Source organism: Lepidochelys olivacea (assembly GCF_965140295.1).
Source record: "Lepidochelys olivacea isolate rLepOli2 genome assembly, chromosome: 14".
Taxonomy (NCBI): domain Eukaryota; kingdom Metazoa; phylum Chordata; order Testudines; family Cheloniidae; genus Lepidochelys; species Lepidochelys olivacea.
The window spans coordinates 39,171,978-39,232,925 of record NC_140424.1 but is presented as its reverse complement, the minus strand read 5'-3'; the positions used below and the strand labels follow the sequence as shown (position 1 = coordinate 39,232,925).

The window sequence follows — 60,948 nt, the reverse complement described above, 5'->3', positions numbered from 1 at the left end:
CACCATGAGGAAGACTGATCATGGAATCCTGCATCCAGTTTTGGCATCCACCTTTGAAAAAAGATTTGGAAATATTGGAGATGGGGCAGCAAAAAGCAATGAAACATTATGAGGGCTGGAGAAAAATGCCTGCTAGTGAGCTATTGAAAGAGCTCAGCCTGTTTAGATGATAAAAAAGATCGGGAGGTGACATCATTGAAGCGTTGAAGTGACTTCATGGAGAGAAAATATCGGGTAGGAAAGGGCTCATTAATCTAGCAGAGAAAAGAATAACAAGACCCAGTGGCTGGAAATTCAAAAGAGACCAATTCATATTGGAAAGAGGGCACACATATTCAACCGTGAGGATGAATCACCAAAGGAAGAAACTAGAAAGGGAAGTGGTGGGAATTCCCCACCTCTTGATGTCTTCTAATGAAGACTAGATGCCTTTCTGGAAAGTGTGTAGTCAAAAACTAGCTACTATGTTCTACAGAAAGCATGTGGTATGCAGGGGGTGAGATGACACGCTCTAATTGTCTCTTCTGTCCATAAAGTCTGCTAATTTATGAAAAACTGAGCGTAGCATGGGGAGAAGCCTCTGATGTTTTACTGTGTTGGGCTTGAGCCCACAATGAACGCTCATTGAGAGGGGTGATCCAAGGAAAGCGGCTGAAACATCCAATGTGGCTGGACAGGGGCAGGACATCAGCACTGCAGGGGAGGGGTGGGTGTGGCAGTGACATCACAAGGGCCTTTGGCAGGACCTCAGCCTATTGGACAAAGGTGGCGGGGAGGCGATGACCTCACAGAGAGATCTTGACATCAGCCAGGCAGGACAGGGGTGCAGGACAGGGGCAAGCTCGGAGATCCCTGTGGCTTTGCTTCAGCACGTCTCCTTCTCGAGGTCTCTCCTGGAGGACTGAGAGAGCATTCACTTTCACGTTCGTGAGCGCAAGGAGGACCCTCTTCGGAGTTTTCTCCTTTTCTTTTAGTGGTTTTGCTCAAAAACAGACGTCCCTGTATAGAAGGTAAGAGCCTCGGAGAGGTTTGGAACCTGTTCAGTCTGATCCATGAGGTGCCGGCTGACTTTTAGGAAAGGAAAACATTAGATTGTGGGGGCAGCATTTTATTTCCTACCTAGGACTTTGTCCCTTAGAATTACTGGGGACATTGGGGTTTCTCCTTTTTGTTTTCCCTTTTCCTCTGTCCCTCCTACCTTTCTCTTCTTGCTTCCATTTTCCTTTTCCTCTGCTCTCTTCCCACCACCAGGAGCTCTGTGTATGGAGCGGGGGCCAGGGTGGGGGGGTTGTGGGAGGCTCTCACAGAGAGGTGAGACTGGAATAGTGCTCTGAGAGTGATCCCCTCGGTGGTGACCAGGGCCATTCTTTGGGCTATTTGATGAGAACCCTTAGCCTCCCACCCCTCAAAGTCTCAACCTTGATTGGCTGAGGAGGGGGCTATTGACAGGGAGGAAACTCTGGTCTTTGTTGTTCTCTTTTATGACCAAGAAATAAGTCACAACCAGTTATATGTCTGACCAATGTGGATGCTGCTCTCCATTCATTTTCTCGGAGCAGTTCATGATCCTCTCCAACATTCCAATTCTTCTGAAATATTTGCTGAATAATTATTAGGAACAATTGCTGGTCTGTAGCTCATTTGAGAGCAACTCTGCTACTGACTGGCTGTATCAGCTAAGACAAGTCCCTGCTCCTTTCTCAGCCTTCCTTTCTCCTTCTGTCAAGAACGAATAATCTTCTCCCACCTACCTCGCCATGGGTGGATGCTGGGGATCCACTGAAGCGTGTCACTCGGAGCAGTGCAGACTAGGAGGTGTCGGATCACACTGAGCCATAGCAGATTATGACCTAATATTCTCTTTTCTTTGTATTTTATTCTTTTGAAATTGTGAAGAGCAGCAACTACTTAGCTCAGACTGAAGCATCTCATCTAATTTTCTAGATCATAGTGTCTCCCCTTTGTGTACGATGAGACAGTTGACTGCACTGTGATAAACAGGAGATGCTCTTGTTTTGCAAACAAATATTTTTGCAAAGAATTTTCATCCTATTTGTTACGATTTCAAGAAACAAAGTGGTTTTGTCTGAATGGATTTTCTGACAGAAAACGGTTTCCATGAAAATGTTCACACCTGATTTCCTGGGCTTTATCCCTGCCTCCGGAGGGTTGTTGTCTGTTAGTTAGAACAAAGGTCAGGACTGTTGTCTTCTCTTTCTGGCTCCATCACCGCTTTGCTGTGTGACACCTTGGGTAGGTCCAATGGGAATAGGGTTAATTCTCTAAGTCCAGGCAGCAGGGAGCCTGGGTGAGATAAGGGATGTTAAGGCCATCTGCGAAGGAGAAAGGGATGTTTCCAGGTGTTGAATGTCAAGAATTCTAAACTTTGCTGAAATGGCTAGTCTCGAGAAACAAGAAGTAGTTGGGGCCCAACTTGAACCATTGTCTTTTTTAAAGCCCATTCAGGGATGTGAGTCCCAGAGAGCCATAGAGAGGGGGAGCAACTTGCCCAAAGTCCCACAGATCAATAGGCAGCAATGGAAGCAGGAGTGACACTCCCTCTCAAAGGCAGGGGGACCAGACATTAGGGCCTGGTTGCAATTGCCAGCTGTGGGAGGGAGTGTGCGGCAGTGGTTAGTGAAGGTGTCCATCCATGGCTCTGACACTCAGTGTGACCCTGAGCTGGTAGCTGAGTCCCGTTTGCCGTCAGTAGGGTTGGGGTCCCATCGCTACAGCCCAGTGGGTTTGGGAGGCTCCAGGAAGGTGAGTAAAGTGCTGGGATGTCAGGATCCTGGAGGCGCTGTTACCTCCGTCCTAGGGCCGTGTTCTGCACCCCCCTGCTGCTGGCTGAGTTTCTCCATCCCTCAGCAATAAGACAGACTCTTGTTTTCACAGCCAGTCGATCGCCCGAGTGTCATCACCCTGCCTGCTGGCTGGGCAGGGTAACTCCTGAGGTCACCATCCTCTCCAGCCTGCCTTGGGCTTGGAGAGTGAGGAGGAGGGCGAGGGACGTCTGCTGACCCTGAACATCCGCCATCCATTATCCCATCACTGAGAGCAAGTGAGTGGCATTCGGGTTCCTCGGTGGCTTCCCCTGTCTGTCTGGGGAGAGGCAGAAATGGGGAGAGACTATCTCCAAAGAGGGATTTCATATGCAAACAGCCCCCAAGAGCCCCTCCCTCTTAGGCCAGGCAGGGGCTTCTCCAGAGCCGTTTCCAGTGTGTTTGGAAAGGTTCCAGCAATGGGGCTCCCAGCCCTTCCCTTGTGAGACACTGTTCCCCAGGCTGAGAGTCTCAGAGCTGGGCCAGACCCTGTGAGCTGCTGAGCCTGGAAATCAATGGGGAACAAGGAGGGCCCTGGTCTTCCTGTGCCTAGGGTCTTTGTGACTTTGACGTGGGGAATGGTTTCCCAGAAGTCCGGACTCCTGGCTTCTGTTCCTTCTCTAGCCTGGGTGGGAGAGTGGCCTGGGACGACAGGAGGGGGCTGCTTGTCTAGAGTAACCGATGGTCTTTGGGACTGACCCCATTGCTGGAAAAGGATGAGACTTCCTGGATATTGCAGCAGCAGGGATTACGAGGGGGAACGTTGGGAGCAGATCATGCAATGAACTCCTGCCCGTGTGTGTAGATGGCACTCCCTGCACTCCTGTGGGGGCAGAGGGGGCGGCTGTGGTTGGAGCAGGGAGGAGGAGGGACAGAAAAGGCCCATGAGTGAAAGGCTGCCTTGAGCCCAGATTCACCCCTGCTCCCCGCTCGGTTCCAGGATGGCCAGGCTCCTGCGGATGTTGCGGAGGAAGGCTCTGCAGGTGGCCCCAGAGCCTGAGGGAAGCAGCTGCCATCTTCCCAAGGGGCAGAGCAAGCCCTGTGTCCCCGCTGGCGGGGAAGCAGGTCCCGTCCAGGCCAGATGGCGGAAGTGCCCGGCCTTCTGGAAAAGGACCCCGGCTCCCGGCGCAGGCGCCGAGCTGGGAGAGGCCCCGACCAGGCCCCAGTGGAGCTGGCCCAGGCTGCGGTTTGGCAGACAGGACCCAGCCCAGGAGGGGCGCCGGGCACGGTGGCTCTGGGGCTTGTTCTGTGGGCAGCAGCGGCCCCAGGAGCCCAGCCCTCGTTCCCATCAGGAGGCATCGCCCTGCCCGGTCTCTGAGGCCCTTCCAGCCCCCGCCGGCCAGGAGGGGGAAGGTCCCTGTCCCAGCACCGGCAGCTCAGCAGGGGACAGCGGCAGCACCTGGGCCTCTGGCAGCAGCCAGGCCGATGGAGGCCACTGCTTTGTTCCAGGTGAGGAGCCAGGCTGGGCTCCGGGGGGGGTGAGGACGGGATGTGAACACCCTGGGTCCAGACGCTCTCCCAGAGATATGGGGGGGGTCCCCAGCCCAGGTGTCTGGCATGAGCCCCGCGAACCCCACGGACAGCAGCAGCCGTCACACAGCTGCCCCTTCCCCACGGGGACCTGGGGGTGGGGGTGTGAAGAGCTGCTGCCACTTTGGTCCTTGGTGCTCCGGGGCCGGGGGAATCGGCACCTCCCCTGGAGTCCTGGGCAGGGGAGGGGGGCTCTGCTCTGGGCTTCGGCAGCTGTTGGGGGCTGCAGGCATCCCTGAGAGGGAGGTTTGGGGCCCGATCTGCCCTGGGTGTTGAGGTGGGAAGGGGGGTCTTGAATCCTGCTCTGCCCACCACGCCCCTGTCCTTCCCTCCCTGGTGCAGGGACCCCCCTGGATTCGGAGCAGGAGGAAGGGGTGGACGTGGCCAAAGATAAAGCTGCTCTCAAGGTCATCCGAGAGCAGCTCCAGTGCAGAGATAAGGTACAAATGTTCCCCACCTGGGCTGGAACCAAGATTGCCCTGTCCCTTCCCAGCATCCCCACCCCCTGCCCAGGGTCTTGTCCCTCCTGATCCACCACCCCTAATGGGGCCCTTTTACATCCATGATGTGGGACCCCCAAGATGGGGGTGTTTGTCCCACAACAGCCCAGGTCCTCTCCCCCCACAGGCACTGTCCCAGTTCCTGATCCTGCTTGTGTAGGAGTCGTGGGGGATTTGGACAATAGGCGGGTCCCCACAATCCCCCATTGAGGCCTGAGCCCTGGAGCTGGTGTGGGTGGGGCAGGAAGGTCCCTCGCTAACAGGTTCTCTCTCGCTATCCCCCACTCCTGGTGGGTCCAGGATGAGGAGCAGCAGCTCCTGTTCCTTCAGGCCATCTACCCCGCATGTCTGGCTGCACGGGAGAGAGGGGAGGACACGCTGGAGCCGCGCTGCTCCAAGGCGGCTGTGGTGAAGAGGATCGTGGTGAGTGAGACACGCCATACGGCAGCTGGAGGGAGGAGGGAGACATGGGATTGGCAGGGGTATGGACAGGCTAATGGGTGGGGGCAGGGTACTGTTGGAGGGGGCAGCAGAGGGCAGGGATTGCTGTCGCTGAAGACTTGGGAGAAGAGAAGGGAGAAATTGTGAGATTGGTCAGTAGTGGGCAGGGGGGGAATTGTGGGGCTGGAGGGCAGCTGAGAGTTGGGAACAAGGAATCACATGGTCCCAGCTCGGTCATCGGGATGGGGCTGAATGGGGGCATTTTTGACAGGGAGGAGGAGAGAAGGGGATTGGGAGTGAGCTGGGCAGGAATCCGAGAAGGGGGACAAGTCTGATGGGCAGGAAGGGAGCGGGAGGTGGTGGGGGATCCTGCTGGCAATGTGGAGCACTGGCTGTGTCATCTCTCTGGGAAGTGTCAGTTGGACCTGAATCTCACATGCTCCTTTGTCTCCTTCGCGTCTCACAGGAGCTCATCGAGGATCTTCCCGATGACTCGTCACCCAGCGCCGTCCTCGCTCACTCCCTGGCTGCAGTGGGCTACCTCTGGTACTGAGACAGCCCCACCCCCCCACCCTGCCGGCTCCTCTCACCCCAGTGCTGCTCAGGCCCAAGGCTGGGAGTCACCGTCACTGTCCCTCCCAGGTCACCTCCGAAGAGTGGCGCCTCTGCAGAGATGGTGGGGTGGGGAGGGTCACTCTCTCCTGGCGGGGCTCTTCTTTTCACTCCCATAACATGACAGGGGCCTTGGGGAGGGGCTCACTCCTGGGCTCAGATACAGGAGGGGCAGCAGGCTCCAGGGAACAGGAGCTATTCCTGTCCTGCCACTGTCTGTCTGGGATGCCTTGGCCTTGTCATTCCCTAGCTAAGTGCCTCAGTTTCCATTCTCGCCAGCCTGTGCCTCTATCCCTGTGGCTTGGTGTCCGTGTTGGCGACAGTCCCACCCCCGTACTGCACAGTCTAATACCAGCTCCTCTCTCTTGCCAGCACCATGAAACCTGCCCTGGAGCCAGCCCTAGAGACCCACCTCTTGCGAGCTGCCCTTCACTCCGTCTTCACCCTGGGCACAGAGAAGGACACCACCGGCATCCAGGTACCTCCTCCTCCTCCATCCTCCTCCTCTTCCAGAGTAGTCCTTGGTCCCTGCTCCCTTGATTCGCTGGAGCTCCAGATTTAGGGGTGGGGTAGCGGAGATGGAACAAGCTGCAGGGTTGGATCCTTCCCTCCAGCAGGGAAGAGATTACCCCTCCATGGGGGATTTCTTTCTTTCTTTCTTTCTTTCTTTCTTTCTTTCTTTTTCTTTCTTTCTTTCTTTCATAAGCCGTCTTTTGCCCAGATGGCAAAAGGTCCAGGGGTCATCAATTCTTGCGAATTGCCTGCAGTGGGATGTGAAGGAGAGAGGCCAGGAGATGTGTTTGGGAGTCTCCCGAGTGCTTCCCAGAGACCCCTCTTCCCATCCTTTGACAGGTATAGGCCTAGGTTCCCTAACTCTGACCCATGATTTGCAGGCTCTGCACAAAGTCATCCCAGAGGTCCTGGATTCCATGCTGGGGAACCTGCTGGCAGAGTCCCCAGACACTGACAGGCTCCACTTCATCTTGGAGGTGAGACCCATTTTACCTGAACTCTTTGGGGGACTGGTAAGGAGAGACTGGAAGATGCATTTTCTACTCTGTCCTCCTAGCTGGGTCCCCAGTGGGCCGTCCTTGGTTGGGGAGGTCAGTGCAATGCAGTGTCAGGTCCTTCCTTCTTGAGGGACAGAGGAAGGAGCTGGGACTTCAAGCCAGAGCTCTGCCTGGTTCTGCTGAGCACTAACCACAGGGCTCCCGACTGTCTTGGGGAGTGAGAGTGCACCTGGCCACTGAGTCTGACCTTCCTCCTTTCCCCACAGCATGTCAACTTCTGGGTCGTGTCCAGGGTGTCCCAGGAGCGAGCCAGGGCCATCAGGAGCAGCACAGCCCTTCTGAGATACACAGTCACCCTCCCTGAGTTTGACGTAAGTGAGCTCCGAGCCCAGCTTGCTGGCTCCAGGCGGAGGCGGGCTGGCTCCAGCGGGCTGCAGGATCTGCTGCTGCTGCCGGGGCTGTGGGTTAGGAGGGTTCTTCATGGGGAGGCAGAGTCAGAGCAGGACTGAGCTAGGCTTATGTCAAGTTCTTCTTGTCCTGGTTCAGTGTTGTCCCTGGGCCTTTAAGGGGACCATGCTCCAGCCCCTGCTTGGCATCCCAAAGCAGCTCCAGGCTCCCTTGGCAGCAGAGCAAATGAAGGGTCGATCTCAAGCTCCTCTCCTCAGCATCTCCTGCAGAGGGGCTAAGAGGAAGGAGCCCTCTGGCCCAGAGAGGACAGGGAGCTGAGAGGAAAATGCTGATGGAGTCCCCTCTCCTCTCCCTTCCATTAGATCTCAGCCGAGTTCCCTCAGATGGGTCGCCATGTGGCCCAGCTGGCTCTATTGGTCAGCGATCCAGACAAGGACATCAGCCGGCAGGCCAGGGAGGGGACTTACCGGCTCTACCAACTGCTGCTCCAACAGAGGGGTAAGGAACCCAGCTGGGACACGGAACCCAATAGGGGACTGAGAGTGACCACAGGTGGATAATGGGACCCCAGACCATTTCTCTCATACTGACCCCAGCCGGAGGACAAGTCTCTCTCTGCCTCTGTTCTTCTCCACTCCACTGTGCAGCCACCAATGGGATTGGAAGGACACAGAAACTGCAACCAGAATGAGGAGAAAAGTCTCTCTCTCTCTCTCTCTCTCTCTCTTCCAGGCCTGACCATACATGAGGCGGAAGATCTCTGGTGCTATGACTGGCACCAGGACAGCAGGCTCTTGGGCTACAAGAACACAGCCAGAGTGGGGGAGGTAAGGGCACTGTGCCAGGGCATGACACAGCTCAGGGAGTGGGGCTGGCTGGGTTCCCTGTAGTGGATGCCTCCTGGAGACAGGAAAAGAGCCCGCTCCTTATTTCCAGCTCAGAGTTCCTCATCCAGCAACCAGTGGGACAGGCTGGTGCTAAAGGTCCCAGATTGGAACCTCACTAGTTGCCGTGATTTGAGTGTCTTACATGGCTGCTTTGCTACGTGGCATGAGGAGAATCCCCGGGTGGGTGAGTTAATATAGGATTATGGCTCTGGGCATCTCTCTGCTCCTTGTCCCCCTGGCTGATCCCCAAGTATCTTAGAGGAGAGCACTGGGTCAGTCAGTCACAACAGCTTGATCAGACCCTTGTTTAATTCCCTGCACCCTGTAGAAGCAGAGAAAGGAGGTGGGCTTTGCCCAATTCCATTGCCGGTCAGGAAGCAGAATGCCCCAACCTGGGAACTGGGTAGGGGACATAGTGAGCTCCAGAGCCAATATGGACCACATGGGCCCCCCTCATGTCTCCAGACCTGGCCAGGGAATGGCAGAGTGTCTGGACCTCAGCCACTGTTCCAAAGAAGCACATTGTCACTGAGCCAAGTTGCGGCTACTTGCTGCACAAGTAGAAAATCGAAGACACCCCCCGGCCCCGTCTCACAACTGTGGTGAGAATATCCAAACCTTCGAACACACTGTAACACAGTGCCCCCAGACTGGAGTCAAAGGTGAAATGGGTGATTTCCACAACATCACAGAGGAGGCCTTGGAATGGCTCCTGGATGGACAAGGGCATCTACAGAATGCTGCTCCACAGACGCCCTGTGAGAGAGACTGTGTGAGCTTGTCCCGCCTCCCACAAGCTGAATTGCTGCAGCAGAAGAAAAGTCTCCAAGGAGTGTCTGTGATGGGGACTGAGCCATGAGTCTCCTTGTCCTTGTCAGGCTGCAGGTTGGATTCCCCTTGAAGAAACTAAGGCGCTGCAGAGGCCATAGCCAGCAACTAGAGAAATCACTTAACTGGGGGGAAGAGACCTTTGGTCTGTCAGCTCGAACCCCCTCCCCACCCTGCACACGCACACTCCTCTCGCCACTGAGGTGCAGGAGATCTCTCTGCTAGAAGCAACACAGGGTCCCCTGTCATCTGTGCCCTGCACAGCAGAGTGGGCCTGCTCACACATATTAGAGATCCATTTCCAGCCCATCCTGGCCCCTGCCATGAATTGCCCTCCCGAAAGAGCCACTGGAGGCTTTGGTCCCTAAGCATCTGCGACCATTTAATAAAGGGGCTTCCCTGAGACCCTGAAAGCCTCCTGGGGAATGAAGTGCCTTAGCCACAGCAGCTCTCTTCCCCGCCCTTTGGGGCAGTAGACGCCATTGTATGGCCAGGACTTGGAGGTTGGCTCTGGGTAATCTGCTTGAGCCTCTTGTCCTCTTGGTTCTAGGTCTTTGGAAAATTCTTCTCCGTCGGGCAGAGAAGATCTTTCCTGCAGACAGCAGTGCTGGCGATCCACGACCCACTGCTGCGTGTCAGCCAGGCTGGGCTGGTGCTGGTCTATTCCCTCCTGGGGGAAGCCCAGCAACTGATGGGGGACACGGTAAGCAGCTGCAATCGACTCAGAAGCTTGGGGTGGTGCCCAGGGCCTCCTTCCCATCCTCTCGCCATTCGCTGGCCTGGTAGCAAGGAGCCTAGTGGGGACTTCTGGACTTCATGGACTTCTCTTCTAAGGATGTGGTGCTCTGCTATCACTCCTGGGAAGGACAGGAGAGTCCCCTAAGTACCCTCTGGGAACCTTTCCTGCCCCACAGACCTGCACCCATTTCCCCATAGTCTAGTGTCCATGTAACCTGAGCCACTATCGAGAGTTGCTCCCATCCCTGGCAGCCTGGGTGTCCAAGAACTGACTGGTTATGGCGACCGACCAGGAAGGGCTGAGGCACATGCGCGTGGGAAGCTGGTCTTGCTGCTGGTCGGGCTGGACCTGCTCTTGAGAGATTGGGAGGATTCAGTCAGCAGGGGCTGCTGACCTGCCCCGTTCACCAGGGCTGCCATCCTGTGGCTTCAGTTTTTGTCACTGGGGTGACTTGGGGAAAGGTCTCAACCTCTCCCCATTCCACTTCACTGCTGCCAGAATCCCTCCCGCCCCCCGCCACCCTTCTAGAGCCTCCTCCCTGCCCTACCTGGGTGGGGATGGAGGTGGGGTGGAGGAGAGGGTTCTCCGAACTTGAGTGGTGTCCCCAGGTGGGTTGGAGGTGGAACAGCTGTCAGGGGCACGGATGGGGAGGTGGCAGGAGCTCACCCGACAAGGAGGGGGGTTGGCACTGGAGGTCACTAGAGAGGACAGCAAGCCTCCATCCTGGGGGTCAGCAGGGTGAATCTACCAGTCAGACATGAGCAGCTGCTGGGTGGAAATGATGGTGCTGGTTCCAGGTGCCCTTCATCCTCCCTGATTCCTGGGGAGTGTCTCAGTCTCTGACATGTTCTCGTTCCCCTGCAGCACGAGGATGTCACAGCCAAGGTCATGGGCCAGCTTCACATCATCCGGCACTTGCACCAGATGCCCGAGGCGCTGCAAGGGCTGTGGCTCATCTGATGCTCTTCAAGGTTCCCCTCCCTGTTCAGCAAGTCCCGCTCCCTGCTGCAGGTACTGCTCTGTTTCACTGTAAATGGGGGGCTAGTGGAAGCGGAAATGGAGGCCCCTGGCACTCACAGAAACTCTCTCCCCTCTCTGTGGAGCTGGGTCCTTCCCTCGGCCCCCCAAATTCCTTCATCTGGGGCAGGAGCTCTTTCCCTCGCACCCATATCCCTCCCCTCTTTCCTTGATCTGACCCCCATCCCATTCCCCATGTTCCCAGGCAGAGATCTGCCTTCCCCATATGGCGCAGAAGGACCTTTGTGTCAGGGCTACAGACTGTCTGCCCAACTGAAGCTCAGGAAGCTCCACATTTGAGGAGGTGAGGATGGGACAGAGGCTGAGGGCTAGCTTCATCTCCTGCCCTTTATTCTTCGTTTGGCCCTTCTCTGTGCTCTCAGAGTGTCACATGAATAGGAGCCTCCTCCCCCCGTGTCTTCTAGGCCCTGGGGTGTGTGACAGCCTCCCAGATGGGTGCAGTCAGAAGCTGAACCACCTCAGGGAGCAGTGGGGACAGGTCCCTTGTCCTAGGAAGCCAAGCAGTGGTAGTTCTCAAAGAGGCTGAGAGGGAAGACCCCACTCCCTCATGGAGGTAAGAGCCATTGACTTCTTTGGGCATATGGGTTTCTTGGGGGAGAAATGGGATCCCTGCTGCATAGCCTGGGTGGGAGCTTCCCCCATCCCTGCGACAGAGACATTTCCATCAATGTGCCACCCTTGTGTTTTTCCTAGCAAGAGGCTCCCCAGAGAACTCCTACTCCAACCTGTTCTCCTGGGAGGGTTTCTGGGAGGAGGCTTCCTTCTCTCACTCTCCAACTCCATCATACAGTCTCTTTCACCTAACATCTCCGCTCTCCAGCTCCATTTCCTGCAGCGGGACAAACGGACCTTCAGCTCCTAGAGAACAGAGTCTGACCTCCTTCTGATCAGCAATGGGGTTTCACCATCCCCTCAACAAACCTGTCAGCCGGGCTGGACCGGATTGGAAGGAGGAGGGTATCGAACAGGGTGGCTTGGCCTATGGCTGCCTAGCCTGGGGCTAGGCCAAATTGATGACCAAGTGAGCCCCACCTGAGAGGAAACAAGGGAAAACAGCAGCAAAAGTCCAGAAGCAGAGCGAGCTGTTCAGTAGATGGCCTTGGGCCAAACTCTGGAGTCCAGGTTAGGACTGGCTTCTCTCACCGTCCCTAAGGAAGGGTACATAGAAGACCCTAGAAACCCAAAAAGAGCAGGCCGAACCGAAATCAGGCTGAGGAAGAACTCCCCACGAGGGTGGAAGGCCTTGTTTCTGTTCAAGACATTTTTGGACTTTGTTTGCAAGGAGCATGACCCAGGAAGGAGTGGAGTAAAGGACAGTCACCTGGTTGGAGGGCTGAGTTCCCAGCCAACAAACTGCAATAGTGAGTATCAGCGGGGTTGCTAGCCCATCTAGAAAGCGGTGACCCGAGGCCTGGCCAGCATCTAGCGGTGAGTGAACTCTGGTACACACCCAAAGAGGCTGTGTCTGGAGCCCTGTGTAGCCTCTTCTGTGGGAAGTTGCCATGGGTCAGTGGAGCTGGAATCTCTCCTGCTCCTTTGGTCTCTTTGGGCTTCACAGGAGATGTCTGGTGAACTGCCCTTGGACTCTGGGCCCAGCACCGCTCAGAAATTATTCGCTACCTTCAGAGAGACAGGGCACAGCTCAGCCTGTTGGGTAGGCTGGAGACCCACACTTCACTCGAACACACAACACTGAGGTGGTTTGGGAAGCATAGTAACAAAGAAGAGATTTAAGTGATACTAAGCAAGAGAAAGAGAGACATTTCAAAGAGAGAAACAAAACACAACACACTTTGTCGTGACTAAAACTGAATCTTAACAAGTCACAATCTTTGCCTTAGCAGTTTCCACACTAACATCTCAGCTTTCCTAACAGACCTTCTTTGATGTCTCTGTAGGGTAGAAAACTTCTCTGTCGAATCCGCTGATTTGATTGCTTTGTCTTCTGGTTTCAGACCCTCTGTTCTCCTTCTGGGGTGCCTGGACCCTGATTGTAACATCTCTCTGGCCCAGCCTCTTACACAGATGTGTGCTGCAGCCAGCCCAGCGCAGGGAGCAGTGGGGACAGATGATCTCCTCCTGTCAGACCAAGCAACAGGGGTCCCCTTGAGGCTTAGATGGAAGATCCCAGGCATCTCCTGGAGGTAAGAACCGTCCACTCTTCTGGACACTTGGGGCTGTTGCAACAAAGAGGGGACTCCTGTTCCATAGCCTATTTGTCCTCATGACTGTGTTTTTTTCTTCTCAGAGGATGCATCTGGGACCCTGGAGACTGTTTCGTGCAGGAGGTTTGAGTGGGGAGAGATCACTCACTGTCCTGACCCATGGGTCATTAACCCGGGTCTGCAGGGTTCATGGGAGCAGCCACACTCCAGCACGCTACCTGGAAGCCTATGAAAAACTGCTTACCTAGGACTGACGAAGTCCAGACCCAGTTTGAGGCTCCATCCCTGACGCCCATTGGCAGAGTCCCAGAGCAGCTAATCGGCCCCCGGGACCTCCTTAAACCAGCAGCAGGAACAAGAAGCTGTCTGAACACCCGAGCTCCTCGCCCCTTCTGGACCGTGTGTTGGCTGTTCCTGCTCCCACTCCCCAGGCTTGATTTCCTGGCATCCGGACTCGGGGTGACCCATCTGATTTGAGGTTCTGAACCCAATTTGGTCTTTTGCTTCTGCTCTTCCAGTGTCCTCACCCAGCTGACTCTCGACTCCTGTCTTGTGAGTGTGGACTCTGCCTCTGACCACTAGGTCTGGCTGCCCATGACCCAGCCATGACACTTGACTTTTCTACAATTCCTCCAGTGCCCTTTTCTGCTCTCCAGCTCTGCTCTCCCAGCAAGACACATCGATCCCTTGGCTCCCAGAGTCCTGCTTGCCTGCTAGTCAAGGGCTCAGGGGGAGAGCTTGTCTTGCCCCCTCCCGCATCACAGCTGCTTTTCCTCGGGGACTCTCCCTAGCGCAGAGGAGAATCCGCCCTGGCAGCAATTCAGGACGTCACAGAAGGGATGGTCTGCTCAGCTCCCTCTGCAATGCCACTGCCCGAGACCATGAGGAGTGGGTGCCCAGTGACTGCGCCGGCAGCTCCTTGAGAGACTCCTGGGGGCAGGGTAGTCGTGTTTCACTGTGACCGCAGGAAGCCATGCGAAGAGTGCAGCATCGAGGAGACTCTCCTGCTGTCCCAAAGGGTTTTTGTTCTCCTGCACGGTCAGACCGTGGGGCCAGGTTGGAGAATGGGGAAGAGCTGTTTGGTGATGAGTCGGAGGATTCACCATATAGGTGGCAGCAGCTGCAGATCCTGGAGTCCCTGTGGTCGGGTTACCATGAGTCCGGAGTTTCCCGGACATGTCCGGCTTTTGGGGTTTTAAATCGCCCTCCGGGAGGAATTTTTAAAACTCTCCAAAGGTCCGAGATTTCCCTCCCAATGCAGCACTCTGGGGGCGGGCGGGGGGAGCTGCACGCTCTGCGGGGGAGCACGGCACTGTGTCTGGCTCCGCACCCCAGACACACTGCTCTGAGCAGCAGGGTACGGGGGCCAGGGGGCTGGAGAAGGGGCATGGGGTCCGAAGGGACAGTCAGGGGACAGGGAGCAGGAGGGGTTGGATGGGTCAGGGGTTCTGAGGGGAGCCTGTCAGTGGGTGGGCATTTGGAGAGGGGTCGGGGGAGTCAAGGGACAGGGAGCTGGGGAGGGGGTGGATGGGGCGGAGATTCAGGGAGGAAGTCAGAGGCGGGGAGCAAGGGGGGTTAGATGGGTTGGGCGTTATGTGGGGGCAGTCAGGGGACAGGGAGTGGTTGGATGGGTGTGGGATAGCTGGGGGTCTGTCAGGGGGCGGGGGTGCAGATAGGGAGCGGGGCAGTCAGGGGACAGGTAGGGGGTGGAGTTCTTGGGGGGCAGTTAGGGTGGGGGGGTCTAAGGAGGGGGCAGTTGGAGAAAGGGAGAAGGAAGGCTTAGATAGAGAGGAGGGTCCTGGGAGGGGGCGATCAGGGGACAAGGAGCAGGGGGGGTTGGATGGGTTGGCAGTTCTGTGGGGGGCAGTCACGGGGCAGGAAGTGGGAGGGAGTAGATAGGGGGCAAGGCTACCACTCCCCCCCCACCCTCGGAGTGTCCTCTTTTTTGAAAGTTCAAATATCGTAACCCTACCCTATGGGCCCAGCCTCTGCTCCTGAGAGTTCAGGCGAACCTCCCCCTGTTCTCAGGGAGTCTTTGGCTTTGGCGGCTGGGCCTGCCTGCCGAGACAGAGGACTCAGTGTTTCCATCCGGCTGCTCAGGTGCCAATGCAGACACCCAAAGACGTGAAGAATGGAAGTGAAAGAGCAAAGCTGGACCCTCCGCTGAGCTCCTGCGATCAAGTGAGCCCAGCCTGGGAGAGAGGAGGGAAAGCTCCAAGGTGGCTGGTGGCTGCAGGGAGCCAGGGGAGGAGAAATAAATAGTTCATGATGAATCCTACAGGCTTTGTCTTGTGTGGTGAAGGGTTTCAAATGGGTCTAGTTACTATCACATTCAACTTTACAATCGCTGTGTCTGATTGAAGGGCAGGTCTGGAAAGGTCAGAGGTCACTCGAGGAGCTTCAAGTCTCCGATTCTGTCCCTATTGCCTGCTTTGACCAGCTGATCTCAACCCAACACCTCCCTCAGGTGGTCGCAGTGATGAGCTACCCCTGACAGACACAAAACAAAGAAGTCAGAATGGAGTTCTCCCCACTCCTTCTTACTCTGACTCAGGGGTACAGTCCTTGCTGAGTGCATTCTCCCCCTGCTCTGATTTGGGGTGCCGTCCCTACTTGGTGCAATCCACTGCCCTTCACTTGCACCATGGCTCATTGCAAAATCCCTTCCTTCCCTCCCTCTCTATCTTCGCGGATCGGGGCTTGCCGTCCCGGTCAGGTCAATTGCCCACTAGTGCCTTGCCTAGAGAGTGGGGCACTCTCACTGCAGGATGCACTTGTTTCATGAAGCCGGGAATCTTGTTGCCAGGCGAACCTCCCGGAGGTGGGGAGATGCTGTATTGCTCGAGGTAACCAGGGTGGAGTGTTGTGGTTTGCTTCCTTCAGTCAGCCGTGGTGATCTCACACTCTTCGTACTGCCCCGGGTATGGTGAGGAAAACACACTGCCCTGTGGGATCTTTCCCAGGAGGCGTGGCTTGGCTGGCTCCTGGCTCAGGTTGTGTGGCTCTCACAGGCTGGGGTTAGCTCACTGTGGCACACGCGGTACAGTGACTGGCGGCTGGTACCCGGTGTAATCCAGGTGGACTGCAGGGCTCAGTCTCGTGTCACTTTGGGTTTTAAAGAGAGGCAAAGCTGGGACTCTGTGTTGCGGGACATGATGTCACGGGGAAGCGATTTGCTGGAGGATACAGGAGACTGGTGCAAAGCTCCTTCATCATGAAAACCTGTCCTGCAGTATCCAGGGTGTGTCGGGCCTTTGGCAAACTCCCAGCACTTTCTGCTCTTTCCTTATTCCCACGCAGTCCGGTCCAGGCATTCGGCCGAGTGAACGACCATTCAGCAGTTAAAGAGAGCTCAGAGGGGAGCCTTCTTTTAGCAGAGCCCATTGAACAACTTCTGAGCTTGGTTCCTGGGGGCAGCGCTCCCAGCATCTTGGTTCAGGAGGCTGCAATCAGAGGCTGCCTCTGGGGTGTGAGCCTGTAGACGGAGTGGGGACAGACAGATGCCATGTGACTTGGTTGATGGTTGAGCAGAGCAGCCTGCACCAGGTGAGAGGGAAGTTTGATTGCTCCATACACAGGGGGAGGGGTTATTTGTTAAGACTCAGCCCTAATCCGTGTCAGGCGGCGGTATCCAGCGTCAGGGAAGGGGTCCCAGCTCAAAGTAACCCTGGAACAAGCATCACACTCAACAATCGCACAAGGCTTTTATCTAACTCAGGCAAGCCAGGAGCAGACCCAGGTCAAGATCTCTAGCCAGGGGCTCACACGCTCCCTCCCCCCGGCATAGCATAGCGCAAAACTGCTCTTCCCTCGCCCCGCCTGGCTAGACACACACAGAGCCTCTGTCCCGCGCCAACGGGGGGGCAGGGAAGGGGAAGGAGCTCTCTCGCCTGCTGCACACTGATGCTGTATGGGATAGGAGCAGGAGGGATGCATTGATTCAGGCTAGGGAGGGTGGCAGTCACTGCAGGGGGCCTTCGCTCCCTCCTCCTCAGCGATTTAAAATTGAGGTTTATTGGCAAGGACCAGCCCACCTCCCAGCAAGCTGGTTTTGGGAGAAACCTAAACCTGTTCACTCCAGGGCAGCTGTCCCAGCATTTCCTGGACAAGGAGCCCTCAGTGCAGGCTCTGTCGGGTCGCATGCATCGGTGGGTGGTTCTCTCTGAGTGCAGCAGCCACTGAAATTCCCTCCTGCCCCACCAGGTCTCCTCTGCACCGGTAACACCTGGGTCTTCTGCACAATGGCAGGGGTGGGGTGGTGGTGAGGGAGGTGGGGCATTAAGATTTTGCTCCAACAGAGGGAAGTGAAGGGAAGTCCAGTGCTCACCCTCCTCCAACCCCTCCGTTCCTGCGCTGAGCCCAGGGTGAGTCCGTGAAGTGCATCTGAACTGACGCTGGACCCAGAGGTAGCCCACCAGGGTGTGCAAAAGCCTAACCAGAATAAAGTGATTGTTAAGGTCTGGTGTCTGCTTAGTTAAGGGGGGCTGGGAGGACCATCACTGCACAGGCTGGATTCCCAGGATCCCAAGGGCTGCAGCATTAGGATCCATGGCTGTAAAGTGGAGAGACTGAGTTTACATATGGCCACTGCTCCCTCACTCAGCAGAAATACCAGATGTGAGTCAGACCAATTTGACTGGAAAGTTTCGGATGTCAGAATTGCCCAATTCTCCTGGGCTGCCTGCCAGTTTCAGGCTTAGAACTGCAGCCAAGAACTCAGAGATCATTGGCACGGCTGGATCATAGCCCATCCAAAGTGACAACTCTCTACACAATGTGCATGATAATCAAGTTGGGCCATTTCCTGCACAAATCCAGATTCTCTCACCCCCTCACCCCCCTCCCAAAAACCACACACACAAACTCACTATCCTGCTGGTACAGAAAGAGGGATTCTAGGTGGACTCCTCCTGAAGGTCGAAACAGCAGACTGGACTTCTACATAGAGTGCTTCCGCCGACGTGCACGGGCTGAAATTGTGGAAAAGCAGCATCACTTGCCCCATAACCTCAGCCATGCGGAACGCAATGTCATCCACAGCCTCAGAAACTTGGAGAGTGGTCAGTTTGGATGAGCTATTACCAGCAGGAGAGTGAGTTTGTGTGTGTATGGGGGTGGGGGGGTGAGAAAACCTGGATTTGTGCTGGAAATGGCCCACCTTGATTATCATGCACATTGTAGGGAGAGTGGTCACTTTGGATGAGCTATTGCCAGCGGGATAGTGAGTTTGTGTGTGTGGTTTTTGGGAGGGGCGTGAGGGGGTGAGAGAACCTGGATTTGTGCAGGAAATGGCCCAACTTGATTATCATGCACATTGTGTAGAGAGTTGTCACTTTGGATGGGCTATCACCAGCAGGAGAGTGAATTTGTGTGGGGGGGTGGAGGGTGAGAAAACCTGGATTTGTGCTGGAAATGGCCCAACTTGATGATCACTTTAGATAAGCTATTACCAGCAGGAGAGTGGGGTGGGAGGAGGTATTGTTTCATGGTCTCTGTGTATATAATGTCTTCTGCAGTTTCCACAGTATGCATCCGATGAAGTGAGCTGTAGCTCACGAAAGCTCATGCTCAAATAAATTGGTTAGTCTCTAAGGTGCCACAAGTCCTCCTGTTCTTTTTGCGAATACAGACGAACACGGCTGCTCCCCTGAAACCTGAAGATATATTGCGGAGCAGTTTGTGGGACGGCTGGCAGAGCAGAGGTGCTGGTGGAGCCGAGCAGTCTGTGGGATGCCTGGAGCAGCTTATGGGGGCGGCTGGCAGAGCAGAGTGGAGCCCCATGGAGAGGTGGGGCAATCGGCTTTGGACCACATAAGGTGCCCCTTAACCTCCACCCCCCCACCCCATCTCCACCCAGGTTGGGAGGTAAAACTCTGCAGATAAACTTTCGAACTCTGGGGCTGCCCTGACCAGGGACAGAGACTTTGGGGGTGTTGGACTTTTGGGACTTTGGGTGATTTGGGGTTGCTGGACTCAAGAACCAAAGGGAAAGGGCATGCCCCAATTTGCTTGGGGTGGGTTTTTTGCTCATGGGTTGTGTTAGGAATCCTGTTGGTGGTATTTCCCCAACATAATGCCACATTGTTTCTGTTATTAAAAGGCTTTGCTACACTCAGACTCTGTGCTTGCCAGAGGGGAAGTATTGCCTCTTGGAGGCGCCCAGCGAGGGTGGTATATATTTGTCCCATGCCACTGGGTGGGGGCTCCAGCCAGTTTTGCATTGTGTTATTGGAACGGAACCCCTAGATACTGAACCCGGCCCTTGCTGCTGCCAACTCTGACGGGCAGAAGGATTACATAAATATGAAAGCCTGACACTTTCTCTCTTTCCTCCTTTCCCCATCCAGACACTCTGCCATCTGCACGGGAGACAAAAAGAGGTAGGTTGACGATATTTCCCAAAGGGAAAACGGGACACCATGTGGGGTTAGTCTGAGCCCTCCCCACTCCATCCCAGCAGGGCTGGTGTCGCTGCCCCCCCATGCACTGGCATTGCTGCTAGCTCAAGCCCCACCTTCCTCCCTTCCTGAACTCTGCCTGTCTGGGGCTGGCATCACCACTCGCCCCCCTGCATGTTCCTCTGCACCCCACTTTTGCCAAAAAAGTCGGGATGGCCAGGACAAGGCTTAAATAGGATCGTTCAGACATGGTGAAATTGCGTTTAAATTATGAGACAATTCCAGTGAAAACATCTTCATGAGATTGTAGTTAAAGTTACCAACAAAACCAACCCCAGCCATGACACCCAGCCCTAAAAATAAACCCATTAAACAGTGAGGTGATCAGAAGCTGAAGTCACACGAACAATCCTGACACCAACCTTTGTACTGAATTCATGCTCACGCTGATGATCAGAAACCCTCTCCCTGAAGCATCCAAACACCCTTAACTCTGACCGTGGGGTTTTCATAGACAATAACAAGACTTTTAATATAAAATTGAGAGGAATGAGTAGAGAGTTCCCTCCCCTGAGTGCTGACAGATCCCTCTCCTTCACCCCAGTGCAGGGGGTCTCCCCATCGCTTTTCTCCGACATCCTGCCTTTCCTTTGGGCAGGGCTAGGCTCTCCCTTTGGAACTGCTCACTCTTTCATGGATTGGAGAGATGCTCTCCCTCTGATGCTGGTCCCTCTCCCTTCTCTCTGGGCTGGAGATGGGGCTATCCCACCCAATGCCACCTCCTATGCTCTGGTCTTAATTGGCACTTCCGCAATGCTGCCCCTTCCTCTCTTTTCCCTGGCCTGGGAGTGGAGGCTGCATTAGGGGAGGGAGCTTCCCTCTGGGGTTTAAAGCTGGTATCTGCCTCTTCTGATCCCTCCTCACCAAAAGCTTCTGACACCTTCCTGTCTGGGTCTCTGATGCTGGGAATGGAGCAGCCCCAGCATGGGGAGCTGGGAGCTGAAGCCTCTGCAAACAAATGAGAAACCAGTGAAGTGGTTCCTATTAAATGGTGAGGAACTGCAGTGACATCTCTTCTTAGTCTCAGGTGCCCAGGACAGAGGCAGCTCCCTGGGATCCAGGCCAGGAATGTCCCAGCCAGAATAGAGCTGCTGGGGAATGTAAGAAATGGTCCCAGCCTTCCCTGGGGCTGAGCTCTGCCTCCAATGCTCTGATTCTCTCTCCCCAATGAACGTGACTCTGAATCCAGACATGGCTCATCCCCAACTAGTCCTGTCTGAGGATCGGAAAAGTGTGAGATGGGAAGAAACACGGCAGTATCTGCCTGACAGTCCTGAGAGATTTGACACTGAGCCCTGTGTGCTGGGCTGTGAGGGATTCACCTCGGGGAGACATTGCTTGGAGGTGGAGGTGGGGGGTGAGGGAGGCTGGTTTGTGGGGGTGGCCAGAGAGTCTGTGAGGAGGAAGGGAGATATCAGCCCAGAGGAGGGGATCTAGGCTATGGGGTATATGTTGGATCTATTCTGGGCTCTCACCTCCCCTGCCACCCCCCTGCCCCTGATCCGGGTCCCCAGCAGGATCCGGGTTTGTCTGGACTGTGGCCGGGGGCAGGTGACATTTATCGATGCTGGTGACGAGGCCCCGATCTTCACTTTCCCGCCGGGCTCCGTCCCTGGGGAGAGAATCCGACCCTGGCTCTGGGTGCTGGGGGTAGGATCCTGGCTCCGCCTGTGTCCCTGAGACCACGGTGGGAGGAGGGAGGGAGAGGAATATCCCACTGGGGACTCTGAAATCAGCCTTTCTAGCCTCAGAGAGTGTAGTCTCTATGATCTCCTGTGGACTTTCTATCATGAAGTCTCTGTCCAGTCTCTGGTGTCAAACAACAGAGAGCATTAGGAACGAGGAGTACTTGTGGCATCTGTGACGGGGCAAGGCCAGATGGCTATAGAAAAGTAGTGGGAGATAGATATATTAGCTCCAGGCTAAACAAATCCCTGGTACCAGGATAAGTGAAATGGCAGCTGCTCCAGGTCAATTAAGACACCTGGGGCCAATTAAGAACTTTCGAGAAGGCAGGGAGAAGGCTAGGTTGGTTGGGACACCTCAAGCCAATCAGGGGCTGGCTGAAACTAGTTAAAAGCCTCCCAGCCAGTCAGGTGGGTGTGCATGTCAGGAGCTGTGGGAGGAAGTTGTGCTGTTGGAGAGACTGAGTAGTACACACCTGCTTTGAGCAGGGGGTTGAACTAGATGACCTCCTGAGGTCCCTTCCAACCCTGATATTCCATATCAGGCACAAGGAAGGAGGCCCTGAGGTAAGGGTGAAGTGGAGCTTGAGGAAGTAAGGGCTGCTGTGGGGGAAGTAGCCCAGGAAATTGTACATGTCATGTTTCTAAAAGATCAGCTACCATAGCTGATACTTTTAGGGTCCCTGGGCTGGAGCCTGGAGTAGAAGGGGGGCCCAGGCTCCCCCCCCCTTTCCCCCCTGATTAATCACTGAGACTGGGAGACAACAGAGACTGTGCAAGGAAGGATAACTTCTCCTCACCTCCCTTGCTGGCTTATGATGAAAATGGCTCAGTAGACTGTGACCCTTGTCTCTAGAGAAAGAAGGGTTACATGGAAGGTCACAGTGAGCCTCTGAGGATAGCAAAATCTGCCAAGAAACGCGGGACCCACAGAGGCAAGGACAGAGTTTTCTCACACACCTTAGAGACTAACAAATTTAATTGGGCATAAGCTTTCGTGGGCTACAGCTCACTTCATTGGATGAATAGAATGGAACGTACAGTAGGAAGATATATAGATATATACACAGAGAACATGAAAAGGTGGAAGTTGCCATACCAACTCTAAGAGGCTAATTAATGAGCTATTATCAGCAGGAGAAAAAAAAACTTTTGTAGTGATAATCAGGATGGCCGATTTCAGACAGTTGACAAGAAGGTGTGAGTAACAGTAGGGGGATACTTAACATGGAGAAATTAGATTGCAAACATAGTTTCAATTTGTGTAATGACCCAGCCACTCCCAGTCTTTATTCAAGCCTAATGTAATGGTATCCAGTTTGCAAATTAATTCCAGTTATGCAGTTTCTCATTGGAATCTGATTTTGAAGTTTTTTTGTTGAAGAATTGCTACTTTTAAGTCTGTAACTGAGTGACCAGAGAGATTGAAGTGTTCTCCGACTGGTTTTTGAATGTTATAATTCTTGATGTCTGATTTGTGTCCATTTATTCTTTTGCATAGAGACTGTCTGGTTTGGCCAATGTACATGACAGAGGGGCACTGCTGTCACATGATGGCATATATCACACAGAAAGCATTAGGTGAGGTAGAGAAGCCAATCTTGTTATTGCCCCAGGGATTGTGCAGCCTATTTGCTACTGTCCTTTATGATACAGGAGGACTCTGGGGATCCTTCATCAGACAGTGTCACTGACATGGGGGGGAAGAGCCCACTGGGAATGGAAAAATGGGCTTCTCTAGCCACAGTCATCCTAGTCTCTCTGACCTGGAGGATTCCCATCTAACTAGTGCTCTGTCTTATATCTGTGCCCCTGTCTACCCAACCCCTGATATCTCATCTCTATGGCCCCTGAAAGCTCCTCCCCCTCCCTGCAGCACCAACGATGGGAGGGGGTGGCGGAAGAACCCCTGGAGCTGCAGGAGGAGCGGAGGGGCAGATGGGGGGGAGGGGGCTGCAGGTCAGAACTGAGGGAAGGGCTGGGGGCAGAAGTGATGTGGGGGTTAAGGAGTAGAATTAACAGCCAGGCTAGGGACAGGAAGATGTGGGGGTGGTAGGGACACAGAATTAATTAATTAGGATTTGGGGTTTTGGGGAGAAGCTGGAGGCTCCAAAGCAGCAGGGAGCCTGGGAGAGGGCGACCCAGAAACTGGAGAGTGTGACCTACAAGTCACGAGGGAAGGGATGCTATAGTGGGAAGCAGCTAGAGGGTGGGGCGATGTCAGATGGATGAAGGTGTGGAGAGTCAAGTACAGGGTAGGTTTAACCAGAACGGGGGAAAGAAATGAAAGAAAGAAAAATAAAGTAAAACCAGTGTAAAGACAGAAGCTTGGAGAAAGTGGAGGGAAACTCAAATGAAGAGTGAAAGCAAAATTGTCCTGAGAAGGAAAATACTCTGGGGCAGGCAGCAAGAAAGGAAGGGATAAACTCAGGGGAGAGAACTGGGAACCTGGAGTGCAATGATCTGTGATGGGGAATAGAGAAGGGTTAGGGAGATGCAGAGAAATAAACATATGGGAAAGGAGTGCTAGAGAAAATGATGTGTAAAACCCATGAGATTAAAGAAAAGAGAGGAGAGAGAACATGAGGTCGAGATCTATAAAATATTTCTGAAAGTGAGAGACTAACATTAATTCAACCCCATAGCTCAGGGCCAATATTTCCACTTTGGTACCTTTCAGAACCAAAAAACATCAGATTTGTGGATGTTTTTACCATGTATTCTGGTTATAGAAGTTCCTCTCAGCTCCTTTTAACCTGACATTTACTTAAGGTAAATAAACAAGATGCATATTTTCTACGTTTCATTTCTCTTTCATTTTCCAGCTGTGATTTTTGAAGGCAGACATGGGTTGACATAAGCGATTTGGGAGTGGGGTATCCCAATACCAATGAGGACCTCTCTGTATGTCATTATGATGATATCAACATATTACAGTAAGATGCAGGCTATCGAGCCTGCACTCTGGGTCATGTGCTTTATATAAACATGCACATCGGGAATTGTTCAACAGGAGAGAGCAGGTTGGGTCACTTTACTTCTCAATTTCCAAACCTGTCAACGCGTGGCAGATGTTCACAGTTTGGAACCACGGGATTTTATGGCACATCACCCCACAATCAACAGATTATAACACTTTTAACTATCATGTGAATTGAACTATTAAAGAAAACTGAAATATAGATCAAGTAGAACCACTCAATCCCTACTCCCACAGCTGCAGGGTTAATAGCCTGGCCTCTCTGGTCCCCAGCACATGTCCCCACCACTTGAATTTTAGGAGGAATTGCCATTATTTCTGAGGCCAAACACCAGAGTGGGACTTAAGGTGACCAGCTGTCCCAATTTTATAGTGACAGTCCTGATTTTGGGGGCTTTTTCTTATATAGGCTCCTATTACCCCTTAACCCCGTCCTGATTTTTCACACTTGCTATCTGGTCACCCTAGTGGGACTTCACACACACTGTGCCAGCAAGTCCACAAATACTAGACAGATTAGAATATTAGAGATCACAACTCTAGTGCTCTGTTCCTGGCTCCATTGTGCAGTGGTGGGTAGTGACACATAACCAGGTTGTATTTATTTCATGCATTCATCCCAAAAGGCAGTAGAAATGAGTGGCTAGTGCCTGGACTTTCCACATTGGAGACCTGGGTTCTCTTCCCAGTTCCACCTGAAGTGATTTTGTGCAGCTTCCCAATTACCTTGTAAACTGGGGGAGAAAGTGTCTGATACTTCTCTGCTTTCTAGGGCTGGGGGTATGGGGGTTTTATTAATGATAACTTTTGTGATCGGGAGCAGCACTAGGGGGGAATTCCAAGGGCTATAACCACCCCTCCCAGTGCAAAGGTGAAATGCTGAAGCTGTGCCCACTCCCCAGTGCAGGGCCACCCCAGCTAGGCCAGGCTCCAGTGTGTCCCTAGATGGCTGCTTGTGTAGCCAACAGGAGCACAGGGAAGGAGTGAGTGGGTCATGAGGGTGAATGAGCAGGTGCCGATATCAGAGCTCACTTAGTGGGGGTGTGGGAGCTTCTTTGGGCTAGAGGAAGGGACCTGGGTGGGGGGTGATCAGGGAAGGGGAGATGAGAGGTGTGGGAGGGGGCATGGGGAGGGGAGCTGGGTGGGGGGTAAACAGGGCTTTCTTGCAGTCATAAATATAAAGGGAAGGGTAAACACCTTTAAAATCCCTCCTGGCCAGAGGAAAAACCCTTTCACCTGTAAAGGGTTAAGAAGCTAGGATAACCTCGCTGGCACCTGACCACAATGACCAATGAGGAGACAAGATACTTTCAAAGCTGGAGGGGGGAGAAACAAAGGCTCTCTGTCTGTGTGATGCTTTTGCCCGGAACAGAACAGGAATGGAGTCTTAGAACTTAGTAAGTAATCTAGCTAGATATGCATTAGATTCTGTTTTGTTTAAATGGCTGATAAAATAAGCTGTGCTGAATGGAATGTATATTCCTGTTTTGTGTCTTTTTGCAACTTAAGGTTTTGCCTAGAGGGATTCTCTGTGTTTTGAATCTGATTACCCTGTAAGATATTTACCATCCTGATTTTAAAGAGGTGATTCTTTTACTTTTTTTTCTTCAATTAAAATTCTTCTTTTAAGAACCTGATTGTTTTTTTCATTGTTCTTAAGATCCAAGGGTTTGGGTCTGTGTTCACCTATGCAAATTGGTGAGGATTTTTATCAAGCCTTCCCCAGGAAAGGGAGTGTAGGGTTTGGGGAGAATTTTTTGGGGGAAAGACGTTTCCAAGCAGGCTCTTTCCCGGTTATATATCTGTTAGACGCTTGGTAGTGGCAGCAATAAAGTCCAAGGGCAAAAGGTAAAATAGTTTGTACCCTGGGGAAGTTTTAACCTAAGCTGGTAAAAATAAGCTTCGGGGGTTTTCATGCAGGTCCCCACATCTGTACCCGAGAGTTCAGAGTGGGGAAGTAACCTTGATATTGCCTTGACTGAACTCACTCCAAATTCCAAGTCCCTTGTCCAGCAGAGGACCTGCCACTGATGGAGAGTATTATAATTATTCATGCATATTTTATTTTACATTTGTAGTGCTGTATAAAATGACATTTTCATTAGCCATACCACAGTTTTAACAGGTATTTCACACAATTATTCACGATTTTTTTTCTTAATACACGTGTGGGAGTATTTATTATTGGAAAGAGGAATCCAAGATAAGATGGAGAGCTCATGCATACTAAGTATTGTTTTCTTTCAAACTCATACTAAAATAAGCCAGAAACGGCTTGAAAGTTTTTAATATGGTTATATATATATATATATATAACATGATAGGCTGCAAGAGTTCCACGCTCTGTAACAATTTAATCCATAATTAAAACTAGTGCAATAGCTATTTTTATATATCTCACTTTGCGTAGCTTGAAAGGGTGAGTTTATGGAAATATGTATTGTTTCAGCTCCATTGCAGAACAGTGCTGTGATGGTTAAAGGCTCTGTAACAGTCCTATTTTATACATCTCAGCCATTAGGATCTTACCTTTTAGGCATAGCTGTTTGCTCCAGGCTCCATTTTGGGATTAAAGAACCTGAGCCCAAATTATATTTTTGGTACAGGGGTTTTTTTTTTAAAAAAAAGGCTCTCTTGGTTTTTAGGTTTGTAAATGCAAAAACAAAAAATAGATGCATTAATTTCTGTACTCTTCTGTAAAAAAGTTTATTTTTTTTAAAATACGAAGCCTGATTCTCATTTACACAAAGTCCTTTTTTTACACAACTCAATCGGCATAAAGGGGCCTTGATGTGCAAGGAACTGATGTTTATGCCCTCTGCAGAGACACATCTGCTCCTGTACAGCATTTACACAGTCAAAGCTGCGTAAAAGCGCCCTTCATGTAAGTCAGCCTCAGTCCCTAAATGTTTTCAGGTCATTTGACCATCATGTGGACTGGTACACAGGAGTCACTACTTTTTGAAGCAGTATCTTAGTAACAATTTTGGCCCTTGAACACAGATGTGCTCCTCCCTTTGAGTTAAATAGGTGCAACAAGAGTCTATCCACAGTCAGACTTTGACCCTTGATAATAGACCTTTATATACCTATAGTTATTTGCCAAATCCATGGCCCCATGGTGTTCAGGCACCCCTGGCTGGAGACTAATAAAGATACTTATGAAAACTGAATTTACATTTTTATTCCACACCTATGCAGACATACCTAGGTAATGCTAAAGTAAAAACTTCATACATACAGGGGAAAGTATCTTTGAAGGGGAAGGAAGAGGGAATTCACAAGCACATACACTCAAGATGCTCTCACAGTTGGGTATTCGTGCAGCTGTCATTGTGTGTAATCTTCCGTGGGGTGGAGTGCCTGGGGTACTGCTCCAGGCCCGGAAGTTACGTGGAGGCCAGTAAAGGGAGGTCCCGGAATGCAGTTCTCTATGGGCTGCAGGGGGAGGCGAGCACGGATGTGTTCAGCCTGAAGTTCAATCAGAGACCGCAGCATGTCTGTCTGCTCCCGGAGCAACGTGATCATCTCTTGCTGCCCGTTTCGCCTGTCCTCACTATCCCTCTGCATTTTGTCATTGATCATTACCCTCCAAGCCCTCTGCTCGCGCTCCGAAGCACGGGAGGCTCGCAGGACCTCCTGAAACATGTCTTCCCTTGTCCTCTTCTTTCTCCTCCTCACCTGGCCCAGCCGCTCCTCTGGGGTGGACGGAGAGGCCCTCAAGGCCGCATTTGCAGCTGCTAAAGAAACAATGGACAGGTACCATTGCCAGTGCATTTACTCCCCTTGATCGAAACAAGTTACAAGCACAACACGCTCACTTCCCCTTGGGACTCAGAGCAGCCCTACCCATGGCGAGTATGGCCGGGGGGTGGGGTGGGAGTTGGGACAATAAGGAGGCGGTAGCACTGGGGCAGCAGCACAAGCAGATCGGGCTATTGTACTGCATACTAGCCCCGTTTCCACAGGCGGTGGGGACCGTAGGTGATCTCTCGCTCCGGAGAGTAACAGGCTGAAAGGGAAGAGCTCCTGGCTGCAGGCCGGGTCGGCATGCTGCTAGCCTGTGCGCTGCAATGGTGCCTGCGGAAGTAATTGCTGAGTGGCATGGCAAAGCGTCCTACCATAGGGGAAGGAACAAAGCAGCCCTCCCAAGAAACCTTTGGCAGAGGACTGCAGACTACCTCCCAGGAAAGTTTCCTAGAGAGCTCTACCGAGGATTCGCAGGACATCCTGGTGTGAATAAACAAACTATGCTGAAGGGCCCCCTCTGCCGAGTTGTACAGGGGAATGAGCAGATAGCAACTGTACCTCTCTTGGTTATTTCACTTCCTCTTCTAACCTATTCAAAAAAGCTGTATGTGAGCAGATGTGTCTCTGCAGTACTGAAGCAAACTGAGTACTTACCAGAGGTTCCCTCCCCTGCATCAGGCTCACCGGGGCTGGACTGCTGGGACTGGCTAGACTGCTCAGGAGTCAAAAAGAAGTCCTGGCTCGCCACGCCGCCGGATCCCCCTGTCGCCTGTCCCCCATACTCCTCCTCCTCCTCTTCCTCCTCTTCCTTGATCATCACCTCGATCTCAGGGTTCACCCCGGTGCCCTGTGACTCCAGGTCCCCCAAAGTATCCATGGGACGCTTGGCGGTGGAGGTGGAGTTGCCGTCGATGATGGCGTGCAGCTCCTTGTAGAAGCGGCACGTCTGCGGCTCCGCCCCAGAGCGACTATTTGCCTCCTTTGCCTTCTGGTACGCCTGCCGCAGCTCCTTGATTTTTACGCGGCACTGCTGCGGGTCCCTGTCGTAGCCCTTCTCCTCCATTCCCCGAGCAATTTGGCTGTAGATGTCGAAGTTCCTACGGCTGTTTCGGAGCTGTGCCTGCACGTCATCCTGTCCCCACAGGCCCAGGAGATCCACCACCTCTGGCGTACTCCAGGCAGGAGCCCGTCTGCCGCGTGGAGCCGGCATGCTCAGCTGGGTAGTTGCTAGATGAGCTCTCCACACTGAGCAAACAGGAAGAGCAATTTCAAAAATTCCCAGGCTTTAAGAAGGGCGGGGCATGTACCTGGCTGCCAAGAAACAGTTCAAAACAGTGACCAGAGCAGTCACTGTGGGGCATTATGGGACACCTCCCGGAGGCCACTGAAGTTGACATAAGCAATGCAGTGTTTACACTAACACTGTGTCACCTTAAGTGCTATGCCTCTTGGTAAGGTGGATTTATTAGGCTGGCGAAGCAAGCGAGTTAAAGCAGTGGGAAGAACACTGTATTGTAGACATCTCCATAGTGAGGCAGCTTATGTTGACCTAACTCTGTAGCGTACACAAAGCCTCAGAAACTGGATTCTACCTCCACATCCCATCCAAACACTCCTGTAAAGTCAGGGAGGAAACTCCTGACAGCTAACAGGGTGGGTGGGAAGCCGTGACTGATATTTGCCTTGATGCCACGAAACCTGCTGACTGCAGCCCTGACCTGGGTGGGACGGGGCAGAACTGGGGGCTCTTGCTCACAGCATGTTTTTAGGAGTCGAAGCTTTTTCCTTCACTCACCAGATGGTTTCTCTGTCAGTTTCACGGACTCCTCACCAGTGCGGGTGCCTCTCAGGATCTCCCTTTCCTTGGAGGCCTAGAGATCCCCTGGTTCTTCCCCTCGCTCCAACCCAGTGATCAGCTCAGGTTTGGTAATGGGGAATCCTGCACAGGGGATAAAATCAGGCAAGATCAGGGTCCATGGAGTCTTGGTAGAGTATCATTCCCTGAATTTAACCTGACCCTACATGGGACTGTGGTAACTCCGACCCCTTGGGAGCAGCAGATATCTGGGGGCGGAGGGTGTTGTCATGCCCTCACTAGGAGTTCTCAGGGTAGGTGCGCTCTGGGGGGATTTGCTGACACACACACACCCCTCAGATGTTAAACTCCTGCCTATTTCCAAGCATGCAGCACCAAGAACCCTCCCCATGGATGGAGCTAGTCCCAAGATGGCAGGTGAACGGTGTGTGAAGGAGAAACAATACAGGCAGGACAATACCCTGCTTCTGGCCCCTTGAAAGCTGGGGAGATGAAGATGAATTAGCATGGGAGGCAGAAACCTAATGGACCTGTTCCCTTCAAGGGGATATGAAGATGAAAGTGTCTCTTACACTGGAGCTGTGGACTATGCGACCCATTCTCCCCAAATCCAACTGAGTAGGGAAGAACCGGACCAGATTCAGAAATGCAGACCTCACGGCTTCTAATAGCTGAGGGCACAGGAATCCCTTACCCAGCAAGATTTCAGTCTCATAATTCTCCTGCATGACGTCCCTGTAGAGGGCTCTCTGACTGGAATCCAGCAGAGCCCTCTGCCCCTTGTTGAAATACACAGTCACATCCTTGAAGGTCACCGAACCCTGAAATAACATCAGTTTCTCCCCTCAGTGCCTGCTGCCAACTAATCCTGTCCCAAGCAGGGGACAGGGACAGGAATCTCAAGACCTTCATATTTCATGGTAGCCTCTGGCTAGTGGCTTCAGCACTGAGAATCTGATCAGTTTTCCCAGCCCTGTCCATGGGGGTGTTTCCTAGGGTTACCATACACCTGGGTTTTCCCCAGACATGACCTTGTTTTTGGCCCTCTGATCTCCATCCGGGCAGATTTTTGAAATATGAATATCCGTGATTTTTCCTTGCTCATCCTTTTTCCAGCACTGAATCTGGATGAACTGCTATTCCTGGCGTGCCCTAACAGCAGCATGCATGTTAACTGGTTTTGTCATCCTTATTTCTGGGCTGCTGCTGGCTGGGCACTGCCTTCAGAGCTAGCAGAGAGCGGCAGCTGCTGGCTAGGCACCCAGCCCTGAAAGCAGTCCCGTCACCAGCAGCAGCCCAGAAATAAGGATGGCATGATATTGACTGTTGAGTGGCTGAAAGGGATCCTGCTTGTACAGCTCAACTTCAGGTACGCTCTACAGAGACATATGCATGAGCACAACAGGAAGATGTGCAGTAGGAAAGGACTGACTGCATGCAAAGAGGTACACTTAAATTTGATTTACATTTATTTTTGAGGCCATTACGCTTGTTATTTATAAATGTTAGCTATTCAAAGCGGAAAGAAACTGTACAGTCAAAATAGAACTCCCCCCACCCCTCCCCTCTGTTTGGGAACTTGAAATATAGTAACTGTAGTGTTCCCTCTTTCAGAAATGGGGGACTGTTCACTCCCTCCCAATGGGCCTGTTCTGAAAATCAGGCCCAGGTTGAACATGTCCCAGCAGGTTTATCGCACCGTGTCCCCTCCCTGTCTCACCCTGAGTATTTCTTCCCCTCCCCCTTCACAACAACCCGCCCTGCAGATCCCTGAAAATCCCCTACCTGAGCTGGCTCCACCACAGCCACTTCCCTTCCCTGTTTCCTAGGAGGATGGGACCATCGGGAGTGAAACGTGGATGTGATTCCTCAGCCTGTCAGGGTGAGAGCGGTGATGGGGGAGGTTTCAGAAGGGGCTTGAGTCCATTTCACACCCCAATTCCCCCCAGGCTCTCTCCCTGCAGACAGACACTCTGGACTCTGCCACGCTGGGAAAACGCTTAGCTTAAAAAACCCTCAGTCACTTTATTACAACACAGACCCGGCCCCTCCCACCAGCACTGAACCCACCGGGACACTTTTAACCCCCTGCCCCCAGGGTCAGAGTCTCTAAGACAAATGCTAGGAAAGAGCAGAATCAAAGGAGGCACTTTGGGGGGGTTCCCCCTGACATTGGCCCTGACGGCAGCACGTACCCTCAGCAGCGCAGGGACTCAGACGGGGCAAAACCTGGCTTTTCCTCTGTCAGCTCCTCCCCTTGTTCCCAGGAGAGTCAGGCTGCCCAGGGGTGATGTAGGGAATGGATCCCAGCGGGTCTGGGAACCTCCCTCCCCATTTATTGCTCCTGCTGCCCCTTTCACTCTCACCATTCCCCTTTCTATCTCCTTCCCTCTCCCTGGGAGAACTGGTGACTGTCCCGTTCCCATGGGCGTTTGCTTTCCATTGAGAGAGTGGGTGTGGGTCTGAGGGCAGCAGCTCTGGGAGCCGCAGACATATAGGGAGCCCCTCCCACTCTGGTACAAGCTCACCAGCAGAATGTCACTTTCCTGCCTGGCCTCAGCCCTTTCCCCCACGTCTCTCTCCTCACTTGCAGGCTCTGACTCAGGAGCTGATGTTGGCAGAGCCAAGGACGGCCCCAGGGGGCTAGTTCCCGGCACTGGGGAAAGTCCCCACCTGGGCTGGGCACAGAGGGAGCTCTAATGACAGTCTCTCCCTGACACAGACCCTGCTGAGGAAGCAGCAGCTGCTCAGTCTAGGCTCCCAGATCACAAGGGAGGAGGCAGAAGCATCTAGTGTTTTCCCCAGGAATTGAAATTTGGGGGGTGTTCGAATTTACAGGAAGGATGAGGGCCAAGGAGTGAGTCCATGAGGGCAAAGGTGGGCTGTATGGCATCATACTAAAAACTGATTGTGAAACGGTTTTTTCATTTATTTAGATTTAACTCCTGTTGTAAAAAATCAAAAATTAAAATTGGGTACTCAAGCCTTCTATGAAGCACAATATCTACATCCTTCTTCGTTTCTTGCTATAATTTTGCACAACTCTATTAATGAACTTCTTGAATGCAATGCGTTCATCTTTGGTGACTTCCTGCGTGTACAGAACTTCCAGTCCTTCAAATGATATGCTCATTAGTTCATTCTTATGATCAGGCACAAGGCGACTTCTTTCAGAAGATAAAATTCTATTCTGTCATGAAAAAGAACGCTCAACTGTAGCTGTTGTGACTGGGAGTAGCAAGAGACGAATTCCTACTTCTTTCAGCCCAGGAAACACAGCACAAAGATCAGGTCAAGCCACTAGTGACGATAAAAAAGAAGTTGAAGTGAAATCTTCATTCATTCATCGTATGACATTCCATTCTGTGTTCAAATTCTCTATTCTGTCCTGATCGCATCTCAGCCCCATTTCTGGTAGTACATCACTCCACTCAACTGTCGGTGTTTTATAAGATAGGCATCTGTAAAAGACTGAATGGAATCCAGAAGTCTCTGTTGTAGATTTGTAAGAATCAAGTCTGTGTACTTTTTCAGCTGGCTTAACAAACACGTCTTCTCACCTTCACTTAAGGATTCAACGTAAGTGCCTTCATTAGTCAACTTCTGGACTAAAGTCTTTGCTTCTTCCAGTACGTTTTCAATGCATATCTCTCCGATTGATCCAAGTATAGCTTCTATTGCTGGACAAAGGTCTACTAGTGTTGTAGCAGATGCCTGGATGACATTGTTTAATGATCCAAGTAGTTTTAACAGTAGACTTACAAAAGAGAGAATGGTGATTGTCTTTTCTGAACGTAGTCGCAAAAGTAGTCCACCCGCCTCACTACTTAGATCCATCCCATTGTGGTAGATACTTTCCAAAGTCAGTAATAATGGTTGCAGTAATTTTAAGACAACAGCCAAGGATCACGCATGAGAAAACCAGTGAGATTTCCCAGGTTGGACTAATTTGAACTTCAGTCCCGGAGCATCTTTTAGTTTTTTCAAGACGTTCAGTCTTTTTGGACTCTTGTTGAAAAAGAGAGTACAACAAAGACATTAAATTTATGGCTTTTTAAACGTCTCTTGAAGATTCTGCAGCTCGTACTAGTGCTAGTTGAGTAGATCATAGAATCACCAGTCTGGAAGGAACCTTGAGAGGTCTTCTAGTCCAGTTCCCTGCATTCAAGGCAGGAAGAGAGTATTATCTAAGACTATCCCTGACAGGTGTTTGTCTAACCTGCTCTTAAAAACCTCCAGTGAAGGTGATTCCACAACCTCTCTGGACAATTTATTTCAGTGCTTAACTACCCAGGCAGTTAGGAAGTTTTTCCTGATGTGCAACCTAAACTTCCCTTGCTGCAATTTCAGCCCATTGTTTTTTATGTTATCCTCAGAGATTAGAGAGAACATTTTTTCCTCCCTCCTCCTTGTAACAACCTTTTATTTACTTGAAAACTTATGTCCCCTCTCGGTATTCTCTTTTCCAGACTAAACAAACCCAGGTTTTTCAATCTTCCCTCATAGATCACGTTTTCCAGACTTTTAATAATTTTTTTGCCTTTCTCTGATCTTTCTCCAATATGTCCACATCTTTCCTGAAATGTGGCGCCTAGAACTGGACACAATACTCCAGTTGAGGCCGTATCAGTAAAAATAGAGCAGAAGAATTACTTCTTGTGTCTTGCTTACAACACTTGTGCTAATACATCCCAGAATATTTGCTTTTTTTGCAACAGTGTTACACTGTTGACTCATATTTAGCTTGTGATCCCTTATGACCCCCAGATCACTTTCCCCAGTACTCCTTCCTAGGCAGTCATTTCCCATTTTGTATGTGTGCAATTGATTATTCCTTCCTAAATGGAGTACTTTGCATTTATACTTATTGAATTTCATCCTATTTACTTCAGACCATTTCTCCAGTTTTTCCAGATCATTTGGAATTTTAATCCTATCCTCCAAAGCACTTGCAACCCTTCCCAGCTTGGTAACGTCCACAAACTTTATAAATGCACTCTCTATGCCCTTATCTATATCACTGATGAAGATGTTCGAACAGAACCGCACCCAGGAGCAATCCCTGTGGAACCCTGCTCGATATGCCCTTCCAGCTTGACTGCGAACCACTGATGATTACTCTCTGGGAATAGTTTTCCAACCAATTATGTACCCACCTTATAGTAGTTCCATCTAAGTTGTATTTCCTAGTTTGTTTATGAGAAGGTCATGCGAGACACTATCAAAAGCCTTACTAAAGACAAGATATACCAACTACCGCTTCCCCCCTATCCACAGGGCTTGTTATCTTGTCAAAGAAAGCTATTTGGTTGGTCTGACATGCTTTGTTCTTGAAAAATCCATGCTGTTACTTATCAATTTATTATCTCCTAGTTGTTTGCAAATTGATCCCTTAATTATTTGCTCCATTATCTTTCTGGGTACTGCAGATAAGATGGCCTCTGCAGTGTTTATAGGAAATATTAGGGATACACTTTTCTCTGAGCAAAGCTCATACTCCAGGTCTTCCAGGGAAGTTCACAGCTCCATCCAATGCACAAGCAGGCCTCTGTCTGGGGTCCAGTTTACTAGCATTTAACTCTTCTAATACGTGGGTTGTCACAGATGCAGCCAATGTGTCTTCTATAACCTGAACATCTAGAAATGTATCTACTGGCCTACCACAAACATCATGATAATCTAAACAATGACTTAATGCCCATTTGCATGAGTGCATTCATCAGCCATGTAAGCAAATGTTTTAAGATGATGAGAGAGTTCTTCACTTTTTCCAACTGCTGAGTCTTGCACTGCATGCTTCTAACCAGTCAGTTGAGTTTCTTAGAGAAAGATAGTGAGCATTTGCTGGTCTTGTTTGGAACCAGTGTCCAGCTTCCAGATTAACAAATGACAATGCATTTAACATTGGCCTTCAGTTTGTAGTGTGTGGTATCTCTTGCTTAAATACAAAGTATGGTGTGTGACAGCCATGTTTGTTCACATGAACCATGTTGGGTCTCCAGCATTCTTAACAACCTCATTAAGTACTTCTGGCTTTGACAGTGACCAACAAACACTGGGATTTAGGTTGGGGAGACATTGTTTCTTTAGTAGGTAGCTGTATTTGTGCTTCGGACTTGTTTAGATGTTGAAACACCACTTGAACCTTCAGGTGACATGTTGGCATATTCTTGGTATGTTTGTCATCTTGGTTGGTTTGACCACTGAAGGGGGTGATGGCAGAGTTGGGGGTGGCGGGAGGGAGTGCAGGGAAAGCCCTGGAAGCATCTGATCCAGGAAGCTCAACTAACTCTAGGGCTCTAATATGAGCAGAGAGACACACAGACACCAGCCTCCTCTGCCTTAGGGCACGTCTTCGCTGGCAGCGCTTTAACTTGGCTTGTGTAGTCGCGGCACAGCGCTCTAAAAAAACCCACCTCCACGAGGGACATAGCTCCCAACGCTGGTGCACTGTCTACACTGGCACGTTACAGTGCTGAAACTTGCAGCACTCGGAGAGGTGTTTTTTCACACCCCGACCCAGAAAGTTGCAGTGCTGTAAAGTGCCCGTGTAGACAAGCCCTTAGCAATAACCAGCTTTCCCCCTCCCCTCCGCCCCCTTATGACTGAGCCTCCCTGGGTTGGGGTTGTCCTAGCAGCCCCCATGGACAGTTCAACAGCTGCAGTTTTCATTTGCCCACCTGGACTCACACCAGAACAGAACCAGAGAACCAATATGCTTAACTAAACTGGAACCAGACTTAAACCATCATTTTTCCTCTTACTCACTGAATCTGAATCAAACTGGGGGGGAAAAAAATGGTTGCCAGTTAAAATAAAGTTTCAGCAATTTTTCAGCTCAATAATTGAAATAAAATAAAAGCTACTCTGATCTTACTTTCATTATAAAAAATAAAACAACACACTGGCATGTGATTGCTACCAGAATGGCATGCCTCAGTAGAAGAAGAGAAGGTGGCAGCCAACAGGAGTAGGGAGGGAGATGAGAGAGAAGAAGTGGGGGGCTCCCTGGTCCCAGAAGTTAACAATAACTCTTCAAGCCCAAGTTAAAAGGCTGCTCAACTCTTCTTCCTCTTAGACAGGACTTCTCTCCCCCATCCTCACCCCCTGGTGCAGCTCCTCCCTCCAATTGCCCCATCTGACAAAGGGCCCCATGACCCAAATTCAGTTCCCCACTGAAGCAAGCTGCAGGGGCCCCCCTTCTGGGGCAACTACCAAGTAACCAAACCATTTTGGGGTCTATTGAACCAGGAACCGAACACACCGTCTGCCACTGAACCCGAACCAAACCCCAATTCCACTCCTTGCAGCTCGCGGTGACTCTGGTTTGATCCTGAATCCTGCACCGAAATCAGACCAGCCCCTGTACAGTCCTGTCAACCCAGGAGTCAGACCCCCCCCAATAATGAGATTGTCTTTAAACTGGGAGCAGAGTGGGCAGAGGAGTGGGGGAGGGATTGCGTGTGGCCATTTGCCTTGTAAATGTTCAGCCCTTCCGGGAAGTCTCTTGCTCCCCCCCCCCCGGCTTGTTTTTGTTTGACCATTGCTGGGAGGGCAGGGGGAGACTCACTGGTTGCTGGGCGGGGCAGCCCGTCACCCCCTCCTACCCCATGGGGCGGGGGAGCTGCCTTGTGTCTCTCCCCTCCCCTGCCCTGCCAGTCTCCTCTTGCTCTCAGCCTCCCTCCAGCCTCCCCACATCCCCCCTTTCCCTCGCAGTGACCCCCCACATCTTCCCTCCATTGCCGCCTCGCTGCCCCCCAGCCCCGTCATTCCCCCCCCCGCCCCCGGAGTCGCCCCATCCTCCCTTCAGTGCAACCACCGCCCCCGTTCCCCCCCGACCCACACCCCGCCCCTCTTCAGCCCCCCCTCCCCCCACGTGTCGCTCCCCCCCGCCCCCGCCCTGCGCACAATGGCACTCGGGGGCCATCTTCCCGAGATGCACAACCCGGGAATCGCAGCCGGCTCCGCGGGGAGCCGCCCGGGGGTGACGGGGGGGGCGGGTCTCTCTTACCTTCCCCCCGAGCGGGGCCCCCCGGGGCAGGGGCCGGGCCGGGAAGGGGCCCTGGCCGGGCTGGGGGCTCTGCCCTGGGAGAGGCTCCCGGGGAGCAGCGGGCAGGGCCCGGCTGGAGGTTCCCCTCTCCCGGCTGCAGCCCGGGCTCCGGGCGCCCAGCACCAGCCGCCGGGGCGCGGGGATCTCGCCGGGAGCCAGCGGCCGCGATTCACCCCGAGCGCAGCCAAAGCCCAGGCCGGAGCGGGCCTGGCAGGGGGCGGGGAATCCCCGGGCCAGCCATTCCGGAGGCTCCGTGTAGCCAGCTCATCCAAAGAAATACGCGGAGCCTAACCCCGCTGTCTGATTGGCGCGCTCAGCTGCCTATCACAACTCCCAGCTCTCTGATTGGTACGGAAGGGAACGTCCCCCCTTCTCCTTTATTACACTTCAGCCATCTCAGGCGGGCGAGGGGAGGGCTTCCGCCCGGGAAGGATGTTTAAAGGTGCGTTCGGCCCTGGGCGATGATTGGCCCAGTGCGAAGAGCAAAGGGGGCTGTGATTGGAGGAGAGACCAGGTACTTCCCCGCCCTCCTTTATGACGCTGGGCCTGGGCCATGTGGGTGGCTGGGAGCCCTGGAGCTTTACCATATCAGCCCTGGGGGTCGCCTTCAAGCAGGTTGTAGGGACCAGCCCTAGACCAGCAGCATCAGGGCAGTGAGGATGTCAGCTTTGTGCCTTGTGCTGGGAGGGGTGGCTGTAGGGGAGGCCGCTAAGGAAAATTTTGGAGTGGCTACAGCCCCCACAAGCTCCCCTGCCCAGCGCTGCCCGTGTCAGCAAGGCTAAAAACACGTGGGTTGGGGTAAAGGGAAACAAGCTAGAAGCCAGGAGGCCATGAGTATACAGCTCACCTTGACTGAGTGCTGTTTGTATTTGCAGGCACTTCCCAGCCCTTTTTGCTGACCAAGCCAGTGTGTTCCCAGCTCTAGAAGGCAATCCAATATTGTATGTCTTTGCTGCCCATTTTACAAATAATTTCAAAAGAAGTTGCATAAGATCACTGAAATCAAAATGGGGAATAGGACCACAGTCTCCCACAGGGAAGCCCCAGGTCTTAGCTAGTCAGCTCCACTGTCTTTAATCTGAAAGCATCAGATATGTGTTTTGGTTCTCCTGTCGCTATCTTGTAGACTTCACCAGAACCAGCAATAGGAGCTGGGAGTCCTGATTGCAAATGTTCTATAGCTGACTATCAAATACTTGTGTAACCCACTGGCAAGGTGGCAGCTGGTCTACGCACAGCAATTATTCCCATATATGATGCGCTGGGGTGTTCAGTGGGGATCTGCAAAGACATGATTCAAATCCTGTAGCAGAACCATGGAGGGGATCCTTCATCCTGTGCTCAGTGTGGTTTGCATTGGTTTTGTTTTTGTTTCTTGTTTGGGGGGATCTTTAAAAAAATCTTTGTCTGTGGGGATCCAGATGACTGGGTTTGGGTTGCTAGAGGCTGTGGATTTTGCAGGGCTGTGTTGCAGCCCATTTCACACTAGAGGCAGGTAGTGGGGAGGTGCCTCAAACCATCATACTGTTCACCCATCTTGTTTTAAGAGCGTTAGCGATGGGAAACAGATGTACCCAATACTGGGGCTGCAGCTGAGTCCTTGAGATAGTTATAGCTAATTGGAAGTGAGACAGTGATTGGTGGGTCTCTGGAGATTTAATAAATAAATAAAGGGCATAGGTAATTAACTGATCTGGTTCCCCTTTGAAATTAGTGGAAAGATTCCCAATCACTTCAAAGGGCTTTGGCTCAATTCCTAAGTGACTTGGTCAGTCACCCAGAGTGAAATACACTTCACTCCAGCAACCAGGCTCTCTGCAGATAAAGCACAGGGGGGTTAGGAAAGTGAAATCCACCCCCATCCTGAGACCAGGACATAGGACTCCAGCATTAGAAGGCTGAATGCAGCCCTTCTGCATCACTTGGTGGTGCTGGATTCCCCTTCCATGGGGCACTGGGGCTGCTTCCAGGTTTGGGGTTAAGTCAAGATGGGGGTTGCACTGGCTCTCCAGGCTGTGGGTGGGTTTCACCCAGAGGGGCAGAGCAGGATCTAGCACCAGGGGATCCTTCATCCTGTGCTCAGGTCGATACAGCACAGTTCCTCCTGAACAGAGCACAGATTCAGCTTAAGCACAGGCCCAAGGGAGATGGGAGAACTCGTTAGGTACTGTACTGCCTGAATGTGCTAGAAACTCCTCAGTAGTTACAGGCTCCCTGGCACTTAAAGTCAGTCCAGAAGTTGCCTTTTTAGTGAAGTCTTTCAACTTTTATCCTAAGCTACAAATCATCGCAGCACCCACAGAGTTGGCGGCTAGGCTGGAGCACCCACAGGGAAAAATTAGTGGGTGCTCTGCACCCACCAGCAGCCTAGCTGCCCCCCCACCTCCCCCGAGTGCATAGCGTGCCCGCTCCTCCCCCTCCCAGTGCTTCCTGCTCACTGCCTAACAGCTGTTTGGCGGCCCTTAGTTCGGGGACCGGGAGGGGGAGGAGTGGGGATGTGGCACGCTCAGGGGAGGAGGTGATAAAGAGGCGAGCAGGGGCTGGGACTTGGGGGAAGGTGGTGGAATTGGGGCTGGGTGAGGGTGGTGCAGGGGTGGGGCCGGGGGTCGAGCACCCACGGGGCAGGGGGGAGGTTGGTGCCTATGCTACAAATTGTCTCATCTGAGTGTCCGGGTCCATCTGTCCTCAGTGATTTTACCTCTAATGACTTTAATCAGCAGGTGAATGCCCCCTTTGTACTGCAGCTGTGCGGTGAGTGTGAAAGAGCAAAGACTTTATTCAGAGTTATCCTATGACGATCCTGGTATGAAGGGGAAATATAGGCCTTTGTTATATAAACAGAGTGATAGTCTATCTGGGGTCTCATTGCCGGGAGGATCAGCCTAACCCCCAGCTTAGGGGGAACAGACCCAAGAGTTATTTTATTATGCTGTTCTTCCCAGAGAGTTTCTGCTGCTTTTCTTCATGCCTGTATTCATTTCCCCCTCTCCGCATCCATTATTTTAAGCCAACAGAAGTGACGTCCAGGGGAGGAGACCGGGGAGATGAATTCCTCAGTCTGGGCCATTTGCAGCTCTTGGTGCCAATGTCATGATTCCCAGAATGCTTTGAACAGCAGCAGCATTGGCGGGGAGAGGTCTCTGCACCCATGCACAGAAAAAAGGAAAAACAAGGTTTGGGGCAGATACCGAGCTGGAAAGTCCATCAAAGAAAATGAAAAGGGGCAAAATGGAGGAGGAGCGTTGGGAAGAGTGTGAGAATTGAACCTGCTGACTGCAACTGCCCCCTCCCCACCTGGCCTCAGGTCCCTTTAGACCTGGCTCACTCTGGGGCCTGTTCTTGGCCTGACTACTACTTCTGTTCCCCTACCAGTGTCACCACTTCTAGCAAAGTCCTGGCACTCTGCAGGGGGCAGCCAACATGGGGGCTCCTGCACCCATAAAAGGTCCAGGTTAAACAGAGAACTCCAGTCTGCCAGGCTCTCAGTGTATTTGTCTATTTCAGCTGCAAGAGGGGAATCTGGGGCCAGACTGAGGGGGCCTGGGAGAGCCGCGGGAGCAGCCTCCTGCACCCAGGAAAAGGAAGTTGCCCATGGTGGGAAGGAAGCACTGACTAGAGATGCTCTTGGGGATGCAGGCAGTTACACTGGCTGCTCTGTAACTGGCCACATCTCCAGGAGTTATCAGTTGGCTGCGATCCACTGAAGTCCATGAAACTGCACTCATTGCAGCTGGGAATCGGGTTCAGTGTTACTGCTGTTGCATCACATTGGCTACCCTGTTGCAGCTATGTAAGATGAACTGGCCACTGAGCTGTAATTTAGCTACTCCAGGCCCTGATGCTCCCTGGCAGCCAGATGCAGGGTCCTAGCTTTTTAAATGAGGAGCAAGAGAAAATAAATCCTCACCTCTTACAGCGGGGGAGGGGGTCAAACATATTCACAGTTTGGACTCCATCTTAGAAAGATTGACCCTTGGAGCAGCTCTCCTCCATTAACACCCCTGTGGCTACCTTAGCAATTGCTGATGGGTGGAAGAAATGCAGACAACGTGTTTCACATACTTTAGTTCCCTTTAAATATAAGTTCCCAACTGGGAAGCAGGAAGATCAGCACCATGTGGCCAGCAGAGCTCCCTAGTCACTGAATTAGTGGGACGTTCACTATTTGCACTAATTTCAGCTGCTTTTTCTGTCATGCTTCAAAAGCAGGCAGCCTTTCATAGACACGTGAGACAGACTCTTCTGCCAGCAAATATCCAGTACCAATGACAAAGTGCAACAAAGTAGGAGCTAGAAACCCATGAGTTCAAATATCACCACAATCCCAACCCGAGTAACTAGAGAAGTATTCGCAAAAAGAAAAGGAGGACTTGTGGCACCTTAGAGACTAACAAATTTATTTGAGCATAAGCTTTCGTGAGCTACAGCTCACTTCACATCCGATGAAGTATTAGACACTTTCTCCTCCAGATTACAAGTTAATTGAGTGGCTGCACAAGGTCACTTCAGGTGGAACTAGGAAGAGAACCCAGGTCTTCAATATGGAAAGTCCAGGCAGGAGCTGTTCATTCCTACTGCATTTTGGAATGAATGCATACAGTAGATACGATCTAGTTACCTGTCACTACCCACCACTGCATAATGGAGCCAGGAAGAGAACCCTGGAGCTCTGATCTCTAATATTCTAATCTGTCTAGTAAGCATTTGTGTACCTGCTTGCACAGTGTGTGTCAAGTCCCCCTCCGGTGATTGGCCTCAGAAATAATGGCAATTTCTCCTGAAGTTCAAGTAGTGGGGACATGTGCTGGGGACTGAGGAGGCTGTACAACAAATCCTGATGCTGTGTGAGTGGGGATTGTGTGGTTCTATTTGATAGATATTTTAGTTTTCTTTTTTTAATAGTTTATTTAATTACCACAATAGTTAAAACCATTATAATCTGTTGATTGTCAGGTGATCTGCTATAAAATCCGGGTATTCCAGATTGCAAACATCTGTCATGCATTTTGATTGCTGGTGTCACACCAGCACAGCTGAACAATTCCTGACATACATGTTTATATAAAGCACATGGCCCAAAGTACAGACTGGAGAGCAGCATATTACAGTAAGGTCCAGACTATCATCATAGTGACATACACAGATATCCTCACTGGGGTCAGGTTGACACACACAATTCAGGGGCGGGGTGCGGGGGGAAATCCCATGTCTTCCTTCAAAAGTCACAGCTGGAAAATTAAAGGGAAATAGACAAGAAGCATATTTTTATGTTTCATTTTCCTTAAGTAAATAAGCTGAAAAGGAGCTGATCAGGAACTTTCATAACCAGAACACAGGGTAAAAATTTGAAATGTTTTTCTGAAAGGTACCAAGTGGAAGTACTGTCCATGAACTATGGTGTGGAATTAATGTTACAGTCTCACTTTCAGGAACATTTTATAGATCCCCATCTTCCTCTCATGTTCTCTTTCCTTTGTCCTTTTCTTTCATGTAATCCAGTTTTACCCATTGTTTTCTCCAGCTCTTGTTCTCCATCTCTTTATTTCTCGGAGTCTCCCTAACTCTTCTGTAATCCATGTCACTGATCATACCAACCCACATGCCAAGTTTTCTCTGGTGAATTTATCCCCTCCCTGCTTGGTGGCCCCTGAGCTTTTCCCTTCTCAGGATGGTTTTGCCTTCACTCTTCTCATTTCAGCTTCCCCCACTTTCCCCGGGCTTTTCTCCTTACTCTTGTTTTACTTTATTTTCACTTTTTCCCATTTCATTTCTTCTCTCACCTCTGATTAAACCTGCCCTGTATCTGACTCTCTCCTCTGCACAGCCACCTCTTCTTCATCCTGGTGATATATCCCCACCCGCAACTCCTTCCCACAGCAGCATCCCTTCCCTGGTGGCCTGTAGGTCACACTCCCCAGTCCCTGGGTCTCCCTCTCCCAGGATCTCTGCTGTACAGAACCTCCAGCTCCTTCCACCCTCAGGGACACAGTCTGAACTGGGATCCCCATCCCACCCAGAACGAGGGAGAGATTCTCTCCCCACTGAATGAGCCCAGTGGGAAAGTGAAGATCAGGGCATTGTCACCAGCATCAATAAATGTCACCTGCCCCCGGTCACAGTCCAGACAAACCTGGATCCTGCTGGGGACCCGGTGCTGGGGCAGGAGGGTCACAGGGTCGGTGAAAGCCTGGAACTGGCCCACCCACTGCCCCATAGCCCAGATCCCCTTCTCAGGGCTATGGCTGATCTCTCCCTTCCTCCTCACAGACTCTCTGGTGACCCCTGCAGCCCAGGATAGCCCACCTCCACCTCCCAGCAATGTCTCCCTGAGGTGAATCCCTCACAGGCCAGCACACAGCGCTTCTTGTCAAATCTCTCGGGGTTCTTGGGCAGATCCTGCCAGGTTAATCCATATCTCACACTTTTCCCATCCTCAGACAGGACCAAGGTCAGAATGAGCCGTATCTGTGTAAGCAGTGTCAGGATGAGCTGCACCCTGACACCTGGTGGTGAGGTGTGGCAAGTTGTGGAAAAGAACTTCAGGGGCTGATCTCATTTGCATAGGCACACCCACCCCGCCTAGAATGAGGCCATAGCTGCCCAAATGGTCACTTTGGCTGCTGTGGGATCCCCAGTGTCTCTGTTATTGGGACAGGAAGAATAAATTATTACCCTGATTATGGGAACTGTGCTTGGAACTGTACTTGGCCTTTTGTTATGATGGAGGGACTCACCATCAACTAAGTAGCACTCGCTAGGCAAGGGTCATGGGTTCCAAAACTGTGTGAATGGAGAGAGGCTGGGGACAAGTATTAATACTTGGTTGTATGGGCCTCTGGGTGAGGGTCTTACATGCTAATTGCACTTCCTCCTGTCTCCACTGTGGAATATCAGAGCTAATTTTGATTCCATTAGGAGTCTAATTACAGGCTGTTGAGCTCACTTTGGGCTAATGGTGCACCAGCCCTGAGGCTCCCCTTCTACAAGCTGAATTCACCAAAGAGCTGAACTGACTAAGAGCTGAAATCACTGAGCGTTGTGTTAAGTAGTGGGGAAGCCTGAAGATATATTGTGGAGCAGTTTGTGGGATGGCTGGAGTGCCTTGTGGACCGGTTGGTGGAGCAGTTTGTGGGACGGTGGGAGCTGCTTGTGGGCAGTGGAGTGGAGCGAAGCAGTTCGTGGGGCTGCTGGCGGAGTGGAGCGAAGGCCTATGGAGCTGTGGGGTGGTCAGCTTCAGATCACGTAAGGTGCCCCTTACCTCTTCCCCACCCCGCCTCCCAATCTCCACCCAGGTTGGGAGGTAAAGCTCTGCAGATAAACTTTCAAACTCTGGGGCTGCCCTGACCAGGGAAAGAGACTTTTGCGTCATTGGACTTTTGGGACTTTGGGTGATTTGGGGTTGCTGGACTCAGAACCAAAGGGAAAGGGCATGCCCCAATTTGCTTGGGGTGGGTTTTTTGCTCATGGGTTGTGTTAGGAATCCTGTTGGTGGTGTTTCCCCAACATAATGCCACATTGTTTCTCTCTGTTATTAAAAGGCTTTTGCTACACTCAGACTATGTGCTTGCGAGAGGGGAAGTATTGCCTCTTGGAGGCGCCCAGCAGGGGTGGTATATATTTGTCCCAGGTCACTGGGTGGGGGCTCGAGCCGGTTTGCATTGTGTTATTGGAATGAATCCCCTAGATATTGAACCCGGCCCTTGTTGCTGCCTACTCTGATGGGCAGAAGGGTTACATCTGGATCCAGAGTCACATTCACTGGGGAGAGAGAATCAGAGCGTTAGGAGCAGAGCTCAGCCCTGGGGGAGGCTGGGACCATTTCTCACACTCCCCAGCAGCCTCATTCTGGCTGGGACAGGCCTGGATCCCAGGGAGCTGCCTCTGTCCTGGGTACCTGAGGCTGAACAGAGATGTCACGGGAGCTCCTCAGTCTATATAATGCGACCCACTTCACTGGTTTCTCATTTGTTTGCAGAGGCTTCAGCCTCCCAGCTTCCTGTTCTGGGGCTGCTCCATTCCCAGCAGCAGAGACACAGCCAGGAAGGTGTCAGAAGCGTTTATTGAGGAGGGAGAAGAGGTGGCAGGTACCAGATTTAACCCCCTGAGAAAACCTCCCTCCCCTAATGCAGCCTCCACTCCCAGGCCAGGGAACAGAGGAAGGTGCAACACTGGGGAAGAGCTACTGAAGACCAAAGAGTAGAAAGTGGCATTCGGTGGGGTAGCCCCATCCCCAGCCCAGAGAGACGAGACCGTGTCAGAGGGAGAGCATCTCCCCAGTCCAGAAAGCAGGGAGCAGCTCCAATGGGAGAGCCCAGCCCTGCCCAAAGGAAAGGCAGGATGTTGGAGAAGAGCAATGGGGAGACCCCCTGCACTGGCATGAAGGGGAGGGAGCTCTCTACTCATTCCTCTCAATTTCATATTAAAAGTCTTGTGATTGCCTATGAAAACCCCAGGGTCGGAGTTAAGGGTGTTTGGATGCTGCTCAGGGAGAGTGTTTCTGTGCATCAGTGTGGACATGAACGCAGCATCAATGTTGGTGTCAGGATTGTTCCTGTGACTTCAGCGTGGGATCTCCTCACTATTCAATGTGCTTATTTTTAGGGCTGTGTGTCATGGCAGGGTGTCGATTTGGTTGGTAACTTAGCTACAATCTCATGAAGATGTTTTCATGGGAATTTTCTCATAATTTAAATCTCTAGCTGCAACCTCATCCTGTCCGAACAATCCCATTAAAGCCCTGTGCTAGCCATCCCGACTTTTCTGGCAGAAGTGGGCTGCAGAAGACCATGCAAGGGGGCGAGCGGCAGGGCTCAGGAGAGAGGCAAGCGGGGCTCAATCTAGCAGCCAGTGTGTGGGGGCAGGCAGTGCTTGGGTGAGCAGCAACTCCAGCCCTGCTAGGGTGAGGGAGGGGAGGGCTAGCCCCACACGGTGTCCTATTATCCCTTTGGGAATTATCGTCACCCTACCTCTTTTTGTCACCAGTGCAGACGGCAGAGTCTGTAGGGGAAAAGGAGAAAAGAGATGAGATTTCAGGCTTTCATATTTATAACAGCGTCCCCACTCTGAACTCCTAGAGCTGTGTTTTCATTTCATCATGACAGCGAAACAGACCGAGAGGCCCAGAGACATGCTCAGGTATTTAATATAAAAAGGTCTGAAACCTTCTATTTCCTCTCTCAGGCATCTCCCAGAAATGGAACCAATATCCATGAAGCCTCACAACCATCCCAGGACAGACGATCTCTAAGAGAGATTTAATTTTCCCTCATCTCCTCCCACCCTTCAGACTCCAGTTGGTTTCTCCCATTCACTTGCGGCCTTTTGTCATAATCTAGACCCAGGTCATGCAAAGACTTTGACATAAAAGTAACTTTACCCACTTTCGTCCCTTTGATGCTAATGGGATGTTGAGAGGTTGTGAAGTCCTGGCTCTAATTGTGAGCTGTGGGGTCTGTTTACTCAGCATCTCTACAGAGAGCAGCAGATGGGGCCCTCATCCTCCAAAGGCAGAAATAGGAATAATAATAAAATCCTTTTATCCATGTGGACATTGAGGCAGGGAGAAGGTTGGTATAAGGGTAATTTCTTATGCAGCAGTTTTGACAGACTGACATAAGAGAAATGTTTCCTTAAGTTGCCGTGTTATTAAGTGATGTGTTCATAAGATCCTATGTGGGACAAGATGTTTTGGTCACACAATGTGCTTAGAGACAACAGACACCCACAACATACTGCCAAGAAGCAGCTCCGGCGGCGCTTTAAAGTGCCCAGGGCTCGCCACAGCAGCTGGAGCCCTGCGGCCGCTCGGGGTAGCAGCAGCAGGGCTCCGGCGGTGATTTAAAGGGCCCGGAGCTCCCCGCAGTGGCCGGTGCACCGGACCCTTTAAATCCCCTCCAGAGCCCAGCTGCCCGAGCTCTGGGGCTCCAGCAGCTGGGCTCCAGTGGTGACTTAAAGGACCAGGGGCTTAGGCCGCTGCTGGGGGTAGCGGCGACAGGGCTCCCGCGGTGGCTAGAGCCCTGGCCCTTTAAATCACCGCCGGGGAAGCCAGTCCGGCACAGCATACTGGCTCTTGCTGGTACACCGTACCAGCTTACTTTCACCTCTGGCTACAGCAAATCTTTTAGAAAGGCTCTGCTCCTTATTTAAACACTTTAGACTCATAGACTTTAAGGACAGGAGGGACCATCATGATCATCTAGTCTGACCTCCTGCACATTGCAGGCCACAGAACCTTGCCCACCCACTCCTGCAATTCACCCCTAAACTCTGGCTGAGTTACTGAAGTCCTCAAATCATGATTTAAAGACTTCAACTTACAGAGAATCCACAATTTACTCTAGTTTAAATCTGCAAGTGATCTGTTCCCCATACCATAGAGGAAGGCAGAAAAACCCCAGGCTCTCTGCCAGTCTGACATGGGGGAAATTCCTTCAAGATCCCAAATATGGTAGTCAGTTGGACGCTGGGCATTTTGGCAAGACCCAACAGCCAGACACTCAGCAAATAATTCTCTATAACTCAGAGCTTCCCCGTCTAGTGCCCCATCACCAACCATCAGGATATTTGATACTTGCCATTGCATATAGAAAGAAATGCTGGCCAGTTCCCTTCTCCTGGGTCATAGGCGGGTCGTGGGAGATTTCTCCTATGAAGCTCTTATTACCCCCTTACAATGTCTGACATATTATACACATCCAAATCACATATTTATTAATTCTTTTCCAGTCACCTTTGAGTGTTTAATATTTTTATCTTCTATAACTCATACAATTCACAGGCATGAACTTTTTTATTATCAGGGCTTTTGCTGTCCAAGATATTTTTCATGCTGTTTTCCTTTCTGATTGGTCTGTGTGACGGGATGTACGCCTGTGTTCTCCCCTTTTACAAGATTATGATAAAAGTTATGCAAAGTCTGCCCTGTGAGATATCATTTGAAATGAAGGTCTGGTCTACACCCCAGAGTTAGGTCAACACAAGGCAGCTCCAGGTGCTCAGTTGTCTCTGCTGAATTTATCCCCTACCCTCTCGGTGCCCATTGAACGTTTCCCTTCTCAGGATGGTTTTGCTTTCACTCTTTAGATTTCAGCTTCCCCACTTTCCCCAGGCTTCTCTCCTTATTCTTATATTACTTTATTTTCACCTTTTCCCATTTCATTTCTTCTCTCCCTTCTGGTTAAATCTGCCCAGTCCCTGACTCTCCCCTCCACACAGCCACCTCTTCTTCATCCAGGTGACATCTCCCCACCCTCAACTCTTTCCCACAGCAACATCCCTTCCCTGGTGGCCTGTAGGTCACACTCCCTAGTCCCTGGGTCTCCTGCTCCCAGCTGGTGTGGAACCTCCAGCTTCTCCCCAAATCCCAACTAATTAATTCTGTGTCCCTGCTACACCCACCTCTGACTGTCCCCAGCCCGGCTATTAGTTCTATCCCCTAACCAGCCCCCACCTCTGCCCCTCAGAGCCCCTCTGCTCCTCCTAGAGCTCCAGGGGTTCTTCCCCACCACCACCTCCCATCACTAGTGCTGCAGGGAGGGAGAGTGAGGAGCTTCCAGGGGCCATATAGATGAGGTATTGGGGGGTGGGTAGACAGGGGTCCTCCAGGGGCATAGAGATGAACCAGAATGCTGAGTAGAAGGGGATCCTCCCGGTCATACCAATTAGGATCACTGTGCCTAGAGAAGCACATTTTTTCATTCCCGAGGGCTGTTCCCCCCACACACATCTCAGTGACACCATCTCTCCCTAAGGTTGCCAACCCTCCAGGATTGTCCTGGAGTCTCCCGGAATTAAGGATTAATCTTTAATTAAAGATTATGTCATATGACGAAACCTCCAGGAATACGTCCAATGAGAATTTGCAACCCGATCTGACTCAGGATCCCCAGAGTCCTCCTGGATCATAGAGAACAGTGGCAAATAGGCTGCACAATCCCTGAGCAGGCCTGCCAACAGCAATTTGGGGCCCCAGGGCAGGGCAGTCAGTGGGCCCCCTTGAAAGGGATGGCCCGGTGTGGCATTGCCACATGCACGAAGAGCTGGACCACGTGCGGTGGCTGGGCATGGACGCAGTCCGCCTGACATTTGGCGGTGCTGGGCGTGCTCTTCCGGTCAGGGCTAGATTAATCTCATTTGAAACCCCAGATATGTAAGTGGATCAGGAAACGTCTAGGAAGACGCAATTAGATTTATCCCTTTTATTTCTTTATGGATTGTGGATTCTTCTGTGCTAACCCCAGGTGCTTTTGTTTTGCTTGTAACCTTTAAACTGGACCTCAAGAAAGCTATTCTTGGTGCTTAATCCTCATAGTTGCTCTTTTAAAAGCTAGCAATAGCCTGAGTTCCCAGATGTATTTTCTTTCTTTTTTTTTTAATTAATAAAATTTACCTTTTTTAAGAACAGGGTTGGATTTTTGGTGTCCTAGGAGGTTTGTGCACATGGTGTTTAATTAGCTGGTGGCAACAGCTGATTTCCCTTTTTCTTTTCTTTTTTTTTCTTACTTAGCTCTTCTCCGGAGTGGGGTGAAAGGGCTTGAGGGTACCCCACAGGAAGGAATTCCCAAGTGTACCTGCCTGGGCTCTCAAAGGGGTTCTGCACTTGGGTGGTGGCAGCATCTACCCATCCAAGGTCAGAGAAAAGCTGTAACCTTGGGAGTCTAATATAAGCCTGGAGTGGCCAGTATTAATTTTTAGAATACTTGCAGGTCCCCACCTTCTGCACTCGAATTGCCAGAGTGGGGAATCAGCCTTGACAACAACTAATTTTGATTTACTTGTGATTATTCCCCACTTAACCAATTTCTGCTTTTCACCCCAACTGATTGAGATAAAACTAAGGCTCTGTCTACACTGCCAAGCTTTAATTAAACTGCTGTTGCATGTCCACACTAGCTCCTTGCGTCGCTGGAGCATCCACACTAGCAGCTCTTGGATCGACACAGAGAGCAGGGCACTGTGGTAACTATCTCACCGTACAACTGGCCGCAGGATACTTTGGGAAGGATTTGCAATGCCTCATGGGGCAGGTACAGCATCACATGGTGCAGGTTTCTCAATCCCATTGTTCCATGAGCATCCTACTAGATTGCCAGCCGCTTTTCAACTGAAGTGTTGTGGGGGCGAGGGTGTGACAGGAAGCATGTGTGTATCGGGGGGGGAGAGGGGTGAGAGACAGTGTGTGTTGGGAGAGGTGACTGTGTGGGCACGCTATCTCTTAAGTTCAGACAGCCACTGGAAGCAACCTGTCCTGATGTATGGGGAGGAGGAAACTCCGGCATCAGCCCTCGCCTCCCTCCCTGGCTCTGTGCAGAACAGAGTGTGTCTCTCTCTCTCACACACATACGCACATCCACCCTGCCTGCCTGCCTCTATGTTCCTATTGACAGGTTTCAGAGTAACAGCCGTGTTAGTCTGTATTCGCAAAAAGAAAAGGAGGACTTGTGGCACCTTAGAGACTAACCAATTTATCTGAGCATGAGCTTTCGTGAGCTACAGCTCACTTCATCGGATGCATACTGTGGAAAATACAGAAAATCTTTTTATACACACAAACCATGAAAAAATGGGTGTTTACCACTACAAAAGGTTTTCTCTCCCCCCACCCCACTCTCCTGCTGGTAATAGCTTATCTACAGTGATCACGCTCCTTACAATAAGAAAAGGAGGACTTGTGGCACCTTAGAGACTAACCAATTAAATTGGTTAGTCTCTTAAGGTGCCACAAGTCCTCCTTTTCTTTTTGCAAATACAGACTAACCCGGCTGTTACTCTGAAACCTCTCCTTACAATGTGTATGATAATCAAGTTGGGCCATTTCCAGCACAAATCCGGGGTTTCTTCCCCCCCCCCATTACCAGCAGGAGAGTGGGGTGGGGGGGGGGAGAAAACCTTTTGTAGTGGTAAACACCCATTTTTTCATGGTTTGTGTGTATAAAAACAGCCTCACTGTATTTTCCACAGTATGCATCCGATGAAGTGAGCTGTAGCTCACAAAAGCTTATGTTCAAATAAATTGGTTAGTCTCTAAGGTGCCACAAGTCCTCCTTTTCTTTTTATGTTCCTATTGTGGGACACAGCAGGAGCATTCCACGTTAATGATTTGGTCTTTTGTTTCCCAGCTTTGAAAGGAGAGGGGCACATGCCTGCAGGGCTGCTGAGTTCAAAACAGTGAGCAAAGCGGTCACTGCAGGCCTTCTGGGACACCTCTGGAGGCCGATTACAATGTATTTACACTGGCACTTTGGCAATAAAACCTTTGTGCAAAAAGCCTTATTCTTCTCGTGGAGGTGGTTTTCTTACAGCGCTGCAACTGAGGCGTTTCGTGGCAGAAAGTGACTTTCCAGTGTGTGCTCCTCTGCTGTGTCAGCACCAACAGCTGGCTAGTGGCGGAAAAACTTGGCAGTTTAGACCAGCCATAAATGGAAAAACACCTCCCTGAGCGACAAAAGTTTTAGTGCTGAAAAGCCCCAGTATACACAGCGTTTATCACCGGTGTTGTAGGAACAGCCGTGATCTGTGTGCTCTGTATGACTATGCTCAAAAGGTCTGTGACACTTTCCCCCCCATTTTGTCTCTTCTCCCTCCTTGAATACCTGTGAAGTGGCTTTCCCCCTTCTGGAATGGTTGTGGGATGAATGGACTGATTAAACAGCTAGAAGATCAGAAGAGCTCCCCGGTAGACAAGGTGTCTGGGACTCTAATTAGGCAGTGATCACAATCACCCCCGCAATGCGTGGACACTGGCTGAGGTGGAGTGTGACTAACCAGACGCAGCCACGTCATCTCTAGTTGCAGGCTATGAAGAGCAGGTCCTTAAAAGGGGAAGGGGTCATGTGTTCAGGAGTGCACTCACAAGCTTGTACCTCCCTTGAAGGCCCTTCACCTGGCCAGTGGTTCGCTGCGTTGCAGTCCATCGTGCTTTGGGAAGACTGACCTTCATACACTTACCCTGAAGAATCCTGACCTCTCCAGTGCTGTGCCTGTCCTGGGAGCATGAGTATGCGAGTGTGACCACCCTCACCCACCTTCTTTTGAGCTTAGCTATCAGTATAATAAACATGCTGCTTTCCGCCAAACTCTGGTGGGTCATTAGTCCTCCCTAAGCTTACTAGCTGGCGCAATTTCGGGTAACAACCAGGAGCCGCGATCCCGGTGACAAAGCTACCACCCCTCATTTGGGGTGGTTATTTTTCACCGCCAGGAGAGCTCTCCCCTGGCGATAAAGCGTGACCACACTGACCATGTCACAGCACTGCCATGGCAGGGGGCAGAGGTGGGGCTCAGGAGGGAGGTGCAGGGGGTAGGAGTGAAGGGGACACAGTGCAGGGGTTTGGGGCACAGGAGGGGAGTGCAGGGGTTAGGGGTGCAGGAGAGAGGTGCAGGGATTAGGGTGAAGGGGGCACAGTGCATGGCTTGGGGGAAGGGAGGGAGGGTGGGGAGCCCATGAGGGGCCAGGGGCAAAGTGGGGCACCAAATACAAGTTAGCCAGTGTGCCATTTTCCCTAAAACCGGCCCTGACTGGGGAGGCCATACTATAAACCCTGCTGCTGTGGGAGTGGGGATTGAGTGGTTCCATTTGACATACATTTTAGTTTTCGTTTTTCAATAGTTGATTTTATTATAATGGTTTTAATTATTGTGATAATCTGTTGATTGTCAAGCGATGTGCCATAAAATCCAGGTATTCCAAATTTCAAACATCTGTCACACAGTTGGATGGCTGCTGTCACACATGGGCAGGTTTGGAAGGTGAGAAGTAAAGTGACCCAACCAGCTCTCTCCCGAGCACAGCTGGACAATTCCTGACATATATGTTTATATAAAGCACATGGCCCAAAGTGCAGGCTGGAGAGCAACATACTACAGTAGGGTCCAGGCTACCATCCTAGTCAGATACATAGATATCCCCACTGGTGCTGGATTGACACAGCCAATTTAGGGGGAAATATCCTATGTCTACCTTCAAAAATCACAGCTGGGAAATTAAAGGGAAATAGACAAGAAGAATGTTTTATATGTTTAATTTACCTTTAGTAAATGTCAGGCTTAAAAGGAGCTGAGAGGGAACTTTCATCACCAGAACACAGGGTAAAAACATCCACAAATGTGAAGTGTTATTCTGAAGTGGAATTACTGTCCATGAACTTTGGGGTGGAATTAATGTTACGGTCTCACTTTCAGAAGCATTTTGTACATCTCCATCCCCCTCTCTCTTCCCCTTTCCCCTTTCTCTCATTTCATCCAGTCTTACCCATCATTTTCTCTAGCACTCCTTCTCCAGTTGTTTATTTCCCTGAGTCTCCCTAAGACTACGTCTACAGTGCACACCTCACAATGGCGTGGCTGTGCTGTGTAGCCGCTCTGGGTTGCCGGGGGAGAGCTCTCCTGGCGACAAAATAAAACCCCTCGTTAGAGTTGGCGGCAGCTTCGTCACCGGGATCGTGGCTCTCGCCGACGTAGCGCTGTCCACACCGGCTCTTTTTATCGTTATAACTTTTGTCGTTCAGGGGAGTGTTTTTTCACACCCCTGAGTGACAAGAGTTATAACGATGAAAGTGCCAGTGTAGACGTGGCCTAACTCACCGTTTCTCAAATGCGGCCACCAGGGGGTTTCCTGCCGCCACGACAGCTTCCTGGGCGGTGATGGGGGCGGTGGCAAAGCATTGGCCCCTCCTCCTCCCTCCCGAATGCTCCTGGATGCACCACTCTGCACATCTCCGGAGACAGGTGGAGCACAATGCTGAAGGAGCAAGGTGAGTTCTCTACCTTGGGAGGGCTCGGGGGGGCTTAGTGGGGCTTGGACTTCAGCCCTGGGGTTGGGGGTGGGAGAGGGACTTAGGGAGCCTGGCTGCAGACTAGGGCTCCAGCTCTGGGGCTTCAGACTCCAACCTCTGGCCGCGAGGCAGCAGGCTCCGATCTCTGGCTCTGGCTGCATGGTGCCGACCCCCAATCCTGCCAGCAGCTGCTGGCCCCAGGTGCTGACCCCGTGCGCTCTGACCCCCATCCCTAGTCACTGACCCCAGGTGCCAACCCTGAACTCCAGCGGCTGCCGGCCCTGGGTGTAGATCCCCAGCTCTGGCCTTGGGCTCCAGCGGGTGCTGGCTCTGAATGCCAGCCCCTAGCTCTGGCCATGCAGCAGCAGGTGCAGGCCTCAAGCGCCAGCCCCAAACCCTGGTGGCAGCCAACTGCTGGCCGTGCGCTCCGACCCCCAGCCCTGGCCGCTGACCCTGGGCACAGCTCCTAGGTGTTGATCGTGGGTTCCAGCAGGTGCTGGCCATGGGCGCTGATCCCCAGCCCCAGTCGCCAGCCTCAGGCGCAGATCCCCAGCCCTGGGAATGCAGCAGTGGGCACCAACCCCAGGCTCCAGCAGGTGCTGGCCCAGGACACTGGCTCCTAGCTCCAGCTGTACGGCAGCAGGTGCGGACCACAAGCGCTAACCCTGGGTGTCAACCCGCAGCCCCAGTCGCACAGCAGTTGGTGCTGGCTCTGGGGTGCTGACCCCTGGCTGCATAGCAGTGGGTGCTGATCCCCGGCCTTGCCACACAACTGCGAGCACTGACCCTGGGCTCCAGTGGGTGCTGGTCCAGGGCGCCAACCCACAGCCCCAGGCTGCAGCCCACATCTCCAGTGCAGATGGCAGAGTGTCTAGAGGGGGAAAGAAGAAAAGAGACAGGATATCAGGCTTTCATATTTATAACAGCATGACCACTCTGAACTCCTAGAACTGTGTTTTCATCATTACAGAGAAACAGAACGAGAGGCCCAGAGACACCCTCAGGTATTTAATATAAACTAATCTGAAACTTTCTCTTTCCTGTCTCATTCAGGCATCTCACAGAAATGGAAGTCTCACCACCATCCCAGGACATATAATCTCTAAAAGATTTAATTTTCCCTCATCATCCCCTCCCACCCTTCAGACTCCAGTTGGTTTCTCTCATTCATTTATTGCATTTTGTTGTAACCTAGACCCAGATCATGCAAACACTTTGGCATAAAAGTAACTTTACCCACTTTGGTCAATGCTAAAGGATGTTGAGAGTTTGCGAAGTCCTGGCTCTAACTGTGAGCTGTGGGGTCTGTTTACTCAGCGTCTCTACAGCGAGCAGCATGACGGGGCCCTCATCCTCCATAGGCAAAAATAAGAATAATAATAAAATCATTTTATCCATGTGGAAATTGAGGCAGGGGAAGGTTGACTCCATGGGCCAGATTCACCCCTGGCAAAAGGAGAGAGGGGAGGGGCCATTTGTGACTCCGCTGTTCAGTGGCTGCAGGGGCCGGTGCAGACCTTGGCCCAGGCTGAGGAAGTTCTGAAGCCAGCCAGAGCTACCTCCCTAGGACAGTGGCCCCCGTGTGTCTTGCCCAGCGTGCAGAGTGCCAGAGGCCCAGCTTTACACGTCCCACGTCCTTCTGTCCCTGCTCCACTCCCCTGCCTCTTCCACCCGCCCTCACCACCCCCACCCCCTTCCCAGCCCTCTCAGGAACCCGCCTTCTGCCTGCAGCTGCTGTGGAGGAGACACAAGAGGCTCCTGTGCTGGAGGGATCCCTCACCATGGGGCTTTCTCCTTCCCCACAGCCCATGTGCCCAGACTAGCTGCTGTACTTGACCAGAGCCCAGTGATGGGCTGGGTCCAGCTTTAACAAGTGGCCTTTAATTTACAATCCTGACTTTTAGGCCCCTGGGGCCTGGTTCTCAGAGGGGTTGGGCACCTGCAGCTCCCATTGACTCCACCTGCAGATGTGGAGGCTGCACAGCTCTGGAGCACCTGCCCTGCAGCTCTCTAGTGGGGAGAGAGAAACGGAGGTGCCCCAAATTAGGCCATTTCCCCTAAATTTTGGCCTTATGGTTGTAAACTTTAGTAAGTCATGAATAAATGGGAGGCATCCTGATGTCTGGGCCCCTGCTATATCTGCTCCATTTGTCTGCTTTCCACTAGTTATGTTCAGTATTGAGAACTGGTACAAGGGTCATTTCTTATACAGCAGTTTGGACAGACGGAGATTGTGCGTTTGTACTGACTGACTTGGCTTTGGCCTGGTGAGCCATTTGCTTGACATAAGGGAAATGTTGCCTTAAAAGACCTTGTTATTAAGTGACATGTTCTTAAGTCGCTATGTGGGACAAAGAGATGTTTTCACCACACAATGTGTTAAAGACAGCAGACATCCAAAATGTAGTGCCAAGGAGCAGTTATCAAAGTCCTAATATCCCTATGCAGAGACAAGGGTCAAAGTGAGCTATGCATAATCAGTGGTAAGAGTCCAATCAGAAAAGAGAACAATAAGATGAAAATAGCTTGGATAGCAAAAGCCCTGCCAATTAGAAAGTTTATGTATGTGTATTTTATGAGTTATATAAGATACTTAATAACACTCAAAGATTTTTGGAAAAGAACTAATAAATATATATGTAACCCTTCTGCCCGTCAGAGTTGGCAGCAACAAGGGCCGGGTTCAATATCTAGGGGTTCCATTCCAATAACACAATGCAAACCGGCTCGAGCCCCCACCCAGTGACCTGGGACAAATATATACCACCCCCGCTGGGCGCCTCCAAGAGGCAATACTTCCCCTCTCGCAAGCACATAGTCTGAGTGTAGCAAAAGTCTTTTAATAACAGAGAGAAACAATGTGGCATTATGTTGGGGAAACACCACCAACCGGATTCATAACACAACCCATGAGCAAAAGCAACCCCACCCCAGGCAAATTGGGGCATGCCCTTTTCCCTTTGGTTCTTGAGTCCAGCAACCCCAAAAGTCCAATGCCCCAAAAGTCTCTGTCCCTGGTCAGGGCAGCCCCAGAGTTCGAAAGTTTATCGGCGGAGCTTTACCTCCCAACCTGGGTGGAAATGGGACGGGGGTAAGAGGCACCTTACGTGATCTGAAGCTGACCGCCCCATAGCTCCATAGCGGCGCTCCGCTCCGCTCCGCCAGCCGCCCCACAAAACTCCTTCGCGCAGCTGCACTCCGCTCCGCCAGCCGCCCCACGAACTCCTTCGCTCAGCTGCGCTCCGCTCCGCCAGCCGCCCCACAAACTCCTTCACTCAGCTCCACGGCCCACAAGCAGCTCCTGCCATCCACACACTGCTCTGTGTCGAACTGCTTCACCAGCCGTCCCGCAAACTGCTCCACAATATATCTTCAGGCTCCCCCACTGCTTAACACAACACTCAGTGATTTCAGCTCTTAGGTGAATTCAGCTTGTAGTAGGGGAGCCCCAGTGCTAGTGCACTGTCAGCCCAAAGTGAGCTCAGCAGCCTATAACTAGACTTCTAATGAAATCAAAATTAGCTCTGATATTCCACAGTGGAGAGAGGAGGAAGTGCAATCAGCATGTAAGGCCCTCACCAAGGGGCCCATGCCACCAAGTATTAATACTTGTCCCCAGCCTCTCTCCATTCACACAGTTTTGGAACCCATGACCCTTGCCTAGCGAGTGCTACTTAGTTGATGGTGAATCCCTCCATCATAACAAAAGGCCACGTACAGTTCCAAGCACAGTTCCCATAATCAGGGTAATAGCAATTTATTCTTCCTGCCCCAATAACAGAGACACTGGGGATCCCACAGCAGCCAAAGTGACCATTTGGGCAGCTATGGTCTCATTCTAGGCGTGGTGGGTGTGCCTATGCAAATGAGATCGGCCCCTGAAGTTCTTTTCCACAACTTGCCACACCTCACCACCAGATGTCAGGGTGGAGCTCATCCTGACACTGCTTACATATAATCTGAATGTGTATTATATGTCAGACAACATAAGGGGTAGTCGGAGCTTTGTAGGAAAAATCGCTGTCACCCGCCTTTGCCCCAGCTCTGGGGATAAAAGGGGAATGGAGTCTCCATGGACAATTCTCTCCATGGCCTTCATGCTCTGATGGACATAAAGTTCCCATTTTAAGTGCTGTAGAAATCTGTCCACTAGGAACCAGACTGAGACACCAACTCCCCCATTCCCAGCTCATTCCACACAGGTCTCCAAACAGTCCTCTGGTGGGAAAGACTCTTGATCACTGCTGCCCTGGGCGAATGGTACCTAATGTCCCAACAGTGAAAGGCCCATATTCCATCCCTGCAAACCTGAGGCAGCCAGTCCCCCAGAAATGTGACATCCCCTGGCTGTGGGGAAAGAGAAAGCTAGTCTTAGGTCAGTCTTTCCCACTGAATGGGAAATTCCAGAGTCTTCTGTACAAGGGTGCGAACCTCAGCATGAAGTTATCAGAGAGATTTGTATGCAAAATGTGACCTTCCCCACACATTTTGCTGTAGAGCCCTGGGGAGATGTGGTGCTAACATCATCTCCAAGCTCTTTCCCAGCTTTGCGAAGTGTGAGGGGGAGTGAGAGAGCCACATACCTGCTCAAGGTGCTTCTGACATCCTAGAGGAGAGAAATAGAGAATTTCAGTCCCACCTGACATACACTTTAATTCCAAAGAAGGGATTTAGCAAGTATGGGGAAAAGAGGCCCTGCTGTGGCTTGAGGGCCATGGACTCCCTGAGCTAATGGGGTTTTTCCATCTCTAATAAAAATGTGTCCATGAGGCTGCAAAGAACAATAGTCATTCGCATTTCAGGAATATACACACTGAGTTACACTGTGATCTCTGACTGATGCACTCCCCTGCCCATGTTTTAGGAGCAGTCCTGTCCCTATGGTGGGATCTGGAGTATTTCTAACTCACTCTCACCTGCAGGAAGTCATTTGCTGGCTTCTGATACTTCCCTTCCATCTCACTGATCAGCTCACTGATGGGAAATCTCCTCCAAGAGTTTGGTGATATTTTCTTTTTGTATCTTCACTATCTCCTCGTCCAGCTTCTCCAGCTGGGCCAGCAGGAGTCGCTCTTATTCCTCCAGGAACCGCCGCAGTTGCTGAAATTCAGACACAATCTTCTGTCTCTTGGCTTGTGTATTTCGCTGTAAAAAAATGAGGGAAAGGGGTGGTCAGGGACATGCATGGAGCCTATGGCTCTTTCATAGAGAGCTGAGTGTGCAGGAGGGAGAATTTATTTGTAAATTCTAAGTCATCTGACACTGAACAATATCCTGTGGTTACTAGAGAGAGGATTTTCTCATACCTTTCCATTTGGCTCCAGAATCTCGTAAAGGGATGTTCTCACGTCTGGCATGGTTCTGTTAGTGCGTTATCGATGGCCTCAGAGATGCAGATCCAAAGCAGCAGGAGGTAGGACTCAGTACTAGGTGGCATTTTGAGCACAAAAATTTTTTTCCAGGGAAAATGCAGCTTTGTCAATACTGAAACATTTCATGAATTCCTGGTAACATCACCCATTTGTTTTGTTACAAAAAGAAGTAAATGAAAAATCAAAAGATTTTCTTGTTATAATTTTTTTTCCAGCATTTTAAATTTCAAATTATTTTTTGTTTGAAAAATTCCTTCTTTTTATATAATTATATATATTTTTAAGGAGATGGTTAAAATTGAAACAAAACATTTTGATTTTGTCAAAATGAAACATTTCGTTTGACCAAGAAAAGGTCAATTTTGTGATTTGCTGAAAATGTTATAAAAATAATTTTTGGTTCAGGCCATTTTTTTTTTTTTTTTTATATCTAGCCAGAGAAAAAGATCTGGTATTTGCCCAGCTCTGCTCAGAACCACATTGACAGAGACGGGTGGGAAGAACAAAAAGAATGAAACTATGACACAAAAAACTGCAGACTCAGACAGAGAGCTCTGCATTGGATACATTCAGTTCACATTGGAAAGATTTTAATCACAGCCACAAAAACTAGAAATTCATTAATTGAAAATTTAGAATGTGAAGAGGAACATATTGCCCTTTTCTAGGGAGAGGATTTTTCGGGCCCTCTGTAGGGATGCACGCACGCACGCACAAAATCCCAGGATCATGAAGCTACAAAGCAGTCGTTCACAAGAGTGAAAAGTGAAGGACATAAGCTGTAATAAAAGATAAACTGTAATTAAAGAGAAACTGACTTAAGAAATAAGCAGGGTGTGAGCTGTAGTGACAATAAGAAAATAGTAAGGACTGTTAAACAACATCTCTGGACAGCACCCTCAGGCATGCAAGGGGAATGACAGGAATGGAGAAATTGTCAGAGTACAAAGACAGGTTTCAGAGTAGCAGCCGTGTTAGTCTGTATTCGCAAAAAGAAAAGGAGGACGTGTGGCACCTTAGAGACTAACAAATTTATTTGAGCATGAGCTTCATGAGCTACAGCTCACTTCATCGGATGCATGAAT

The 60,948-nt window shown here is 51.3% G+C and overlaps 1 protein-coding gene and 1 long non-coding RNA gene across 4 annotated transcripts; one reads left to right on the top strand and one right to left on the bottom strand.

Moving 5' to 3' along the window:
• Positions 1-2,960: 2,960 nt before the first annotated feature.
• Positions 2,961-5,227, top strand: LOC311530937. Its single transcript, XR_014714123.1, has 3 exons — positions 2,961-3,061; positions 4,695-4,792; positions 5,153-5,227. It is a non-coding gene; the product is annotated as an uncharacterized lncRNA (long non-coding RNA).
• A 22,045-nt stretch (positions 5,228-27,272) lies between these two features.
• On the bottom strand, positions 27,273-37,967 carry LOC311530906 (uncharacterized protein). Of its 3 annotated transcripts, XM_084647936.1 has the most exons (6): positions 37,681-37,967; positions 31,455-31,543; positions 30,364-30,490; positions 29,649-29,792; positions 28,508-29,098; positions 27,273-27,843 (listed from the first exon to the last, which is right to left on the bottom strand). In XM_084647936.1, exons 5-6 carry the CDS (start codon positions 29,061-29,063, stop codon positions 27,434-27,436), a joined length of 966 nt encoding a protein of 321 aa, XP_084504062.1. In that variant the 5' UTR covers positions 29,064-29,098; positions 29,649-29,792; positions 30,364-30,490; positions 31,455-31,543; positions 37,681-37,967; the 3' UTR covers positions 27,273-27,433. The 3 variants fall into 3 exon arrangements, with proteins under 3 accessions (XP_084504062.1, XP_084504063.1, XP_084504064.1); XM_084647937.1 differs by lacking the exon at positions 30,364-30,490; XM_084647938.1 differs by lacking the exons at positions 30,364-30,490; positions 31,455-31,543.
• Positions 37,968-60,948: the final 22,981 nt, after the last annotated feature.

What these genes read in the sequence shown, in the direction of transcription:
- LOC311530906 (XM_084647936.1), bottom strand. Translation starts at nt 29,063, where the DNA reads ATGCCGGCTCCACGCGGCAGACGGGCTCCTGCCTGGAGTACGCCAGAG. An exon ending in TGCAGGGGAGGGAACCTCTG is followed by an intron (nt 27,844 to 28,507) that starts GTAAGTACTCAG and finishes TTGTTTCTTTAG; the next exon opens with CAGCTGCAAATGCGGCCTTG.